Genomic DNA, 72089 nt, shown 5'->3' on the forward strand with positions numbered 1-72089 from the left:
TGAGGAATGAGATATTAACAACAAAAATGTACATAAAAAATAGATTGTTTGAAATTATTAGTTAATGATGAATTTTTTGGTACCAAGACAAAAAGATAAACACAAAAAACAATTTATAATGTAGCTGTGTATGCATAACATGTATAATAGATACAATGTTTCAGTATTGTACACTGTTGTCACAAATAGTGCACGAATATAAGAACATCTTTTTATGAACTTGACTATAACGGTTAAACTATCTTAAACCTGACTAAATGGACTGTCTTGATTGCTAAATATTATCTATAAGATCTAGATTTATACTTATGGCCCAAAATTTGTAAAAACGTTGGCTTCCTTTTGTTTATGGCCAACAATAGTGTATTTCATTTCCTTTCCGATAAAAAATCACATTATACCATCTGTTAATGAACTATTTACTTATTAGCTGACAGAAAATTCACGACCAAAGCGAATGAACCTAGAAAAATAAGCAAATTGATACAGGAGTTCTTTATACAACTTAAGTAAATTAAAAATAAAGTTTGTAGCGAAGTGCGTGATTTTGAAGTTAGTGGACCAGGAAAATAAGAATGGTAAAAAATTATTAAGGGGGGTAGATATTAATGGGTTGGCTAAAAATATTGTGCATATATAAGATCCCTCCTCAGATTAAGTTTGTTTAAACATCACATAAGTTTTATTCGTGTTCTTTGCATTCGTTTCTTTATTATTTTTGCAAAAAATTGTATTCGACGATTCGATGACAAGGAAACTCTGAGATACAAAAAGTAGTACCAGTAAAATAAAAGTAAGATTGTAACCACCTGTGTACGTCAAATCCTTATTGAAAGTTTTTACGATATATTTATTACTTTTGTCTATTTTTTGAAAATTAAAAATTTTATTAATAAAATACCACATTATGATCAAACTATAATTCTTATAGTGCTTACCACTTCTCTATACAATAAATATTTATGCATTTAATTAAAATCATTATAATTTGTAAAATTCAATTATGATTAAGAATAAAAAGAAAAAAAAAACAATTTTTTTTTGTGTGTAATTTGATAATCAAATACCAAAGATGAACTGAAGAAAACTGTTGTAAAAATATTAATATTTAAAACATGTAACAATTTGAATAATTAAAAATAAACCAACCATGTTGTATATGGCTTTAAAGCTCTTTTATTACTACATTTATTGTTATGGAGGTTACATAATGTTTGTTGGGAAAATTTAAAGTTGAGAATGTTATTCAAAGTGTTTTGTACAAAAAAGTAAAAATTGTACGAAAAGGAGATCCATGAAAAAATTAATTATTTGTTTTTTATTACAATCAAGGTTGTATGAGCATGACAACAATGTTTTTTTTAAAGGCTCAACATTTTTGTATATGTAGACTTTTACTCAAACAATATGTGGTTAAAATTTCAGTGCCTTCATCCATGTAAAGGATGTACGAGCAAGGTAGATTTAGAGTTGAAAATATTTTAACTATGATAGTGAATTTTCATAGAATCATGAATTTAGTCGAAAAGAAGGAATACTATTTTTTGATATCTGCCTTTCGAAATATTGAAAGCTGAATAATTAAAGAACCTACAAAACCTTGTTTACTTGAAATTACTTGATAAAACATGGTCATACATCCTTAAAAAACATGTACACTTTTAATTCAAGTCTAAAAGAGCTTAAAACGGGTGATCTTTACTCTTAATCATTGTCAACTGCCACTAGATCCTACTGTTTAAAAATGTTTTCTGAGATATTTCCTTAAGTATACGACTTTGGTTAATATTTCATAAATGATTTATCCAATTCGCAAAGAGATTCGATTTTTGGATTTTTTTCGGTCAAAAGTACACTAGAAGATGATTTTTATCCAAATTCGGAGACAAGATTAAATTTTCGCGTTTTTCTTGCAATTTTTTTAAGGGAAACTACTTAAAAAAATGATTTTCAAAATTTGGTAATTGGACAGAAGGTTTGTATACAGCCTAAAATCTTTTTTTTTGGAGCAATACTGGAGATATTAAAAAAAATTATCATATCTAATCATCAAATGAGCTTGATTTTTCGGTTTTCTGGATCCCTTTAATCCAATGACACGAAAATTTGGGTTATTTGTACCCAATTCATTATGCGGAAACTACTCGCTGAGTTTTTGTCCAGTTCGGATACAAAAATTTTCTTTGCGATTTTTTGTTTCAGTTTTTCATCAGGAATTCTATTAATCATTCTAATATAGGTTAGCGTTGATAGAATAACTTAAAAATCGCTCATTAAGAATTTGAGTTAGTAGTTTTTGAGATATCACCTAAAATCCTCTACAAAATGCATTTATTTCGGAGCGATTTTGCGAATTTATGAAAAACTTTTGAGGTGTTGAATGAAGAAATTGGTCCAGTAGGTATATTTTTCCACAATTTCTGTGGATTCATCAGACTAGTTTTCAAATTTTTGAAATGAGTACGATGTTTTTTTTGGGGGAAATTTGCTAAAGAAAATGACTAATTTTCAATGAAATATAAAAATCGAGAAAATCCCAGATTTAAAAAAAAAAATCACACTTTAATGAAACTTAGGGTTAATTTTGAGCGAAAAAATTTAAAAATCTGATGATTTTCTAGAGAACACATGGTAACTAATTTGACTGTACCAAAGAACAAATAAAATAATATAAAACAAAATAAGATGAAGCAGAAGCAGAGAGTGTATAATAATAAAATAGAGCGAATAATGGAAATTATTCTTCTCATATACAATACGGATCCGGATGGTTATATGTTGTTTTAAAACGAATCAAATATACGTATTAAATTTAATTAGAGTATACATACAGCTACTGATATAGAGAGCAATGAAGAACAGTCAAGCAAGCACACAATTTTGTTCAGCTTTTCTATGCTCAATGTGTCTATGGTACGAATGAAGTACGAAATCGCACAGATTACGAAAATTCGCATATTGAAGGTAATAGGTAACAATATTTTTATTATTGCATCATACTTTGTAATAAAAATCTTTTTCCTGTGATTTTATTATTCAATAAAAATAATTCACACTTGTGTAAGTAAACAATTCACGTTGTATCAGAAATAATTATGTAGCAAGTTCTCAGTATTTTGCCATTAGATATTTTAATTTGTTAAAAACAAGCCTCCGTGGCGCAATTGGCTAGCGCGTTCGGCTGTTAACCGAAAGGTTGGTGGTTCGAGCCCACCCGGGGGCGATATCTTTTTAATAAAATTTTATTTTATTTGCAATACTACATACATAAAGCTGTTATACTAAATTCAAAAATTTTTTATACAATATACATAAATACCTAAATTCATTCAACAGTACATACAATACAGGTACAGTTTCATTCAAATCCATTCGTTTATCTTCACATTTATAAAATATAGAAATTTGACTAATTTCGTCGTTGGCTTGTAATATTGTAATATATATAGTAAATGTAATAACAACACTATTTAATATTCAATTCAATTTTCATTGTAGCCGCTTCAATTTACATTATACATGATAATTTGTAATTTGTGAAATTCATGCTATATATACAATACATATTTTATCATACATAATATATAATTATGTTGTTGGTCCGATGGATGATCACCTTTTATAACTTGAAAAAAACCCTTTATCAACCTCCAGACACCGAACTCAAATAAAATTTAAGCGATCAAGATCGTCGTCAATAAAATTCGTTTACCTTTGTTTGAACTTTGTAAGGGACTTTTGTATGCATTTTCAAATAAATACGCAGATAAATAATAATAAAGAAAATCTTTTTTCAATTTTTGGGACACAAAATATACTTTTTAATGTTCAAAATGCTATTTGATGTTGGTTTGTTCCATTGAAAATGTATGTACATGTACGAAAAAAATCTAAGTACAAGCTTAGGTCGTTATAGCGACTATATCAATATAGCCGATGTTGTTTTAGTCGACAAATTTATATATTTGTTTATATAGAAATCCAGTATTAGGGACATTTGCATTTCAGAAATAATTGGTTCCTGCTTATAGCCTATTTTGACTCCATTGTCAAAGAAAATAATACTCGTTGAATTTATAAAAAAAAAGTGCTCAATACATGTTACATATCATTATAACTTTTTACACTCCGTTCGTACATACATGCATTGATTGAAAAACTCTGGACTGTTTCTTTTTTTGTCAAAAAGATGAAATGGTTTCATGCAAAAATTAATCTATCCACCTAAATATCTCCCCAAGAAAGCTCGCAATAAAAAAAAGTATTAACAAAAGTTCGCGAGCTGGGAGGGAGACATCTAACGATAAGCATTAATTTGACCTTCAACTAGATCCTGAAGGTCATTTCAATTCTTGCCTTTTGTAATGATATTTGAAAATTATAAATAAAAATTATAAAAAAATTAAACATGCTCTTGAAATAACTTAAAGGTCATCTTCAAGGTCAAATTAACGTTTATCATTAGATAACCATAATTCAGATGTGTTTAACCACGCAAAGTCGATTGATTAAGTTATACTAACGAAGGATATTTGACCAAAATCAAAGGATAGCTTTCGGATTTACATTGTTTCTCTGACTGTGTATATTGATATTCGTATATGGAACACTGGAAAATACACAGATAGAACACTTGGTGGTATTAAATTTGTCAATTCAGAAGTTTAAAGTTTAAAGTTTACTGTTGATTTTTCAACAAGTTTTCTATCTAGTACATAAATATATGTATAAGCTAACAATTCTGATGTTTAACTGTGTGTGTTTTATAGTATCGAATGAATTAAATGAAAATCACAAGAGTTTTCCAACTAAGTTTGTGTGAACTCTCTTTATATTCTATCATTGTTGAATAAGTTTTTCAATATTTGGTGTAAAGTGAAATAAATGGTTTTATACGAAACGGATTTAAGAAAAAATAAAGATACAGGAGATATGGTTTTCGATAAGATACATTATAATAACAATATTTATAGCTTAAAAATGCTTTGAGTAAAAGCTGCTCTATTCCTGAAAGGTAAAAAGTAAATTACAAGGTAAAAAGCTTGAGGTGCTATAAGGATCTCTTTAAATAATGTAATATGAGATGATAAATCAAATTTCTATATAATTCAAATATTTTGAATCTGTAAATATGATGTACTCAGCTTGTCTATTGATACAATTGCTCAACTATGTATGTTAGTGTGTACACATCCTTAAATATAGATAATGGTAGCTCTTTACTATTCTATTATGAAAGAAGAGTGTTTTATACATATAAAATGAGTCTAAGTGGAAGAGAAATGGTAGATAATCAGTGAAATTACATAAGTTGATATCTTATCCTGTATATCAATGGAAATCAGTATTAAACCGGTTGCCCGTCTAGTATAAGCAATAAAATTTAAAATAATTATCTAGTCCGGTTTTACAAAGGGATAATTAGGAATAGTAGTTTTTAAGAAAATATACTTTGGAAAAAATCGGAGTGTAGGAAGATGTTAAAAAGAAATCGGAAAGGTAACAGTAACGGAAATCGTGCGCGATCGGTAACGTATCATTCTACGCCAATTTAAAAAAAAGAATTGTCTTCGTTAAAAGTGGCCCTAAAGCCTGTGCATAGTTATTAATCTAATGGATGCAAGATGAAACCGTGATAACGCAAAGAAAATGGATTTTTATGGTTTCATAATTCATCAATAAGATTAATAATTATGCAGAGGTTTTAAGGGAAACTCTTAAGGAAGGAACAATTTTTGCCGTAGGATGTTTCCTTACCAATCACGGCCTTCCACGCACGGCCTTTCCAAAGCGTCTATTTTTGCAATTTAGCAAATTGTAAAACGATATTATTTTGAAACGAAATTTCTTTTACAAAAAGATGCCATTAAAAACTAAAGTTTGGGAAGAAAACGAATATTTTTTCGATAAAACCGTGTTTTCTCGTAAAGTTTCGAACGGATTTTAGTTATTTGTCTCATTTTTTTCTGCTTCAGAACGCTCTATTATTTGTTTTTTTATCAAAATCCTTCTCCCGTTTATTTTATATAAAAAACCTGCTTGCTTACGATAAATCTTAGTAGCTCAGTTGGTGAAAGGGTAACCAATTCCGTTAGCGGTATGCCTAGGGTTGCGGGTTCCTATTCTATTTGTGATGGGCTGGTGTAGTACATGGTATATGCATAAAGAAAGGTGTACTCAGCCATTCAAAATAATTGAGGAGCTGATACATGAAATTATCAGCGGAAAAGGTGCTAAAACACATATAAGGTATCGCAATAGGCTCTATAGCTTGATTATGTCCTTCGTGGACAGCCAATATAACCTAACTTAGCCTACTTGCTTACGTAATTTACTGCACTAGACATCAAAATATACTTCTGTTATTGATAAATGTAACTCTCGAAATGTTTCTGTAATGTATTGTTTGGTGATCGTAGCAGTCAACTATTTCTTCTATGAAAAATCTGGATATTGGAGCGCCTGGGGGAAATTTACATTCATACACAATATTTAAAGTTATCAAGGAAAATATCAAGGAACATCTGACTTGGTATTCCGAAAATTACAGGAATCTACACGGTAATTATTATTGCAATATTTTATTTTATTTAGACCGTTTTTATATGCTTGTCACAAATTCGAAGCCTATTACAGAATTGGAAATTCCTTACGTTTACTTGCAAGAATGCTCAACTTACGATAGTTTTTGAAGAGGTCGTTGGTGGAGGATAATTTAAAGGTGAATTTATCAATGACAGAATATACTGACGAGCACCCGGTCTATATTTTACTCAAGCTAGTCACTTTCAATTTACTAAAAAGCACTTTATTCTTGATTGTTGGCATTTGGCAGGAATTGGTGATGTACGATGTGGAAGAAGAGAGGAAAGAATAGAGAAGGAGGAATGTAATGTTTAATGTTGTCAATGAATTGCAATGTGGTATGTATGATCGTATCTAGTTCATACAATCAAATCTACTATATAGATGATTTTGTGGTGTTTATTCTAAATATTTGATGTTGGAATAATATGAAAAAGGCCTTTTAAAAGATTTCATTATACATTTTTCGAAGAACCTTGTCCGGATGGGCCTGGTGTCTAGACCTGCTTATTGGGTTTTTTTCCAGTTTCCCTGCAAACAGGTACCAATTCAAACGTCTATTGGTATAATTCCTTCCAAACTATAAATATAAACGAGCGCTGAAATCAAGAATGTAATGGATGTAATTTAAAGTTAGCAAAATATTATGGTGGAAGCAATGGGCAGATTGAATTTGGTTTCAAATAGATATCAATAATGTAATTAGCTGCACTTCCACCATAGAATTAAATAATAAAAAATCGAAAATCAGCTTTGAACGGTTGAAAAAAGTTAAAGACAGATAACACAAGCGATTGTTTTTTTACGTCATGTAAGTAAAGAAAGTCACTCTTAGATAGCCACAGTCGTGTATATATAAAACGCCTGGGGTGTCACACACACATAATTGATATTCCCATATAACACATCCTTTAAAATGTTATAACCCAATTTGCGCCTTCATGGGTAAGCAGCGATGTTTTCGACAAAATGTTTCAAACAAAAGTTGTTTGTTTCTTTATAAGAAACATTTTGTTCTATCATCATACTTTTGTTCGATCTCTAACGGTTTACAAGATGTGTCCTATATTAATCTCAGCTTGATATTTTTTGTTTGTTTTTGAGTCATCGAGGTGACAGATGTTCAGACGGATATTCGGAAATGGATTTTATAAACACGTATACCAAAATTTTGTTCGTATCGCCTATATTCTTAAGCGCTTCATACTTGTAACTAAACTTAGTATACCTTGATATATTTCATGTATACATGGTATAAAAATACGCTTGTATATTAAAAAAAAGCCTGCTACTATGCCAGAAAAATGAATCATACTTGGTTATTTTACTGGTGTCTAGAAATCATCTCAGATTGTTAGATCGAACTTATAGAGACCACAAAAAGTGATTATTATTATTTTATGTATTTAAAAAAAAAGAAGCAATCAATTTAAAAGAAAATTTAGGAAACAAATTATATAGCGCTCATAAACTAACAATTTGTTTTCTCTTTACTTAATTTAAACAATGTATCGTATTAAGTAAAACAAATTTATATTGAAAATATTAACTTGACATTTACTGTACCTTTAATCTAATAGTACTTACATGTTTTTATGTATGAGCAGCAAAATGCTTGGAAATGAGAAAATTATACATATTTTGTACTGTGCAGTGCAATACAAGACTGTAATAAAAAGTTTTATCATTTCGTTTACTGTTTTGATTTGTTTTTGCAATTACACATTAAATATTTTTATAACGAAATGTTTACAGTTAATTGATTTTACAAAAATTCATTATTTATAAATTAGGACAATGGGAAATGCAAACAAGCAATCATTTCTAAGAAGTTTAAAATACAAACAATATTTTATTGCTCTTGATTATCATAAAATGATTTTGCTCTCTACGGTTTTTTTCAACGAGAGATAACTTATAAAACGATTTCTAGCGGTCTTCTTATACCAATGGTAAAGTATAGTAAAAATATTTTTCTTTGCCCAGGGCCGAAAGTACCAACAGAGGCAGCAAGTACGTTCTTTCGGCCGAAAATAAAGGAAAATAAAAGAAACTTTTTTTTCATTAGTGCTCCGTTAATCTTCGTGCAAATGACTAGAAAATTTTCAAAAAACGTCAAATTTTTCAGTTCAGTCTCCAATAACTCGAAAAGTGTTGATTTTTCGAAAGATATTTAAATGACCATCTTGGTTAGAATTCATTACTTTATTTAAATATTCCAGTTGTTATTTTCAATATATATTTTTCCACCTCCTAAAAGGGGAAGTTACTATCCTCTGGTAAAATGCACTGCTCGGCACCATGTAACTTTTGTTACTTGGGGTCTAATATACATGCCGTTAAATTTTCAGGTCAATCGGAGCTATAGGAGAGAATTTAGAGGGTTGATCCTCATTTACTGTAGTATAATAAACCACCATTAATCCACCAATGGATTCTCTTATGTTCCTTTGCTAGAAGATAAATTATAATTTTTATTGGGGTAAAATATTACTTATGAAAATTTAGACGTAGCTACTTTTTATACCACATTCTAATGAAATTACGGGTATAGTCTCCCCAACAGAATTTTGGCTCAAAATATGTGATATTTTGGTCTGCCTCATTATATTATCACTATAATACCTTCCTGCGAGAGTCTGCATAATGTAACTTAATATTAAGCTTGCTATTATTAAATGGGATATCTAAACAAACTGCATCTTTTATTTAAGTTGGAACTAGCAAAATTATTTTTCAATATTCGGAAAGAGAGTGTTTTTGTGAAAATAAGACTCAAAAATTGATTAATTGAGTCGCATACGCGAGCATAGCTAAGGCATACGATAAAAAATCACAGACTGTAACACATTGTTAAATTAATTTTAAGTTATATTTGATCTTTACATGCTTTTCTAAAATATGAAATCTGTAAAATTTCAGACAAAGGGAATTTAAAGATAACTGGATAGGAAAATGAAGTTTCAAGGATTCAAAAGAGAAAAATAAAACTCAAAATATTTTAATTAAATTATTTTTATTTTGATATTAGGAACTTTATCCATAATTTAATTTTATTTTCAATTATTTACGTTTTTTGCGTGTTGTATTTCCTGGTGATTTATACGAATATTTTGTTTTTTATTATTATTGTTAATTTTACTGTTAATTAGGTAAATCCTTTACAAGCAAAAAATATTTTTGAGGTAGAGGTATACTACACTTTTATACTTATTTTTATATAATTTCTTTATTAATAACTGCGTAGGTATAATTATTTTTTTGGTGTTATAGAATAACTGTTGTAACATTTGAATTTCCACTAGAAATAAGCTTAGTGGGTGTTTTAAAACTATCGCATTAGAAAACCAGATGATATCGAGAGTTTGGTAGTTAAGAGGAAATTTTCTGTACAGTCTTTGGATTTTCAGTCCAATCAGTTAATAGGATAAAGTTTCATTAATTATCGTTTCAACTTTGATAATTTTAGTAATTGTAGAAAATAAAATTTACTATACATTTTATTATTTTGGCAAATTTTTAGTTTGTCTTACATTCATGAAGAAATTGCTCCAAGTTAGTTCTATTAATGACTATAACATTGTAATCAAAATTACAAATGGTACTAATTAACGGAGTCTTATTTTGGTATGGTATTTTGAACTGAAAAATTGCAAGGAATGTTCATTGTAGAAAACCATGAAAATCACTTTGCTATTCTAAGGCTTACTCTATAGCCCAAAAACTATAATGAAATCTTAAAGTACTAAATTAAACTCATAAATGATTTTACTTTTTTTAGCTGTAGCAGTTTGTCGCCGCTCAAAAGGAAAATTTTTGAAAGACTTATATAACATTCTCGAAGTTATTTATCCATTTCGCCACCAATGAATTGCCTTTGAAAATAATTTTTTAGGTTTGGTTCGTTAACTAATTCGATTTGCCATTTTTCCGGTGTGCTGAATAATAGTTAGCCATTATTCGATATTTAAAACAAAAGATATTTGAAATGTTTAGAAATTGAACATAGTTAACTACCAACTAGAAAATATTTTTCAAATCTAGACAAAAATTTAACCTATAGATTATATGAATTTTTTTTTAATCAGCTAGAACCTGTTAGAACATCGAGCAACGAACATAGGCCAGTAGCCAACTAATGTGCAAACAGAAAGCAATCAATTCATTTTGTACTGTTTTGTAGTTCCTTACTTCAGACTTATATAAGGTTCGAGGTTCGAGGTTCGATGTTAGTTGTATGAAGATTGTCTTTTGCATTTATTATTATTAATAAAGAAATCATATAATTGTTTATCTATACATATTAATTACAATCAGTAAAAGTTTTTTGTTTAGAAGATATAAGTATAATTATTTTTTTATACGTAAGAAGAAGATAGATTACATATTTCTGAATTTTTCTTTAGATTCTTTTTAAAATAAAAAAATCAATACTTTTAAAATATATACTATGAGATCATTTTTCGTTTTTTTATTAAAAACTATGATATTATAATAATAAATACCTAATTAACTTATTTATAATGAAATTAATTTTTAAATGAGCTTTAAATAAATTTGTAATGATTCAAAAATTTTATACAAAAATTAGAAACTGTTTTTAGAAAAAACTGGCATCAAATTTCGATATTTAGCTAATATTTCATAAAAAATATTTAAAAAGTGCAGTGCTGAAAATTTTATTTGTAAAATAAAACCAATAACGAAGGAAATCGATTAAGCGATGTTAAAGCATATTGCTTGATGTTTTATAGCGAATATTGAAGAATCAATATATTTCATAGTAATTTTTAATTATCTGAATAAAATAAAGTTAGTTAAAATTAAATCTTCGAGAGAATAAAATGAGAATTTTCTTTGATGGTATTGCGTTAGTTAGCATTTTCGATAACTTAGTAGGCAGTAACACGGTTCGAGAACCATATTTAAAAATTCCGTAAAATGTTTTTAAATCTTAATAGATTTAATGCTTTAACCGTTATTTGTTGCTATGCGATTTTTAATCTTGACGGTATTTAAATATTACTGAATCTTAAAAGTTCTTCGAAAGAGACTAATTTGTAAGTTCAATTTACTTCAAAAATGAAATATACAAACTGGAATGGTGAACATTTACTATTTTATATATTTTTGAGGTAGTAACTCGTAGATTTTTGCCAATTTGCATCTCGAAGCGATAATGATTTTTCATTGGTTGACTATCTTCATGCCTTTTGTATTTTGTATTTTATTTGTTTTTAACTATTTTATATACTTCTTAATCCAATGTAAACTTAAACTACTCATCTCCGTTAGGAAAAACGAGACCTTTCAGTAATAATTTAATAATAGTGAATGGAAAGACTAAAGCTTACAAAGAATTTAGAAGTATTCACAATATTAATTTTGAAGTATAATTTTTGATAAACAGCCTTTCATCAAAGAAATTTTTGTTACATAATTTTGAAAATTAAACACTATATATACAAAACTTAAAATACCAGTGTAATTAAACGATTTATGAAACTAAAATCAGTGAACATTTTATATTTACAAAAATTTACAGAATATTAGTCTATGAGTCCATGACAAAATTTTGTCAGTAATATACATTCGAAAATATTAATAATGCTGGCATCTATTTTGAAACTTCCATTAAAGGTGTGTCTCAGGCAACAAGCCTTTGAGCGAATCTGAATAATCTTAACTAATGATAGGCAGTTCATTCATAGAAAACTCTAGAAGTAGTCTGAATGCGATTGGCCGGTTAATGAATTTCGCTGCTACAGCTAGATTGCGGTATCAGTACAGTGAAAGGTTAGTTAAATCGACTAATTGTAGAGTAAATAGCTAGTCGAAGCAATAATAAGTTTTACACACTGAGAAAATACTTTTTTTGAAAAATACTATTTTATTTCCCGCTCTAGGAATTGACTGAGCTATAATGGAATTTAAAAATGTCTGCATGTAAATGGTCCGAAACCAATCCATAAAATTATTTTTTTATTAAATTATGGTTTCCGTATATTATATATATTCGTATCTGTAGGTCAAAATACTTTAACAAAGGTTACATTTTTCTATAGAATTTGATTTCGATAAATATTTTAAGGTTGATTTGTAAGGTTTAATTATTTACGAGGTTGCTGTTTTAAATTTAGAGACTCTTTTCTTTAGCGGAATTTAACTGTCATGGACACTTAGGCTGTTATTTGAATACAAAATACTTAAACTATATTTTACACAACATAAGGTCGATATAAAGGTTCATTATTATTATTACTAGCATCTTGTTGCTGAATTCGTCTTGTTGCACTATTTCCATTTTGTGTACCAATCACTAATTGTATTGGATTTAAACTATTTAAATTAGCTGTAGGTGTTAAATGATTATCGATTGTCGTATTGCTATGATGATGATGATGTGGATGATCCATTTTTATATTATTATGTGCTGAAGGTGGTAAAGCACCACCTGGTGTACCCCCGCCACCACCTCCGCCAGACGTGGTATTTGTTAAATTATGTTGTTGTATTACGGGATTTTGACGTTTATCGGAATTATTTATATTGTTACTATCGTGATGATGATTGTTTGAATCGGATGATGATTTTGATTTGGCTTCTTGTTGTGCTTTTTTACTACGTTTCCATTTCATTCGACGATTTTGAAACCATATTTTTACCTGGAACAATAGAAATAATCATATTAATAAATAATAACTACAATCAATGAATCAGTAACGTTTATAGACTCTTTGTGATTCAAACATTCCGTACCGATAGAATCAATACACACGAGACGTTCTGAAGCCATGTTAAAGGTTTTAGAAGAAAATGAGATCTGCTTGATAATTTCAACCCAAATACAAAAGTAAGGGTGCAGGGTCACTAATTTAAGCGCTCAGGTAACTAAGGCCGATCAATTTTGTAATATATACGTCGAAAAAGTTTCACGTACTCTGAAGAAAGTTTTTGCCGAAATTAAAAAGTCTCCTGAGAATATTGGTGTGGGTGTGAACGTCACTAACACCAAGTATATGTTAATGAGCAGGCAAACAAAAATATGCCAAAGCCTGATTTGTGGGAAAAAAATTTCTAGTCTTAAAAAGATTTTAAGTAATTATTCATAACAGAAAACAATTCTCTGCTCTGTCGATGACCCTCTAATTTTTGTCCAAGCGTGAGAAGCTTCTTCTGGATAAGTTCACAATTAAATTCAATGTTAAATTTAGCTTAGAAATGTCATCTGGATTAAGAAGATTTTCTTTAAAAGCTGAATGGAAAAGAAGCTATTGTAGCTCGTATCAAAAGAGAGAAAAGGAGTTGAACTGGAAATATGGAGATTTGAAAGATTGAAAGATAATGTGGCATTAAAAAAGATTTTCAACGAGCTTCAGATATGAAAGGATGAAGTGGGAGAAAACTTAAGAAGAAAAGGGGGCAGATGCTGGAGGTGGAAAACTGCTAATAGATAGAAGTGTAAGAATATTTATAAAACACCATGGCGTAATGGTAAAGCTAATTGAATTCTGAATATCACATCCCGTAAAACGTTAGGTCATTTTCGCGTCCTGTCTCGAAATCCAGTCGTCCAATTTTATTTATTATTGAATGAATGTATTTAACTTCTAGACAGGAGACAGAAGAGTACTTGAAATACCTCTTAAGAAATGAAAAAAAGAGGTGTGAGATGATCTTAGAAGAATAGGGGACTTGGGCTAGAAGGGAGAAGGAGCTATTTGGTAGGAGTAAAAGAATACTGTACCGGACAATTTCAGTCTACATAATATAACGTTAATAAAATAATAATGGCAATCGCATCGAATTCTGAATATCTCGCATCCCGAATGAAAAGCGAATCTTCTATGCGTCCATTTTCATTTAGTTAAGCATAAATAAAAAATATGAATTTATTTATGATTTAATGCAATAAATTTCTAGATAATATGATGATGTGTTTTGTAAAATATGTATAAAACAAAACAAAAGCTTTATATATGTTATTATAGTTTTGATTCCACCCTTAATATCATAGCTACAAAATGTATACACATAATCTTGAAATATCGTTTATGTCATTTCTTACTTTGTTTACATTCGAATTTAAGTTGTCGTTATGATGTTTCTCTTCGTTTTGCTTGTCGTTTCCATGAATATTCGCTGTATAACATCCACAGTATCTACATATATTTTATATATACATACATAAATGTTCTATACAGTTGATGTTTGATAATGGTGATTCAAGCGAATCATCTCATGTCTGTATATGGGTTTATAACAATTCTATATGAAAGTACACGTTAATCCCTTGTGTCTGAACCAAACAATTTTCGAATTGGACGTTTTCGCATTCTATCAGAGAGTCAGGCTGCGCTCAAAGCGTAAAATATATATGAAATAAACTTCAAAACTGTTTTGAATTGCATTGAATCATAAAAAAATATGGGTAAAAATAACAAAGTCATTATTAACTGGATATGCCGACACTTAGGAATCGGAGGCATATACTCCGTAAACTCATTATTGGCTGGATATCCCGACACTAGGAATTGGGTACATATACTCCGTAAAGTTATTAGGAATCGGGTGCATATAATCCGTATAAAATATGTGCATATACTCCGTCATACGTTATGTTTTGTTTATTCAACTCTTGTATACAATTTTTATTAATGGCCAAAGTCTCTCGGTTATTGACGGTACTTACTGGCCATTATAATCGAATTTAGTCACAGGGAATGATCTCTGCAAATTTTGTCATGAACTGATCTCCATTCAAGTCACTCAGGATATATCATAAAGTTTATTAAAGCTACAGGGCTTCTGGAGCATCCTAGAAGCAAAGATACGATAATTTAATCTGGTCGAAGTGAAAAAGAGCTTCTAAAAGTTACTCCTAAATCAAATCTAATCTGATATAATCTACGAGTGATCTATAAGCACAAGCAATCTGTCTTAACGCTACGAGAAGTAGCTTATAGTTAAGAAATATGGCGGTGGCAATTTCTCTCGATTATGATGAATGGGACGAAAAAAAAGATCGAAAGAATCATATTTGCATTTATAAGAACAAATTACTTGCAAAATTTGATGTCATAGTTGTTTTTGGTCGAAGAAAGCCTAAGTTTGTAAACGTGTAAAATTGGAGGGTATTCACAAGAAGGGAGGCTTAACATTTTATTATTTTATTAATTTATTATTTTCATAATGCAGATTATATTCATTTATTAAGAGGAAATTTAGTTAAGTTCTTTGGAAAATTGTTTTACCTTGTTTAATATTTTTTATCACTAGCGTACATATATGTATATGTACATTTATTGTTCGTTTATTCGCTGACATTTTCATATTTTATTCATAAAATTCATCATGTATATTCAAATATATACATATATGAATACGTAATTCATCCTAAATAAATATAATACCCATGTATACATGTTTCTAGATATAAAAATAATTTATCTAATTCTGTGTATTAGACTGAAATTGAAATAAATTTTTATTGTACTTCCAATATTCATAATTCAGATATAATTGAATTTACTGAAACATAGCAGACTTTTTGAAAAAATTCTTGAAAAATTGTCGTTTTCTTTTAAGATTAAAACTAAACAATACACCATTTCTAACTTTCATATTTCGAAAAGTTTTAAATCACATTTTGAATATATCCTCCAGGTTTCGGTAGGAAAATAAATATGTAACTTATAGAAGTTTTTAATTGTTTTTATTGATTTCAGTATGGATTATCAGTTATGAAGAAACATAAACTGAAAATGAGCATTCCAATCATTAGGAAAATTGTGAGGAAAGTAAATTTACTACTATGCATCAGATCAACATTTGTATACCATGTATATGGAATATACCAAGGTATACTAAGTTTAGTCCTAAGTTTCTAACGCTTAAAAATATTGATATTATAAACAAAATTTTGGTATAGGCGTTCATAAAATCACCTAATTAATCCATTTCCGGTTGACTGTCATCTGTCTGTCCGTCTGTCATCACGATTACTCAAAAACGAAAAGAGATATCAAGCTAAAATTTTTATAACCTGGTTAGGACGTAAAAAGTGAGGTCTAGTTTGTAAATGAGCAACATAGGTAAATTTGGTCTTGGGTCCGTAAGACCCATCTCTTAACCCGTTAAACATAGAACAAAAGTTTAAATACAATAAATGTTCCTTATAAAACAAATAAACTTTTGTTTGAAACATGCATGATATGGGAATATGTATAATATGAGAATCAGTTATATATGTGTGACATGTATGTGTGTGTAATGTGACAGAGTAATCAACACTGTCTATACATGGTATTTCAAAAATTAACTCAGTCAATGGTTTTTTTTCCACTTGTTTTTTGTATGATTAATATTTTGTGAGATATTTACGATTTTGATGTTCTAATTCCAATTACAAGCTTAGGGCTTAGGGTTACATAAAGTCTCGAGCAGTGATTAAAACAGTTTATGTCCGGCGACTATCTCATTTCTTTTCATCGATTTTCTTTTAAGGATTTTTAATTATGTCGGAAGTACCTAGTAAATTATACTTATTGTATGATTTAATTTTTTATATTTACGTAATTCTTTAAATATATTTAAAACTATATTTCAAATGAAATTATGACTTTTATTCTTTTCAAAATAAAACATTATGCCGGATAACAAGGATAAAGCGAATATATAAATTTCAAAAAGACCTTTAGGAAGCGGTGGAAAAAAATTAAGGTCGTATGATAAAGTTTCTATATAAATTTTTCATAATGAAAACCTATTGTCAAAAATTTTGTGTCAATCAAACCGCGTATCATCTAATTTTTGTATTTTCGTGTTTTGGGTTTTATTTATCTGCTGCGTATGTAATTAATAACACAATTCGATGACTCTTTTAGAACTTATAAATTATAGTGCATTTTCAAAGACAATAAAATCAATAAATTAACAAGCCGTGGGTAGAACACACGAAGAATTTCCAAGGTTTACAATTGAGAAAGTCAAGCAGGCAATATGGTTGATCTCAATCCTAAAAAAAAAACACAGCGGTGGTCTATGGAATGACAAGTCAGTTCTTTCAAACATTTGAACAGTTTAGTCCTAAGCTACTTTTGTTACTTGAATCACCACCAATTCTAACGCTTAATGAAACTCAGTTGAAGCTAGTTATCTTAAGACAACGGTTGACGTATGGTATGATGATTTTCCGAAAAGTTATTAAGTCATAGTTTTTGTTTTTCAAATTTAAATGTAGAAAATATGAATATTTATTTATACCTGTGTTTCGGTTAACATAAGGCTAGTTGCAACTTCAAATCGTTTTGGTCGTGATAAGTATTTATTTTGCCTAAATTGTTTTTCTAATTCCAATAATTGTTGTGATGTAAATGCTGTACGTGGTCGTCGCGTTTTACCAAGTATTCCTGGTCCACAACCTAAAACAATAGAAAGAGAAGATGTTTTAAATAAAAGGTTACATATATAGTCATGTATTGAAGTCTCCAATAAAATAGCCATAAATTACCAATAAAATCTTTAAAATTGGAAGTAAAAAATGTTGTAACAACTAAAATTGAATTAAATGTATAAAATTAATCAAATTGAATTTAAATTAATAAATAATTTTTAATTTTGTGTAAAATAAATTTTAGTAATTGGGACCATGAATATAAAACTAGAGCATATTTTTTCAATTTTCTTAAATCAATTTGTTTGTGCGTAGTCTTTCAGTAGTCCAACAAATTTAAGCGAGATAATTTTGTGAGGGTTACGCTTTTTCAATACGAGACCTGGTAAATTTTAAGTTGGACTGCCAGTTTAATTTTCATGTAGCGGACAGTGGTGGAATTACGAACACAAAAGGAAAAATAGAACTTATGCTTATGCTATTTTAAAAAATCATATATTATTAGTAACTTTATCACATTGGTAACCAGGCTACTATATCAAAACAAGATAACTATGACAATAACACGCTATAGCTTGTCTTAAACTTTCATAATCAAAATTTTCAGGTCTGGGGTAACTAAGCATTTGGTGGAGACATGACGAACAGATTTTTATCAGCTAGTTAAAACTGAGAAATTCCAGCGACAATAGTTTTATTATAATTAGCTATGTAAAATACATAGTAAATATTAAAGTAATAATAAAATTTCTTTGAAATAGTTAATATCTATAATTTTGGTAATATCTGTAATATGTTCGCGATTACTAACCCCTCCCTCTATTAATTCAAACAAAAAAGCATGAGTACTTTAAGAGCGCCCTTAAAATATTTTTTGGAAACTGTAAGCATTGGAATCACTTCTCCGACAAATATTTTTGCTTGGTTAAAAATGTACGCTAGCTTTATACCTGCGTTATAAGGAACAATTATAGAGATTGTGTGGCATTCATATTACAAGAACTATGAAGTAATTTTTTGGTTGGTTTAAATAATAAATAAAAATTATAAAATCAAATCGATCTTTTGCGCTATTCTTAAAATCGAAATTCGAATTACATGTCAATCAATTCGAATAATCCTTACATACATAATAAAATCGATTATATTCAAATATGGTGTGTAAATTAAAATTATATAAAAATAATAATAAAATGCTCTTTTCGCCAAAAATAAAAAATGATACCATATGTGACTAATATTAGTCGACACAGTTAAAAAAAAGTGATAATAAATTTACAAACAGTTAGAGTCGAATAATTTTTTTCTGGTTATATGGTCTGTGCAACATTTTATTGAGAGTATTAAAAGCACCCCTCTATTTTTATAACCAGAATAAAATTCATACCCTTGTTATCCTGATGATATAGTGTGGTATAAATAGAATAAATTATTGTCCTTACACCTTACACAGTACCAAAAAATAAATTCATACGTCAACACTTATACAATAAACTAATTGTGCTTATTAATATTATTAGGCTGACGGTAAAGTATTGTACCTTGGTAATATACCTTAGAACATTGGTCAGTTTTTAGTTATAATATAGTGACAAAATTTACTTATTAAAGGTGATTGTAAACCTACAGTATTATAAAAAGGGTTTATTGCACGGTACATGCATATAAACCAAAACACAATTTGTACACAAGTAATGAGCTATTTTTGGCTTTACAATACCACGCAACTACAAAAATATATAATAATTGTGTGCAAGTGATGCTTTGATAATATAGATATCGTTCTTCAATCATCAATACTCAAACTATCGTCGTCTGTGTTCATCAAATGACAATCTTCGATGAACAAATAATTAAATTAAAATTTTGTTTTTATCATCGACAACCATATATTTTTATGGTATTATTATAAACTAAAGATTGTCTAAATATTTTAGATAGTTTTTTATCACGCTCTCTAGATTGTTTGAAAGATAAATATCCAAATGAAAAGGATAACCTATATGATTCATCATGTTTTAGCCAACTTTGAACTCTGAAATAATAATAAAAAGCCCTAGGAATTTTTGTGGTTTTTGGAAACTTCGTTAATCAAAAAATGTATTTATCAAGTTTTATTGAAATACCTAGTATTACCCAATCCTTGCGTATCTCCTTAAAGGGAACGCAACCGAAAAAATGAATAAAAATAAAGCTAGTTAATGCGAAAAGAAAATAAAAACATACTCGTGTTGTTTAAGCTTAGAAGTTCAGAATGGTTCAATCGAATCAGCTCTTTAATGTACCCTTCTGCTTTGGTATATTTCTTATCACGTGCATTACCGTTAAAAACTGCTGTTATGATTAATGTTCCATAGTTAAGCGTAGCGCAAGTATAAGACTCACTCTAAATCAACGAAAAAAGTATTTCTACAGCTGTTGCTGGACGCTCCAAGAATAGGATGACTTAATGAAAAAATAGCTTGAAACCAATCAATAAATTATCATCCTTGATACGAAACTTTCCCCTATAATAAGCTAATTGTACTTATTATTGTTAGGCATATATATTTTATTAGATTGGCGTTATTTAATAAATCGGTAGGGGGTAGTTTTTCAGTATAATTGTTGATTTTTATTAGTGACATATTTAAAAACCACCCCCAAGTGATCATATCACAACAACATCTGCGATATATATAAAAGAATCTTTATTTTTATTTAACAGCAAGTGTTTGGCTATATATTTTATTATTTTTTATTTTTAGATATGTATTTATTTATTTTTTATTATAACTGTTTTATTGGTAATAAAGGGTAATTTTATTAATGTAAGGGGTTGTATATTTTTATTAAATGTGGTATTTATAGTATAATTAGTTGTATAAATATCGTAATAGTGTTATATTGAACTTCGTTTCAAAAATTAAAACCTTTAATTTCATAAATAACAAATTGAGTTAATTGTGTAAATTGCTTTCATTACTGAGATTGAGTGATACTTGGATTTCATGTTTAGAGTCATTTAGAATGAGCAGTGAAAATTGATTCGCGACAGTCGATCAGTGTTTACTTAAAGCATTTTAGTTGGCAATTAGTACCTATTAGTTGTGTGCGTTGTCATGGTAGGGACAATAAAGTCGATGCTAGCGCTTCCAGTGAACATTCTTTACATGTTAATGTTATAAAAAATAACAAATTAAAATTATTGAAAAATACTAAATTATTAAATTTAATGCATTAAAAATTGTAAAAATAAGAAATCAAATTGCACAAATATTATTTTTCAAATGTAAATTATCATATTTATTTATTTAAATTTGTGAGACAATAATATTAAATTTTCAATGTAAGTCATAAATGCAATCCATACAATTATATATGTATCCATACAATTCTACAATTAAAGTATTGAATCGTTACTATGGAAACGTCTTCAATAAAACTCACGCACGGGGCGAATTTCTAAAATTAAAATCATGGATCAAATATTGTGGCCGTATTGATCAAATATTGTGCCCATTGTCGTGTAAGTGGATGTTTTAGCTTGTAGATTCTATTCTCCTTGGAACAATGGTTCTGGGACCAATTTTGTAAAGAAATACTGTCTAGTCCATTCTTGATTTTCCCGATTTAAAAGATACCTTGCTCTGAAAAATGCATGTATAAGTTTTACATGATTTGATTGATTTATTATTTATTTCGATATTGCCAGAATTTATCAATGGGTGTTGAAAAAAAAATTGGATTTTTTTTTCAAAAAAGAAGGTATTGTAGTTTTTGCTTTCATTTTCAGGATGGAAATACATTTTAATTACTAGGGAATCAAAATTGTATATGACGTATGTTTAATCAAAGTTGTGAAAGTAGTCTTTTTAATGAAAGTATTCTTTTTAGCAGACACATATAGCTTTTTCTCTAGTAACCTAGTAACATGTGGGCTCAGTTGGCGTCTGACTGACTACTTTTGTTTTGCTAATATAAAAGCTTAAACAAGTTTTAATTCAATACATAATTTTTTTTAAACAACAACGTAACAGCTTTAAAAATGTATAAGTATAAAGGTTTTATTTATCATAATAATTGGATAAGTGTTTGTATAATTAATGTCATTTGTTAACATAAATTTTAGATTAGACAACAAAATAAGTATACAACAATATAAATACGCAACGCATTATAGAGAGGGAGACTTTGTTTATTATATAGTTTTGTTATGGTCATACATCATGAAAATTATAAAAAGATAAACAATTAACACCCAACTGTGTCCAAGGTTTTTCTAGCTCGCTTCGTTGGGTGATTCTAAACTTGTAGGTCAACGAAGTCAAAAATGTTCAAACTACACCAAAATTTCGTTATTATTCCTAACATCTTCGGAGAGCATGGCGTTTTAAAAATTTCATAAACAACAAATTATGTAAACAACAGTTTTATTTACTTAAAGACCATGTTTTTTTTAGACTTTAATTTACAGTTTCATTAATCGAAATCATTGATTTATAAGAATGAGAAAAATTGTAGAGCAACTGTATATTATCAGCTCGTACTTTTCATCACCGTCAAAATAAATTGGTTTAACATTTAATTTTCGATAACAGGTTCACAACAAATTATTATGCGTATACATACTTAGATAGAAAATATAGAAACCGGGTATCTAAAAACTAGCAAAAAATGATTTTTTACCGTTTTAAGAAGACTTGGGTATTTTATGCTCATATCATGATACCAAATTAGTTTACTACGGTGGCTAAAATTATTATATAATAATTGCAATCTAGTTTAGAAATGTTATTTCGATACTTTCTTAGTAAATTTTTATAAATGGGATGTAAATTTTCCTCTAAATATAACAATATAGGAAATATTATCTTGAAAACACAAGAAGATGTAAAGTAAAAAGAAACATGAAAGGACAACAAAAATGAAAAATGAAAAGGTAACGAATTTCCGAAAGTCACACTTTTCGATCTGTAATTTCGTAAACGGTAATCATTATATATCGCTCGATCGTTGCTAGAATGAATGATAATGCAAGAAGCCCAGAGGACTTAAATGAATTAATTTCTGATTTTTTGAAATAAATTTCTTTTCGTTTTTGAGCTATCGGGTTGACAGACAGAAACGAACAGATAGAAAAACGGAAATGAACTAATCAAGTGATTTTAAGAGGAACTTTACCAAATTGTGTTCTGAATCTGTATTTGTAAGCGTTACAAACTTAGTATACCTTGATATATATTTCATATATAGATACAGGAAATAAAAAATCGAATTAAAAAAAGTATATTACAACGTTATCATGTATGGTCGAGTTGATAGGATGCTTGGGACTGCAATCCAAGAGACTCCGATGTCATTCCTGGTATAAGGGTATTTTTTTCAATTCTCTTTAAATAACAAAGTTTCTATTTTATAAACCAAATTTTACAGCACTCGGTTACAAAACATATAATATAATAAATACTATAAATAAATAAAATAGTATTTATTTTAGTATAAATAGATATAATTTAGTTGAAAGTTTCAATCATCTGGTTCCACCCTAAATAATCCATTTAGTGTTATTTATTTATACAAACGTAGAGAACTTTGTGTAGGTACCAACTATAGAACATTTAATATATACTGCTTGTATTTTATATAAATAAATACAATGTTATATAACAGTGATGAAAATTATATGACATATGAGTAAACATAACACTAATAAAAACAACTCTTGCAAAAAATTATTATTATATCACTTATTTCCAATCTATAAATCCTATTACTCATTATTGTTAATTATTATTATTATTTCTTGTATGTATACAAATATAATTAATTTTCATAAATGATATTAGAAAAAAACACCCGTAAGGTCAGACAATTGAGACATTTTAGTGCGGCTGAAAATTGAAGAAGGATTTGTCAAAGTGGTGCCTGGCAGAGACCATGCCTGAACGTCTACGAAAATTGTCGAAGCCAAGAAGTTGCATTTTAAAATGTTAACAGCACACTAAGCTTTAAATTGATGAATGAAATTTATGAGAAATTAATTTTTGACAAAAACGATCTCAAACCAAAATTGGGGCTAGTATAAATTCCAACATAGCTCCTCACTGTATTTTTTGATGTTTAAAATATTATAAAAAAATGAATAGCTTCATAGGCAAGAATTATATCGGAGAACGCTGGCAATATTTAAGGACTATAGTATAAGGATGACTTGAACGCAGAAGTAACCAAGATATAATAATTAAATATATTTCTGTTGTTAAAGTTCTGTCAGTGCAAATACCACTGTTTAATTCCATATCCAATGAGTCATGGGCATATTAGCCTTTAAAGAACACCACCGCTTTGGGAAACCAAAGCTTAAGAATACCATAGATTATAAAATGGTGGAAACGCAGAGAAAGAACATAAATTTATTTATTATTTCGATATACAGGATCATAATTCATGTTACAATATTCCGAAATCTACAAAATTTTGGAGAAATAGATAATTAAAAAAGAAGAAGATTTCGAATTGAGTATAAAAAAGAATTGGTAGTCACAAATAGTTTTAAAATTGAAACAATTAATTATATATTAATTAGCAATACATAAAATGTAAAATGTATTTAGCCTAAACCTTAATAAACTTGCAAAAGTAATTAGTTTAAAAACATTTGGTTACGGAAAAAAAATATAATTAAATTTTAAGGGTATTTTAAATACCTAGAATATCTAAATGACATTACATAAAAACATAGAAAGATATTCATGCATATAATATAAAGCTTAAGGTTTAGGTTTATTGTATTTCTATTCGAAAATGTTTAAATTAATGTTAAAATTATATATAATTCGACAGATAACTATTTTGTAATAGTTGTAGAGGAAATTAGTTAGAATAGAGATAAAATTATAAGGTAAAGTGTTGCGCCTTAGTAACTATGCACCATAGATCATTATTCAGTTTCTAAAAAGATATTGTTATATTAGAGGCAACACAAAATGTCTGAAGATAAAAATTAGTAATGAAAGGGAAAGCAAACGAGAAAACAATTGTCTAGGTGATTTTGTTTTCAAGTAAAATAAAAATAAGACAAGGTAGAGAAAAATTTAAAATTTTACTTCACTTGTTTAATATTTATTGTGAACTGTGAAGTTGTGAACTGTGTTTTGTGTTTTAATCATATTCTACCAAAATTTTTGCATTTAGTGGATAATTTGTTACTTTATAAGGCATAGCGTAGAATGTTGAAGAGGTAAAGTTGATGGATACATATTAAAGGAAGTTGAATGAATACCCAGAAAAGCCGTGAAGTTGTACCTGGATGCTGATAGAAGCTTATAAAAATGCTTATAAAAAAAACTAGTCAGATTTTCAGTTTTCCAAACCGGCGAGAATGATCCAACATATACGAAGCTGTGGTCCATGGGACAATATGTTTTTGTCCATGGTTCATGTTTTAATTAAATATAAATATAGGTGTTTTTTATCGGTAGCTGTTCAATTTTAAATCCACAATCAAACATAAAGTATGAACGGATAACTTCTCAGGACAAAAATTTTTTTAAAAAGGCTCTAAAAACATAAATTGTAATCTAAGATACATCACTCGTCCATACAGATACAAAATATAATATGTATCGTGTCCGGTCAAGTTAATGTATTACATATTTACTGAACACTTATTGAATCAATTAGTTGGATTGGTATAACCAATACTAAGGTATTGGATTAATTTTATAACACAAAATTCTATAAAACCAAAATATATAGATTAACGATATTTTATCGCTATTAAATCCTCTATTATTATCAATGAGTTGTTGTTATTTAATAGCACTGTTATTGTATAGTTGTAAAATATAAATAGATCATAACGATATGTGCCTGATGAGTAATAAAACACTTGGTAAGAAATTCATTTTTAACCGGCTTGAAACAAAAAAGGAGGAGGTTATCAATTCGACTGTATTTTTTGTGTTACCTCAGAACTATCGACTGGGAAAACCGATTTTGATGATTCTTTATCTGTTTGAAACCTTGTGTTTTCCGTGTGGCCCCTTTTCATTTTGGTCCAGTTCTGACATCCATGAGATAGCCATAAAAGTCTTAAATTTGCATTAAGAATGCACGACAAGAGGACGAATAACTCAATATCACGCCAACCGATTTCGATAATTCTTTTTTTACGGACAAATTAGTTAGTGTACTTCAAATTCACTAAAAATCACAAAATAAAAAAAACTTTTAACAACAAAAAAAAAACCGATTTCAAAAGAAAAATTTTCCCAAAATAAATTTATATGCACTATATGCCATGTAAGCTTGACTCATATGCCATGTAAGTTACATTTCATGTGAATGAACTACTCCACAGGGGCCGCCAATCTCGCCGGTCGCCAATTTTTTACAATGAACGAAATGATTATGGAATTTTTTGTATATTATTGAACTATCTTGAATAATGTAAAAATAAAATATTAAGATTTTATTGTTTTTATTTTTTTCTTGACTATATCTAGAAACGTTGCGTTTATTTTTGTTATTTTTTCATCTCGATTGCCAGTCTTCTTTGTAGTGTCAATTCATTATTTTTAATAACATTATAATCAAACGGCTAAATTTTCGTGAGAAAATTTTAATTTAATTGCGTCATCAAGTTCGATTATTGTCAATATCTATTGTTTTATTCTAAAGTATGGAACAAGCTTGAAGCTTTGACAAAATATAAATGGTTAAAAATGAATAATAGCCATTCTATGCAATTATTGATAATAACATAAATACTCATTGATAATTTAATACACCAAACCATTTATTTATAGAAATGACCAGAATGAATGAATGGTTTATTACATAATGTACTAATTAAGAGGGTGTTTTTACGGCCATTTACCATTTAAAGCGGGTGTGTTTCCCTTATATTGTGGACAAAATATATATATAACATTTGATATAAAACTCCGTTAACACATTACTACACATCTATCTATATACCTTTAGGTACAACGACTGAACCGGGAATATCGTTTAGTTTAATGACTTTGTGTTGTGTTGTATCATTTAGTAAATACTTGCCTAGATAGGAAATTCGACGCTTTTTCCGAAATACCTAATATAATCTAAACATAAAAATATTTTGTGGTTCACCTTCTCTATAATTGTTAAGCAGATAAATACGAACTTTCCATTCAACAAGGGATTCTGAACCAAAACATCAGAAAAAGGTATCCACTCTTTTAAGTCCTCCTAAAAATCATAAAGTAGAACTACATAAAATATCTTTTAGTTTAAATCATGTGGAATTTTGAAAAAAGCGTCGAATATCAAACGTATGTGCTTTTAGATTTTTTGTCTTTGTAAAAATATTAGTAACTATGATTATAGATGTTTATGGGCCAAGTCGAAAAATCAGTGCTATAAAAATATCGCCACCAAAACCATAGACTGTAAAAAAGGAATAATTGTAAGAAAATGTGTTATAAGAACTTCAGCAGTTTTGTAAACGTGTTTACTTCAATCCCGGTATTTTTGTTTATAGGTTGGTTCTGTAAGAGCGCTGTTGAGCATATCTTGCAGCGTTTTAATATACCTACAAACAGTATACTAGTGTGTATATTTTTCGACGGCATAAGATTCTATATATCTATGTATCTTTGTTGCTCAGAGGATACTGTTGAGTTTCACTAATTGTCCGTTATCATTCGTAATGCTTGCCTGATGATCATACAGCAAGCTCTCCGTTAGGTGATATTATTGTATGGAGTTCTCTAACAAACTGGTGGTAGATAGCGTATCATCACCATCACTGCGATGACATCATGAATGAAAATCATTTGTGTGAAAAAGAAAAACATACATTTTAGAGTCATAACGATACATATAAACATATATATAGTGTGTACTTTCTTTAATTAAAATATGTCTTTGTCATAAAATCAATTTTAACAACATTAAATTTTTACATTTTTGTTTTGTTATTTTTATAACAGAAAAAATGTGAATAATAATTAGTTTCATTTCAATTTTTGATTTATTTATTAAACACTAAAGTAATAAATGCCAAAAAAGTAAAAAAATAACGATTATACAATGTAGTTAAAATTATTGTTATTTTTTGAGTCGGTGTCAGCCAAGGAAACAACTCTGACAGAAAGAAACAGTTTGCGACATTAGCTTGGCTAACACCGACTCCACATATTTATTGATATAATTTTAACTACATTATACTATCGTTATTTTTTTACTTTTTAGGGCATATTAATTTGTTTTAGAAAAGTTTTTCTTTTGAAATCGGTTTTGTTTTTGTTAAAAGTGTTTTTTTTATTTTATATTTTTTAGTGAATCTGAAGTACACTAACTAATTTGTTACTAAAAAAGAATAATCGAAATCGGTTGGCGTGATATTGAGTTATTTGTCCTCTAGTCGTGCATACTTAATTCAAATTTAAGACTTTTATGGTTTTCTCATGGATGCCGTTGTCAGAACTAGACCAAAATGAAATGAAACTACACGGGAAGCATCAGCTTTCAAATAGATAAAATCGGTTCACCCAGTCAAAAGTTCTGAGGTAACACACATACAAAAAATACAGTCGAATTGATAACCTCCTCCTTTTTTGCTTGAAGTCGGTTAAAAAGTATAATATTTTATCGATTTGATTACCTTTTTTAGGTATTTTTCTTTATTATGTGTCTCATTATTCTAGTTAAATACTTTATACAATAAAATGAAAACAGGTCTTATTTCTCTATAAATTTATGTATTTTATTCTTTTGTAATATAAATAATCGATCGAGTTTCAACGTATGTCCATTGAATTTACTTATTTATTATTTTCATTTAAATGATATTTTATTTACAAATAATTTTATCGATTGATTACACATATACACATATTATTATTATGATACCATCTGTGTATAAAATTTTACGTGTTTTATCCCAAAATAAATAAACCTACTTATTTCTTGGGTGGAATTCAAATTACTGTTCATTTAATGTTTTTATAAAATGTTTTATCGTTTGTATTTATTATTTAATGGATCAAATCTGTTTTGAAGGTCTCTAGGTACAAACATGAATATCTAGATTAAACCATTTTTCATTATCGAAAATCTTTCTGCGAATGCATAGGGCATATTGATTTATATTGAAGGTTTGAAAAATTATAACAAAATTATTATGTAATAGGTTTTAAGCTAGCATATATTTTTGGAACAAGCTTATTTGAGAACAAGGTATTGAGTTTGCGTTTTAAGTTCTGTATCCGGTAAACTTTTAATGGCTTCGTTTGCTTGAAACAGACGAATATCTGATTTTTTTTCTTATTCTAGTAAAAAGATAATTGACTTTCCGATATTCCAACACTTTTCAAAAATATTCATTATTAAATCTGCATAAAATTTCGAAATACCGGCCATAGAGTCAAACCAAAAATAACAGTGCCTAAGTGTCGATTTTCTTCTAATAATTGATCAGGGTATAAAGAAAGCTGGATATGAATAAAGTTTATTTACCTGGCGGGGAAATTAAAAAAAAAAAAAACGGAAGTTAAAATTCATTTGTTATAATTATTACATTCTAGGATACACGTTAAAAAATCTATGAACCCTTACTTTCTCCCGCATGGTAAAAAAGCTCCTGAATCGATGTGGAGCAATTTCTCTCATATGACATATGTATAGCAAATCGGCCATTTTTGAGGTAGGGGGAAAGGTGGGAAATAAAATTAGTAAAAATTGAGAAAAATTTGGTCCCCTTATGAAATAAGGTCCCTAATGATTGCACAAACGTTACATACTGAAATTGCAGCTCTGCCATATAAATATTTCCTTTTTTTACGCGCATTATGTTAGAGTATTAAGCTAAATCATGCATAAGGTAAATATAAAAAAGCTGTTGTCATTATTTTTGCAGAAATTACTTATAGTCACAATGAAATTAGTTAAACTTCAAAGACTCTTTTATGTGACAAAATCAAAATAAAGTCATTTTCATTTAAACAATTTTTACTCAATTTTTGAGGATGTAAACTTTTGGAGTTTGGAGGAGAAATATATGAAGATGATTTTAGAACTAGACGTATACATCAAAGTAACGAAAACAAAAGATCCCCGTCTTCAAAAATTCAAAGTTAATACATAACTTTTGAAAGTAATAGTGTGTGGCGGACTTAGTGAGGGTGCTACAGGAACTACGTCCAAAGTTCAGGTATCGATTGAATTAAATCTGTCTAAATTTATGATTTAATTTATTTTAAATTACAATAATAAATACCTACAACTCTAAATAAGAACACATTGAATAAGAATTGTAAATAAATGTGTTATAATTTATTCAAACATTATTTATTATCATAAAATGATAAATACCACATCACATATGTCAATATTAAGTGATGATAAACCCTCATTCAACCTTAAAAACTACCCTCTTGATATATTCCTAGGTAAATATACTAACAACCTTATAGGTAGGTATTATACTCACTCAGATATTGTCCTGGTGTACTGTGTGTAACAAAAATGTAAAATATTTTTTTGATTGGGGTGATTTTGCAACATTCAAGAAAGTAGCAACCTATATTTTACAGTCGGCATGGGCGAGCTATTTTAAGTCGAGTCACCATTGTTATAACTTTATTGTGTGTCATAAACTTTATTTTGTGTCTCTTTATCCAAATTCGCATTGCTCAAAGAGAAGGAAGCGACGACTCTTCTCGCTATCCCAATTTCTTTAATATGAATGAGAAAGGTAGAAAAAATGATGTCTCTGTCTTACTCGTATTTTAAGTTGTTACTCGTACTTTAGGTAAGAAGTCCGAGAGATTTCTGTAAGCTCCGATTGCCCATGCATGTTTAACTGCTACACTTGAATGCTCCTGGTTTTAAAATATATAATAAAAAATGTTCTTATGGCTTATTACACAAATAATACAAAACTTAAAAAGAGTAATGATAAGGACAAAATTATTAGTTTTAATAAACTTAAAGATTCAGGCTCGTAATTCTGTTAAAATTTTAAATACAAAAAAATGGAGTAGAAAAATTATAAAGAACTCAAATGTTCATTGAGGCCTGATTCTATATCTTGCAGACCAAAATATATTTATAATTATATTTTATTTATTTAGTTGATAATTGATTTGCAAAAGTTGTGCTTATCAAATACCTACAATAAACAACACCATAAAAATATTAATTCCAAAAATTCATAATAACAAAAAGGCACTATTAAAAAAAACCCGATAAAATATACAATTTCAAGCAAGCATGTCAAAGTTGAAAGTAATAAAATAATAACTTCTTACTTTCGCTATGTATTTGAAATATATTACAACCGTCGGTATGACGATTTCGCTGTGCGTGTTTAGCATTGCTATTACATATTTTTCCCAGTTTGTTGAGCTACTATCGTTCTCTGCACTCAGTATCCTCAAAATCCGCTAGCAGCAACAACACACGCACCTTTTCTCCTTCCACTTATATAATATTATTTATATTGGTTACTTCTCAATCTCGTTCTGTATATCAAGCGATATCGATATACTTTTTGATGTATGCAAAACGAAGTCCAATTGTGTAATTTCAAAAGAGAATATGTGAGACTTAAAAAATTTATTTATTTGCAATATTTCCAAGATTATACGAGAACGAGACACAGGTCGATTTTTGTAAGTCTCAAATTTCCTAAAAGGTAGTACAAATAATTCTGTTAATTATGCTCAAAGAAAATAAAGCGGTAAAATTGCCTAAAGGGAAATATGGTTTCAAAGATGTTGCAGTACCCTCTGCAACGTCTCTTGCAGGAATCAATTGAATAAAATGTGTTCCTTCTGAAATAATGACATTTAATTTCCAAAATACCTACTATTTAATACAAAGTTGAAGAGAGTGTTTCGATTGTACCTCTCTGTACCTTAACCCCCAATATCATCCCTATAGTGATAAATTTTATTTAGTATTTTGCATATAAAACCCACCCCATTTATACACCATACCATGTAACAACCAGCCGTAGTATCTATTTATAGTTTAAATCGTTTTGTTATTTACAGTAATATTTATCACCCAAACAACAACAACAAAAACATTTGACAAATTTAATGTTTATTGTTAATCATTGGTGATTATTATCGATTCTCATTATCATCATCATGTGTGTGTGTTGATAAATAAAAATAAAAAACCGTACCTTTTTTATGTTTTTTCAATTTGTACCCATTATTATGTTTGTTGATGTGAGAGCTTGCTGACTGGTGTTAAAGCTCTATTTGATTGTTATGCTAATTATGTTCAGTAAAATAATTGGTATTAATGTTTTTTTATTTGTTTATTAATGAGATTGAATTAACAATTAAATACCTAGTTAGTACGTTTTTTTGTATTTACGGTACTATTAAGTGGATGTTTTTTTAATTATTTTTGAAACAACGTTTTTATTTGCGCAAATCATTCGATTAATTTTTTATACGGTTTCAATATTAGGTAATATCTATATATTGTAGAATAATGACAGGTTAAGGTGCACCATTTTTTGATTTCTCTTTAAGGCTTTTCAATGCCAAAACGAAAGTGTCACCAAAAAGTTGAAAGAGTATTTAATACGTCTTCTGTATAATTTTCAATTCGATTCATTAAGTATTAAAAACAGCCGTTTTACATGGTGGTAAATGAAGAAGTCGTAATAAATGTTGGTTTTTTAGTCAATAAGTGCTTTTAAAAATGACACCATTTACATAAGAATCTTTTACCAATATTACTCAAGCTTTAAGCTTTAAAATCATACCAAAACTATGAACTCTTTGTCTAAAATGAAAAACTTTTTTTGATAAAGAAAAAAAAACTGACTTTTATAGTTAATTTCTTCTAAACCGTACAGAGAATCGATATAAATTTTTCGCAAAAGACCTATTTATACATGGGTGATTAATTGATAAATAAAAGTTTTAATTTTTGTTATTATTTTCAGATATCAAAATACCTTAAGAGGAAGCCAATAGAATATAAGTTTGAACTAAAACAAGACAAAAGATCTGGGACTTCCACGTGGTTAACAGATCGAAAAACTTTTATTCCATTATTCGAAACAGCTACGATTGTCGACTCATGTTTATTCAATGAATGAACCTGCCATAGAAAATAGTATAAACATAAAAGTAGCAAGTGGTTTGAGACCTCCTAAACGGATGAATCGATTTTGATTTTTTTTTATTTGACTAATAATTTTTTTAAAAGTGTTCTTAGCTATGTAAATTTACCCAGCCGTTTGAAGATCATCGTCTCTTTTCATGTTGTTTCGAGTATGGAGCTCTAAACTTGCACTTAAAACATAACTAAGAAAAAATCAAAATCGGTTCATCCGCTTAGAAGCTACAATACCGTAGACAGACACGCAGATACACAGATACGCAGGCACATTAACTTATAACATTTCTCTTTTTAGCCTGAGATTATAGAAATGAATGTCTAATAACTAATAAGTTATTGGAACAAGACTTTTGACGAATGACAAGAATTTGTTCTTTATCCTCACGAATATAATTTCACGAAAACTATTCATTAAATGATTAAATGAACGTTTTGATCCTTTTCTTAAGGGAAAAAATTGAGATAAAAGAAAAGCTCGACAAAAAGCAGGGAAAATCTTAATTCGAACATTATACCGCACCATATAGAATTTCGGAATAACAGAAAAAATTTAAATAAGTATAAAATTATCAATCAAATATTTAAATACCTTTACGAAATAAATCGCAAATATTTTAATTAAACAAGAGTAGGTATCAGTGCACAAAATAATCTTAAATATTGACTTTAGGATTTTAAAATTATTGAAAAGATAAATTTAATAACATTATTGGTATGTATTAGTACCTATATAAATGACGTCTGCCTCCTATAACATTGATTGATGTGAATTAAAATGTTTTATTTATACTTTTTTTTATCAATTTCTATAATTTTTTTAGTAAATACTATTGAAATTTGAATATAAAATTAATTTCAAATATCGAATGATTTTAATATTAAAACACTTTACAGAGAGTTCCTAAAAATGTTAAAGTAAAATTTTTACATATTTGCGAATCAAACTAGACGATTATTGAGAACCGTCGCCTTCGTTGGACTATTCAAAATTATAAACAAATTCAACCACACAATATTTTCTCTGGCCGTCTTGACCCAAAAGGTTCACCAAGAAGTACAGATTTTCAAATTTGCATGGATAAGAAAGTGTCCGGTAACATTTTTCGCCTTTAATTCTAGCTGCCCTAGACAACTAGTTATTTTTTATAAAACAACAAACAATTTTTCGAAGAAATTTATTCGAAGATTGATCGATTTCTATTTCAAGATTAAACGAATACTCTATACTATATCATCTGCCTACGTGTGATATGGTATTTAGCCAGAACTGGTGTTCTTTCTAATCCAATTTTATCGTATATTTATAATGATAATTGTTTTTGAAAATATTTTAATTAATTAATTTTAAATATTTTAATTAAAATATATATTTATTATTGAGTTATTTTTGAATTATTTTCAAAAATATTAATTTTTATCTTGAAAATCGTAAATGATTTCAAACTCATTTAATTCAGTTTATTTTATTGATTAAAAAAAAAAAAAAAAATTTTAGCATAGAAAAATCTTCTAGCTTTGAAAATTTATAATCTCAAAAAACCGGTTTCAAAAGAATTTCTTAAGTTTTTCCGTCCTGACATTCAGCATTAAAATCAGATTTCAACGGAAAGCCTATATCGAAAAAGATTATCCGAAATTATTAACATTCTGGATTGTTATCTTCTTCCTGATTGCGGTTTCTAGATTGAGTATACCGTGCAACTGGTAGAAAGAATCTCATATATTTGATTGGTATCCAAATCTCTTTATAGCCATCCCGATGTAGCACCGAGTTTTCCTCTCAAACTAATATCTAATAAATAAAATTTCCTCTCAATAATAAATTAAACGTAATAAAATTAAATGTAGGGAAAACAATAAAAAAATATAAAATAAACCAAAAATAAACAATTATTTATTTATTTAAGATGCGTAATTTATTCATTAGTCAGCCATTTTGTAATATGACGTTTATTATTATTCTCTTTTGTTTTGTTTTCCTTGACATGTTGTAGTATATGTGTACGTAATATACATCACATCCATCTAGATTCAAACTCCATATTATATATTTTCTCCCTTGATGCTCAGCCCATATTTCCACTACCCTCGTATATATAAATTACTCATACCATTAAGGATTTTATTAAATGAAAATGAAGGAAAATTGAATTAAATGGTTGTGTATTGCTAATGTAATGTACTTAATAATTGTATTTATTGTTTGAATACTACAGAGGAGGGTAGTTTGTCGCTACAATTTTTTTCTTTTCTGTGTTCCTAATATTATTTTCCTTAATATACATGTTTTCCCTAATTCGATATTCAGAATCATGTATAAAATGAATTTAGAAAATTAACTTATAAGTTTTTTGTCCAGCAAGAAAATAAAATTTTTTAATTTAAAACTATTTTGCTTCAAACATCAAATTTAGCTATGGTCTTGCAAAGAAACTGTTTTAATTTGAAAAATTCATTCAAATCTATATCAATTAAAGAAACACAATCCTGTTTCGATTATGGTAAAATACTTATACATTAATGTTTCAAATCTAGAAAGAAAATGAAATTAATGTTACAATCTCACGAGAAAAGATGAAAGTCGACGTAAAAATTTAAGTCAATTTGTATGCTCCTAGTTGATTCAGTCCATTCATTTGTTTTACCAATGGATAAATATAATCACAGTAGAAATAAAAATTTATTATCAGGAGTTTCGTGTAATAAAAAATTTGAATAATTTTACGGTACACTGTATAACATTATGTTATTTCACTTCTTAAAGGAGTAAATTTCAACTCATTACTCAATTCTTGAAGGAGCTTCAACTTTCAATAAAGTAAAATGTGAATGCAAATGTGCCGTAGAATATCTTTGAAAAGTTACTCAAGCTTATTCGACTAAAACATTTTAAAGATAACAAGACGATTGGAAATATTGCTTATGCTTCATTCAAACGCATACAAGGACTTAATTTTTTTCTAGTTTTATTAGTCAAGTTGCTCAAACTAAAAAAGAGGTTTGACCGCTATGTGTGTGTGAAAGGAAATTTAATGGAGAGAGTTCTTACCAATGTTTCAAGTGCGAGTTTAGGGTTCCGTACTCGAAAAAAACAAATAAATTGGTGACGATCTTCAAAATGCTTTAAGAAAAAAGGTAATTTAATGGATAGTGTTCTTATATATGTTTCAAGTACGATGTTAGGGTTGCGTACCAGAAAAACTTGTCGGTGTTTTTTAAAATTTGTAAATTTCACTTGTGTATAGTTTTATTTATCATCAAACCATATTATTCTTTTTCGAATAAGGATTTGTTTATACTAGTTTTTCCATTCGTTCGCTTCTTAAAAACGCCAAAGCTATTTATAGTCAAATAATCAACTGACGCTCATAGAGCAAAAATGAATCCCAAGTGATCTCTGCATCAGAGTTTTGATCCCTTTCTGAGTTAAATACCGGTCTATTCATGCTGGTTTTTAAATTTAGAGCCAATGAAAAGTCACTGTAATTGAAGTTAAGTATAATAAAAAAAAAATACAGTGTACTTAACGATACCAGAAAGCAAAGCTTAACAAGCGTTTAAAAACAAATAAACACATAAAAAAAACTGTTTATATCATCTAAAAAAACAATAAAAATAAATAAAAAACAAAAAATACAAGCTCTAATGAAGAACAATTCACAATATAAAAATGATTATATAGGTATTGAATATGGCTTTAAGGCATGAACATCACAAATGGTCGTATGTAGGATTGGGAGTGGGTGGATGGATGGTATATTCAGCACCCATCCAGCACAGTGAGCAAGCTTATTATAGGGAAATTTGTAGTACCTCGAGTCATTTGTTCTTTGGAACATTCCATTTTTTATTCCATTCGTTTTATTTATCATCATAGTATAGGTATTATTCTTTTTCGAATTAGAATTCTTTTTCATAGTTTATCTATTCCATTTCATCAATGCTAACTTTTGTTTACTGTGCTTAATTTGCGAACGTTGAATTAAAAAAATTTTTAGAAATAATTTAAAAAGAATAGTTTGCTGTTTAAAAACGGAAATATCTTTGATTTTAAAGACAAATAATGAACTAACACTCAAAGAGTAAAAGCGAATCTCGAGTTGGGACTTTGATCTTGTTGCCTGTCATTAATGACGTCAGCATCAGACTTTCGAAACATTTTTTGAATTAAATACCGGTCAATCAAAGATTACGGTAGTAGCCTGATATTGAATTTGCCATTTTACGCATAAAAATTTAAAACTGGACTTGATACCATGACAAAATTTGAAAGTGAAATTAAAATTGATTAATAAAACAAAGGTTATAAGCATTCAAAGATTGTTGCCCATCTTTTTTTAAGCAAAACAAAGTTTTATATGTATCTCTATGAGGGTATCGGACAATGACGTCACTAACCTATAACTCTCGCTTTGTTTAATTTGGAATTTTAAACGTTCATAGTTTGCGTACTTCTAAAAATTTTCAAAAACCAACTTCACTTTTCTAAAAGCACATTTTTGAATGCAAGGGTTTAAAACTTTAGTTTTTCCTGTTCATTTTCAAGATGACTATTGTTTTGTATGATTAAATCACATTCTTCCTAATCAGAAAGTGATCACGTACCTTAGATCATACAAACTTGAATGTATCGCTGATAGGTAATATGTAATCACTTATTTTTTACTTTGACATGGTTTTATAAGTAAAAAATGAAGTTTTATTAGACACTCAGGCTAGAGACTGTCCATAAGAGAAACTTACATTCTAGGAGCATGCTTCATGGTATCTCACTGTCAAAAAAAATGCCACAGTTAAAACATTCTAAGCGTACTCATCATATGTTATGTTATAATAGTAACACTTAGAATGTTTTAAAACGAGCATTTTTTTTGACATTGAGATACATTATGATCTTAAACCATGATCTTGAACCATGCTCTAAAAAAAATTAATAGTATATGTGGCTTTAAAAAGTCATTGTTTTCATTATTATATTGTAAATCATGACAAAGCAGATAAATAAAAATTTTTATCCCAGACACTACACCTTACCTAACATAGCTCTCATCAACACTGAGTAAGCTTATTATCTGTATATATACATGTGTATATATACATAACAAGAGAGCCCAGAAGAGAAGAGCTACCTACTTTACTCTCGTTAAATAAACTAGAAAATTTCAAATTGATAATGTAAACACAATCTTAACATTATCAGGAGTAGATTAGGCTCTCCTATAAATCTACACCATCAAATATAACTTAAATACCTAACATTATTTACTTTAGTTAGATAGATATATATATATGCACACAATCTATCTTCCTCTGCTTTCTATTACAATATTTGCAAACAAAATAAAGACAGAAATATACTGGGTGGGCTATTTAATCTGGACAAATAGCTCCAAAAATAATAATAATATTTCTAATAAAATTTACAGTATTTTGAAAATGAAAAGTTTTTCCATTGTCAGAAATAAAGTGAAACGAATATTTCACAAAATCATTGAACGTGAGTTCTAATAGGGCGTAAGCTGATTACTTGCCTTTTACTAGTTTTTTGTAGTCGTTGTCAGCCAAGGAAGCAACTGTGAAAGAATAGTTTGCTACATTAGCATAGCTGACACCGACTCCAAAAATAACAATAATTTTAACTACATTATATTATCGTTATTTTTAGTTTTTAGTGCATAATAGTTTTTCTTTTAAAGTCAGTTTTATTTTGTGATTTTTAGTGAATTTGAAGTACACTAACTAATTTGTCACTCAAAAAAGGATCATCGAAATCGGTTGTCGTGATATTGAGTTATTAAATGGAAATGGGACCATGCGGGAAGCAACAGCTTTCTAACAGAAAAAGATTCATCAAATAGGGTTCTCCAAGTTGAAAGTTCTGAGGTAACAAACATAAAAAAATACAGTCAATTGAGAATCTCCTTTTTTTTGTTTGAAGTCGGATAAAAATAAAAACTGCACCACTGTTGGGTCAAGATAAAAACAGTTTCAAACAAATTGAAGCAAAAACGGTTTTATCTAACAACGTTTTCCACATGTACCGGACTCTAGAATAATGAGAAAATTCAATATCATTATTTTTAATCTTCTCTGACGAGACTTTCCTGGCAAAAAATTTTGGATGGAAATGAGACATTCTGTATATAGAAAAAGTAAATGTATATTATGTATACCTGTACGAAAATTCTTGAAATAAAGATAGATGTATATAAAAATATATATTTTGTGATTGTTTCTCTCACTTTTTTTTCCATACAAAATTGTGTGTAGATACATATATTTTATCTTTGTTGTTTATATATGTATGTGTATAAGTGTATGTATGTGTATTTAATATCAGAAAATATCAGTGATGTCTCGGGGACTACCTCTGCAATTAGCTAACTCAATTTATGAGATCCTTTATCTATAGAACTGTAGTTGATGGACGAGTTAGTTGATTCTCTGTACTGTATATTATTAGTAAACGACAGGTTCGGACTATTGTTCGAATTTGTTATTTAAACTGTATTGCTATATTCGTCTCAAAAACTCATGTGTCCTAAGATAGGGGTTTGTTTAAGTAATACGTTAATAAATTAACGAAACCTATAGAGTTGGTTAAAAAAGGATACTAAAAGGCGATTACAAAAATATTGAAAAGTCCTTTGCCCCGACTGTTAAAGTGGACTTACTACTGGAACTACTGGACTTGCTTCTTTCCTTTCAGACTTTATTTAACGCAGACGGTTTTTGGTTTTTTTTTAAATTCTGTAGTTTTAATTTTATATGGAGATAAGTTTGAAGCTTACCCATCTGAAATTATAATCAATAACTTCGGCTTTCAATGAGAGAACAATTTTTTTGGGGGTAGAGATGAATTACCTTAGAAGTATATCACCCATACTATCACCCATACTAGACTAATATCTTTCTTTAGAGTAATTCAGAATATGCAAGCTTTGAGTAAAAATAATCAAATGATCCTTCAGTAGGTTTAATTTAGGACTAAGATGATGTAATTAGATGCTAGTGTTAAGTGTATGAAATTTTGATTTTTGAAAAGCTTATTAGGAGTGTATTACAGGGAATAATAGACTAGAGTTTCATGAAATATAAAAAATGTCAATAAAATTAGACAGCTTCAGTAAATTTTATATTACTTTGAGTTTAATCTGTCTCAAATTGACTTAGCAAATACGGCTGGATCTCAAAAATAAAAGCATAATTCGTTGTAAAAACGAATGTACTTTATTTTGGGATTTATTGCTTTTATAGTCATAAGGTAATCAATCACATACAATGGGTAAAAATAAACCTGCAAAATTGACATAAATACGGTGAGATTTTCTGCTTGAACAAATCAAGAAACACTCAGTTTGCATCAAAATTTGGTTCTGATTAGGACTACGAGAACAATCCTTGGTGTAAAACGACAGATAGAATGATCTCCCGGGATATTATTTTTGCTAAACATATACGAATGTCTATTAACAAACTGGTTAAAAATTAAATTTGTTTTCAATCCCATTCTGTAATAATAGTATAGATATATATAATATTAACGGTTCTAGGCAAACGGTGGATAAAATGATTACGGTAGGATGATATAAAAGAGTATGAGACACTGGAGCTATGAACCATGGGCGGTAAACTAACTGAATGAGTGTATAACGTCGATAATTGACTCTAACAACTGATGGATATATAAAAGAGAACTTAGTTGTTTTTTGTTCTATTAATATTCTAAAATTGTATTAAAATAGTAGTTTTTTTTACTATTCCCATTTTCATTAGTAACTCTTAATTAATGTTTTAATTGCCTCGAATATAGTCGATATCGAAATATAACCGTTTTGAAACAATTTTTATAATTGGGATATGAATTTTTTTTTTGTCTCTGGGTTAATTTTAATGTTTACCTTACTTTTTTATATAGACCGTGAGTCTATAAAATATGAGTGAAAAGCTATGCTTATATTTTCCTGCCTTTTGGAGAATTGATGAAGAAAAGATGGATTTTTATTTTAAGTTTTCATTTCGTGCACTGTGATTTTCGTTCATAAATGCGTGACTGAGCAAAACATTACAAAATACATACTAACTTTTTGCAGAATGATTTTATACAAAGCATTAAATTTTTATTGCATTGGCATTTGAGGGCTTCAGACAGGGCTTAATTTTTCTTCATCAGGAGAAAAACCTTTGTCAATTCCGAGAGGAAGAAAAAATACTCTTTACTTTCTACGCATTGTTTAGAGGGATAAATATTATTAAAAAATGACTCTTAAATGGTATTTGAGTAGACCAAAAGTTTTATAAAGCGAAAAATTTCTTTTGAAAATTAAGGAATAATCGATTGCTTATAAGTTACTTTTTACCGAATTTCCATAGTATAAAATCTAAACTCGAGATAGAGCCAATATGATTGTCGCGGTTTGTAGCACATATAGCACAATATATTTGCGTTATTTGACACATTTTAATCATGTTTTGACATTGTAAGAACAAATTCTACGAGAAAATCGAATTACAAGTGATAATTTAGCTCCCCTATTTACAACTTTCCCACCGATCGTATGGTTCGAATCGATCCTACTAAATTATTCGGTCAACGAAAAACTATGAGATATTTCGAATGAAAACCTTAAGATCATAAAACATCGAAACTTGAAATAATCGAAAACACATTAACATTTAATTGCAATGAATAACAAAGTTTGCTCTTAGATTTAGCATCACTTTACCCTACAATTAATTAAGGAAAGCATTTTTTTTTGTGGTAATAAAATTTATTTACCAGATTTAGTTTTTTTTTATTACAAACACAGCAATAGCAAGATACTATTTTCCAAGCCAAATATCATAATTATTTTATGAATATTATAAAGCTCAAATATTATGTAAGTGGTTTTATGTAGATTTGTATATATGAAATACGTTTCGTTTGTGATTCCCTGTTCTTTTTGATGCTCCCCCACACAAAATAATATAATAAAATTAAAATATTTTTCCTACATTAAAAGTTGCTGGATTTTATATTGTTATATTCTATTATTATAACGACCAAACACATCACAGGAGCCAAATAACATCATATCATCCATTCATACATTCTGTGCTCTGTAAAAACATCACTACTTTTGGTGGATGTGGATTTTTATGCTGCTATTTCTAGTCTCTGTTTCTCTCTTATTTTCTCTAGATGTAAGTTGTGAATTACAAATGTAATATTCTTAAGTGGTTTACTGTGGTTACACACATATAGCAGCACTTCACTATTACACAATAGAAAATTTTTGTACATTACACTTTTGTATTGTGATCTACATTGTGGTATGTTCGAGCAATATTTTGTACACCTTTATGGATGTAATGCGTGCTTTTATTCACGTTTTCGATAACATGTCAGCTTACATTCAAAAAGTCACATTATTTGAAACGAGGTAAAAATTTCCATAGGCGTATTTTACCACGGATACATTCAATAAGTGTCCTATAGGGTAAGCAGCAAATTTAAAAAAATTATACTGTTAATACTCTTGAAGATTTGTGGCAGGTATTTTATGTTTTAAACTTTAATAATCTGCAGGGATTGAGAAGTTTCAACGCTTTATATATCAGTTACAGCATTTAATAATAACTAAATAAATACAACAAATTTTATTATGTCAGACATTTTAAATCTACTTGATGACCTAGAGATAGCCCTAAAAAACTTTCAACATGTTACGAGTTTACGGATTATGGCCTTAGGCAAGAAGTATAATATACACGAGTACGAGTGAGTAATATGAAGCAAATTCGATCCATTTTTATGCCCATATTGAAAGCGTTGCACTTTAGGCTCTATTGCTATTAACTTTTTTATTCTCGCGCCCATAACGGAGTTAGCCAACTGACATACACTGACCAAGAGTTGGTATCAGATAGTGGCCCTAGCCTGGATGTTTGGAATTCAAATAAGCCTGAGAGAAAATAAAATGAAAATTTTTTTAGTTTAGTATTGACGATTTTAATAAATCTGAGGGTATTATGTATAGCAGGACGTAATATCTAATATGCTAATTAGTTTTTAGATACATATAAAGTACCCAATGTATTTTATTAACAAGTTTGCTAAATCTAGAGCTTCAACGAGTACATATATGCTTGCCTGAACTAGAACGATTTTACTCTCATAACCATTCCAGCAAAAGCATTGAAATGAGTGATAAACAAACTGGAGTTATTGGCATTCTACAATGCTTGAGCATGGGTTGAAACCAAGACTTCTATTATTATGATTGGTTAAGGTTCAGGCAAAGAGTTAGCTAATAAACAATCAAGATCTGCCAAACCAACGCTTGGTTTCTTAGATTTGTATGAAGCTTGGTTTCAAAGTCTAGGTTTGCAAGGCTTCAAAAACTGAGAATAAATACAAAAATTTTACTCGAACATCTCTAATTATGTTACAGAGATCTATTAGAAAATGAGTTCACTATAATATAAAATTTGGTTATTATTGAAAAAAATTATAATATTAAATAAAATATATTAGTTGGTTGGCAACGAATCCTTCTGTTTTTTTGTTTTTATTTTATTTGAGTTAAGTGTATGAAAATTGCTTTGTGGTTTATCGGTTATAATAAAATTTTAAGATAATTTTAATATTTATATAATAAAAATAAATTACTAGATTTTTGGCATTATTTTAAGTTTTTTTTTACAATATCTAATATCATAAATTATTATGAATTTTATGAGTAATAATTTATAACAATTTCATAAAATATTACATCATGACACTTTCAGACTCTTGCGAAATTTTATTATTTAAGTTAATTGATTGTAAATTTTGTTATTACTTAAGCATTGTCTTTAAAGACAAGCTTTTTTTAAATACAAGTAACTAAACTGCTGTAACTTAAGCGAACAAGTATCAGAGTTGAACATTCAAGTCAATTCTATCTTTATTCATTCTTTTATAACAACGCATTCATTGTACAGAACATGGCATAATAATAGGGTAGGAAAAATAAAGAGAAAGAAAATATATGTAACTATGGCTTTCATTGGTGCAAAGCTAATTAAAAACTATAAATTGAACCATCGGCACCTGATACACAGATCAGATGCCTCCTCACCATTACCCATGAAGTTTTACCCGATTGAAGAGACATGAAATTTAAAGTAAAAAGAATCATGAGGGGCATTCTTTGGGGATTTCCGATAGAAATAAAAACTAAGTAACTTGTGTAAATACACATACATACATATACAAAATTATTCACACTTCCAGATAAAAATGGTGGGAGCAAAAATAAATGCATTTGAATAATAAGATGCAATGTAAAATAATATTTATATGCGTTTCCACCACTTATTTCATGGGTTTTAATTTTTTGATGCGGAACCCTCAAAAACATTTTGTAGTAGACCTAATTGTGAATCCAAACCATCCTCGCATCCACTTGAACAGACAAAAAAAATTTCATCGAAATGCTGTTAGATGATTTAGAAATCGGTCAATTTGTTTCAGATGCCATTTAATCACCAGTTTTCAACTATTTGTTTATTTTGATCTGGATTATTCATGAACTTAAACCTTCTCCTCACTAAAACGATTGCTTCAATGACAAATTAGTCAAAATTTGTTCAGTAGTTTCTGAGAAAATTACTTTCTATATAGGTGCAAAACATATCCAGTTTTTTCATGAATAATGACAATTCAGTTGTCATTAATCATGAACTCCTGCTTAGGCAACACTCAATTGATCGTCAATGAAAGCAGAAACAATGTTTATTCACAAATACATCGATTCATTGATGCAATAATCATCCATGAATAATAATGAATACCAAAAAAAAAAGTATCTATATCCTACGAAAAACAGAAAAGAAAAACTTTTTTTTATATCTTTTTCTCTTTATCTATTGAATATTGGCGTACATACGTCCAAAAAATAATTATAATAATGGAAAAGTTTTTTGATTTAGTATGTGTGTATATATGTGTGTTTCAATATCAGATACATATATCGTTAGTGAAAAGTTTAGTGAAAAATCATCAACCCATTCGTGAATTGGATAAAAATCAATTTAATATGGGAGCTTAATACTAGCTATTTGTAAGCATTAGATAGAGTTATTGTCGTCATAAATCAGCCACGAAATCGTGCAGGGCTTTACCATTGAGGGTATTAAACATGTCTCTACAATACATACTATATATATTCCGTATACTATATTATATACAATGTGGTGTATGATAAAAATACTTCATGAGTCCTTAGGGTTTTTTCTTTAAGAGCCCTTGAATTTTTTTGCCTTTAAGGGTCACACACAGTTTACACTGAGAAAAATGTCTCAGTCGAAATTAAACTTCCAATCCTATTTAGATAACGTTCTACCATTGAACCTCTAATAAGTTTTTAAATATCAAAAATATCGTCTAATTTTAGAAAATTTTACAGCTATAACAAATTAAAGCAACGAGTTTGTCTTTGAAACGTGAATGAAATCTTTTATCCAACCAGTATGTTCAAGAATCCAATTCCGGTTGTCTGTCTGCCCTCCTGTGTACATGATAACTTAAAAATGAAAAAAGATATCTAGCTGAAATTTGTTTAGTGTATTCAGGACATAAAAAGTGAAGTCGAGTTCGTAAATGAGCAACATAGGTCAAGTGGGCCTTGGATCCGTAGGACCCATCTTATAAATCGTTAGAGATAGAACAAAAGTTTAAATGTAAAAATGTTCCTTATAAAAAATAAACAACTTTTGTTTTAAACATTTTTTTGCAAACATCACTGTTAAACACAAGGACGCCAATTAGGTCCAAATTTTATAGTAAGTATTATATGGGAATATCAGTTATGAATGTGTGGCTATTTTTGAGTGGATATCTTTCTTTACTTATGGGACGTCAAAAAACAAACGATTGATGAGGTTATTGAACTCAAAAACTAAAATTGATATGAAACTGAACATTGGTTAATTAGGTCTTGGATCTGTAGGGCCAATCTTGTAAACCGTTAGAGAAAATTAAGATAAAATTTAGGGAACATTTAAATAAGATATTCTTTAAATAGTAATCTTACCGTACTTTATACGATACATTACTTTTAGCAAAATCGAAGTTTATTCTTTGAATGGGTGTACCTTTTTTATTGACCAAACTGTAGTATATACAGTTGTATTTTTACTATCATCAAAAAATATAACGTTGATATATAAAAGTTCTTAATGTGTGATTCAAAATGAAATTTTCAATAAATTGATTGAAAATATTTGTTACACTAAATGTTTTGTGAGACTTTGAAAATGTTTTATCCTTCACTAAACTGTTTTTATTACATTTTCATTTTTATTATTAATTCTCTTACTTGTTTTTGTTCTATATGGTTTTTTTTTTTATCTTCGATGTTTTTATACTTTAATGTCTATATTTTTGTAGGTTTATTAAAACTTTAATTTTTGCAATTATTTGCACAATTTATTTTAAAGAAATTAAATGTTAAAATTTGGTTGTAGAAATTTGTAGAAGATTTTTGATTAATTATTGGGAAAATTAGTGCTTACTTCAAGTAGTCAATATACACGTCATCAAAAGGCTAAAATCTTAAAAAAATTAGTTTTCCATAAATTAGTAAAAAAAGAAGACTGCTAAAATTCAATATCCGGCTGTTATCGTAATTTTGTTTTACGATTGTCGCGCATTGCAAAACAATTTAACCAATAATAAATAGCTAAGTGCGCTCATATCATAATCCATGTTATCCTGATTCGAATGCTTTATGATTAAAATTTGAAAAAATCCTATGATTTTTTTTCTTATTCAAATGATTATATAATCTATAAAAATTCTGAAAGAGTCTATTTTAAAAGATTTGCCAAGTAATTTTTTATGGATATCCGCTGTTCACGGTATCAATAGTACGGTCCCTTTAGCAATACTGAAAGCATTTCGTCCAAATAATTATTGAAAATTACATTATGTAATTTTATTTTATGCGGCAGTATTTTCCAAGAAAAACGATAAAATGAAATTTAACGTTTTTTAATGAATATATGAATCTTCAAATTGAATTTTTTACATAAATTTAAATATTCTTCGTTGAAATACATACGATTATTTTGATATAAACATACTGAATTACATAACTTATTATATAACAATTTAAATAATAGTTTAAAAATCAACAGGGCGTGTTATGAGAAGGGCTTTGCTAGTCAATTACACAAAAAAATATATCAGATGTCCTGCTACTCTTATATGCAAAGAAAGCATTAAAAAAAGAAAGAATATACTTTGCAGTTTCTCGATTATTACCTACCCTTAACCAGATAATTAAGCTTAATTAAAAATCGTCACTAATATTCAAAAGGTTTTAATAATATCAAAAAATTAATTTCGAATATTTCTTTCTATATTTCATATATGAACGGATTACCTATCAATAAATCCAATTATATTTAGAAGGAAAACAAGTGAAACTGAACACACCCATTACAAATTCACCTTAAACACCATTCATACTTAACGTTTGATTATGTTTGAATGATATAATATACATTACTACAGTAAAAGCCTTTTCAATAGGCTATGCTATTGTTTGTTTGACCATCGTCGACATTAACTAAGGACTCTCGCACAAGAATTAACTCTCAAAACAACATAATTTAGCATGCTTTTCTTCGAAATTTATTTAGTTTAAAATCATAATGAATTTATACATCATAAAAGATAGTTTTTATCCAAAGAAATTCTTTGTGTTTTTTGTTAAAAGCATTTCAGACAATTTCTTGAGCAATTTATTTTAAATGGTCAAATGATCGTACTTTTGGGCCCTATAATTTTTAATATTGAACTGTTTTCCAATTATTTTTCTTTGAAAAAAATTTGAATTTGGTTGGTCAATATTATTTTATATACCTTTTATATAATATCAAGTAATGCATGAACATGTTTGTTTATCGCAGAGAGGTAAAGTAATTGATCGTAGAGTTTTTAACTTCAAATACGGCAATTTCTGTTTTCAAGCAAATTCATGTTAAAAACAATCGATAATATTCATTCTTGGTTGAATAGTTTCTTAATTTAGTAAATTTTTGGCTTTCATACTTTATTTAGAATACTGGTTATTATTCATGTTTTCACCCACAAAAATTATCAACTTTGTGATATAGAAGTGTTAATGGACTATATGTTTGCAAAAGAAAAAAGCCTTGTTTTACCTATAATTGAGCGTTCATTTACATGAAATCACTTTTAAATAAACAAGCCGAGGCTTAAGTTTGATGCGACCATTGAGGTTGTAACGACCTAGCTATTTTTATTTCTTATTAATCGTATGCAAGATAAATAAGATCCATGGCTACCATCTTGTATATATTACTTTGGTTACACAAACAACAAATTGCCCTTAGAAAGTGGATTTAAAGACATCAATCATTCGTTATTTAATTAAATCAAATGAAATCAAATGTTTAAAATTTCGATTTCAAAAATCGGTCCCATTACAATAACTTCCTATACTGGGAAATTAAAAATTTCAAACTATTTTCCTTTTATTTCCAATTAAAAATGTATAAACTCATTTTGAACCCCTTGTATGATTGACAAACGCTGTATGGATTAAAACTCGTAACCTTTCAAAGATTCCATCATTGTCCACTTGTGTACTTGGCTGGTCTTAACAGTATTTACTGTAGACACTCTAGATAGATGGGTAGGTATGTATAATGGCGTATATAACAAAATATATCATTCGCTTGAATGAAATATGAATAAATTTTGATGTAAATTGGCTTGATGCATTGAAATATAATTGGTGAGGTGTGAAATATACGTAATTGTTTATGTAGATTTTCTATATCCTCTCCATACTCTATATTCATTCTCCAATGTGCAAATTTACATTTGTTATACAATTATTACAGAGGAAATTTGTCTAGGTATGCCGCCACTACTGTCTAGCTTCGATTCACTGAAATTTTTAGATATTTCTTTTATCTGTCGTATAATTTGTTTGTTTATTTATTTTTCCTAGTGACAAGAACTGGCCTAGAAGCTTACGAAATAGTTTTTTTCTTTATATTTTCAATTCGTGTATAAGTTACCGTAAAATATTGTAATTTTCGTCATTTTGTAAAAGGTTTATAAAAACCACTGCAATTAGCGTTAGTTTGATACCTTTTAACGAAAATCAACTTATTTCGTTATGTTAAGTTGGTTTGAGAGTACGCCCGGGTTGGGAAGCTTTTTGGCTCTTTTTGGAAGTAAAATTTACAAATTTACTTGTTAGTTAAACAATCGGTCGGAAATTACAATATAAAGTTGATATAAATAAGTGAAAAAAAAAACATGAAATCACCGTGATAAGTACTGTGAATGTATAGGAAAAATAATTTTGCCATAGTTGCTTAAATTAGAACTACGAAAACCAGCTTATATTTGGCTTCAGCAGACATTGAATAAATTGATGGATATTCAGAAACCCTAGTAATTGACAACAAAACTGTTCAAATGCTTGAATGAACTCACAATTAAAACATAATGCATTTTCTTAAATGATCGAGTTATTCCATAGACATTAAAGATTTTCCCAATAGTGAGCAAAATATAGATTGTAATTACATACTATAAAGTATTTGAGTGTAAATTTCAATAAATTTACGTTTTAATGTTAAATTAATTATAAGTTTCATTCATCAACATAGGTTACATAAGGTTCAATTTTTGACAATATAGGGACCATGGTAATACTTTTGGTTTTTTTAATACGTCTTAATACGCTTTCGAGTTTGGTATTTATTTATGTGACAGAATCTTTGAACGTAATTTCGACCCACTTCAAAACGTCAGATTGAATTGAAACTTCGTACGCTTATCAAGAACCAATGGCAATACAATAATTTAACAAGTTTGATCGAAAAATCTTTCCATAATATAAATAAAGAATAGCTTAAAAAATTACAAAACACACTTTTGAAGTAATAGTTATAAAAGCGTTTTTTTAAAACTATTATTTTATATTGTGCTAATTTAGCAATATACTGCTTTGTCTCAAATCTTGTCTCGCAACAATGTAACTGGATTTCTCAAATTTTTCTTCAAACGGAATTATTGACCAAAAGTCAAAGATATGTTTGAAACTTAACAACTTTCCTATAAACGTAGCGATGAATATTATTTATGTACCTATCCACTACATCTGTCCCTACAGTATGTCTCAGATATGATTATAGTTTATATTATTTCACTATTTTCGGTTTATTTAGGTAACGATTTCGTATTTCTATTTGTATTTGTACACCCCTTGATTATTATACTTTTTATTATACAATTCAATTATAGACCTCGAAAATTATTACACTTCAAATGATTCGTCTTTAATATTAGTTTAACGAATGAATTTTAAGTAGAAAGTTTTTCTTTCATATACAGTTTTTGAAATATATACATAATTGATTCTAGCCATGCATTTCAAAATGAAATTTCTTTTTTTGACTGCGTAGAATGTCGGGTTATGTGCGATTTTACGACAAATTTTATGATTTAAAAAAAGTATATATTATCAAAATTAAATTCGATCTTTACACAAATTTTCTAAACCATAGCACCAACTTTTGTTATTTTATAAATACGAACATATACATTAAAAAATTGATCAAGGAAATTGGGACAATAGACGAAATTTATTTCTTGAAATGAAAATTAAACAGCTTCAAAAATGTAATCGTTATATTTGAAAGAAAATATATAGTGAAAACTAACAAATAAGGTCAATGCTTTTTGAAGAAATTCCAGCTTTTGATGAAAGTCTGGATCACAATTTTGGCCCATTTTTTATGTTGGGGACTGATATATATAATCAGCCATTTAAAAATAAACAAGTTTTAATTTGTATCATTATTGTATCAGATAATTAATTCCTTTATGAATTGTATAACAAATTAATATAATTTTTTTTTTTGTTTTTTTAATTAAAAATAATATTGTGATGAATTATTTGATTATTTTTTATTAGTTATTAAAAATTATTATATTCATAATATTTTATAATTATTGCATCATACAACACACATTTATTTCCAATTCATTAAGTAATTAGTATTTATTGTATATTATTGTTGAATATCAATATAATCAATTTATTCATTTCAAAGTCGATTTATTATAATATTTCTAGCGTAATAAAAATGAGATTTAACTTTTTACAGTTTTAGATTATTTAAAATTTAACTTTAACTTATCGATATCTCAGTCTTTTACGATTTCAAGAATAGTTCTTCAAGAAAATAGTTCTTCAGAAATATCATATAGAATCATAAACAAGGGTAAGATTTTTGGGATCATAAACAAGGGTAAGATTTTTGGGGGTATCTTAAAAACTATCGTTCAAATTGTTAAACAAGTCCGATTTTTAAACTTTTTGGGTCAAAATAACCCTTAATGCATAATAATTTTTATGCATAATAAAGTTTACATGACATAGCCGTGTTGACGTTAAGTAAAAAAGATTAAGAAAATAAAATTTCCGTGACTACTCCATTGTCCGTAATTACCCCAAAATTTAAAATTTAATTATATTTTCACCAGTAATAAAGTGCTAACGCGGCTTTACATATGTAACTATAACAAATTTGTATACTAATCAAATAAATCATATATTCAATACAATACAAAGCGTCATTTATATGTAATAAATACAATATATTGAATGATTATTACCATTTTTACAAATATTTTATACAATTTGTATATATTTTTAGTTTATTACTTATTATACTGTATAATAAACTATTGTAAAACATTTAAACCTCGCTACTACATCATCTGAAAACATCATTGAAACATATTTCCATTTTCCGAACAAGGTACACCAAATATCACCGATCGATTTTTCTGATTGAATTGAATTGTTTATTGTGCTGAAATATCGTTATTTATAAGCCAGATAAATATAATAAACTCTTGTAAGAGTCATGGGTAACATTTTTTTCTACATGAAAAATAAAAATAAAATTATTGTCCTGTTTTAAAATTTAATTATAAACAATAAAATAATAAATATAAAAAAGGAATGGGGATAATTTTATTTAATGTTTTTTTACAATTTTTATTTTTAATTGCTATTAATTTTGTTTTCTGTTATATTTGTTATATGTTATTTGTTTTTTGACCATTCCTTTTATTTTTCAAAACGAATGATTTTTTGTATAGCATAATTTTTTATAAATTTTATTCCACTATTCCAGTAAAAGTTCTACGAAAACATAATAATCATACCACAAAGTAAAGTAAAACTCACATGACACGCAAAAAAAGTAAGTTTCGCTGCACAGAAATAAAATGATATTCATTATTTTTCGAGATATTCATTGAAATTTCAAATTAAAATAGTGAAAAAAAATATTATGATTTTTTTTTGATATTCATAAAAATTTAAAAAAAATAATGTCATTTTATAAGAAACAAGTGAGGTATGTACTTTTTTTCATATACAGGATGGGCCATTTTAATCTATACACTCAAATATCTCGTTTTGAAGTTACCAATAAAAAATAACTTAAGTAACAGTTACAGAGTTAGATGGGAGATATCACGTTCTGACATCTAGTTCTTCGGATTTATTTAAAAGCGAATTTAGAGCCTAAACGGCGAGAGATAGAATAGCACTTTAAGTTAGTTGATCCTCATACAAAAACTAATAATTTTGGCTCAAAACATTTTTTCGAAAAACGTTAGCTGTCGGAGGAAATGCAACCTAAATATATGTTATTTATTATTGCATTTAATCGAAAGAAAACACGATAACTACAGAAAAATGCTTCAGCCAAAAGTTGTCAAGTTTAATATGACTTTGATCAACAGTTATCGATATACTTTTAGTGTATTTTCTATCGATTAAATGCAATAACGAAATATTTTTAACGTTCCGAAAGCCAAAGTTTTCGAAACAATATTTAAACAAGAATTGTTAGTATTTTTATGAGGATTTATTTTCTAATTTAAAGTGTTATGCTATCTCATACCGTTTAGGATCTAAATTGGCTATTTAAGAAACCCTAAGAACTAGGTCCAATCTGATGTCAGAACATGATGTACTCCATCAAACCCTGCAACTTTTGTTTAATTGATTTTTTTATTGGCTAACTACAAAACGAGATATTTAGGTGTATTGATTAAATGGCCTTCCCTGTACATACGAATATGTAATTCAAAATAATTCCTTGATATATTATCTGAAATCTTAACTATACAGAACAAGGAAACATTAATCTAAAACTGTTTTTAATCATGAAAAACGTCTCTAACAAATTATATCAGAATCAATAAATAAATAAATAAATAAAAATTTGAGATTAAAAAATAGTATAGTAACCCTTTGTAAAAAAAATCATATTACAGTAAAAGATTGTCTCCAATAAAGATTTACGCAAATAAAGATTATACACTACTGCGTCAATTCTGTTTAGAAAACATACAAGCTAATTGATTCATTCGAAATTATAAAATAGATAGCCATTCTTTGTGACAAAAACATAAATAAAATGTAATCAAAAGTCATAATCAAATCATTTACACGATTTTTTATCTATAAAATAATAATTAATTGTATTATACATCATATATGAAATTTTGTTCAATGTTCCATGTGTCATTATAGAAGAAATATCACTAAAAACACATTGCTTCCTCATTCATTTTTTTATTTAATTTAACATACTTCTTCTTGAAATGGAATTTATGTGTTTTTCAGTTTTCGAAAACCTACCTAAAAGAGTGGTAAGGAGGAATGAAAAGTTGATAACTCTAAAAGGCATATTCTTGACCCCTATATGCATACCGATTTGCTAGTTTCAACCTTTAAGCACCCATTGGACGTGCTATACAGATCTTGAAGGAAATTAAAACCGCGAAAAAAATTATAATATTCAAATATAAAAACTAAAGTTCAAAACCATAAAAACGACGAAAAAACATGATTTTTGTCATAAAACAGAGGGTAGGACAATTTATACTCCAAAAAGGCACATTTCTGACACTAAACTAGCCTACGTACCGATTTCCAATTCTGCATTTCAATTTGGGTATACTGTACTCAAGTTCAAAGCCATAAAATATCAAACAGGACGGTTTCTCCCTATCTTCAAAATTTTTTAAATGACTCTATAACTAAAAGAAACCGTTTGCAGTGTGTGTCCTTCAATCATGTTTCCTGAACTGCTAATTTTTCTATACCTTTTCGCTGTAATATTAATTTTTCGTACGAAAAATATAAATTTTTAAGATTTTTGGGAGAGTATATAAAAAAGTCATGAATCTTTCTCTAAGAAATAAATATTTCCGCTACAAAATAATTTATTATTCAGCCAGTCTTTCTAATCTCGTTTAAATATATATATTTTTACAATATTATCTCATAAAAATAGATACTAATTATGTATTTGAGGGGAAAAAATTGTAATCAAAACATTAAATTTATTTTAATTAATTGAAATAAGTATTAATTAGCTAATTGTTGTATCTGATAACTTTTAATTAATTGAAACACGTTGGACAAAAGTTTATTTTGTTTAAAACAATTTATTAAAAAATTTTTCTAAATGTTTATTGCATAAAATATTTAAATAATAACTTTAAGTTTAAAGTTATGGAATAAAACAAAATGTAAACTTTGCACTAAAAAGCATAGAAAATTATTATGGAGTTAGAGTCAGATTAATTTAGACGCTCTATGTTTTTTATGTTTAATGCACGCTCATCTTTAGAAGCGCTCCTCACAGCTTGCTCTTACTTAAAAAGCGATAATTAACCGACTTCAAACAAAAACGGAGGAGGTTATCAATTCGACTGGATGTTTTTTTTATGTGTGTTACCTCAGAACTTTTGACTGGATAAACCGATTTTGATGACTCGTTATCTGCTTGAAAGCTAGTGCTTCCCGTAAAATCAAAAAATCATACTCAAAACAAATAATCAAAAGCCCTATAATTACCATTTTTATTAGATGTATTTCACACAAGCGAACATTTATAAAAATCGATTGGGAAATCGCAGAATGTCTATCACCCGACAACCTAAAAATTCATTTTTCAGTGTGCCAGACCAGTGACCATGGACACTCGATGATCTTTTGAGTGTCGGGCAAAATGGTTTTTTCATTTGGTTTCTTGCTTGAACATTATTCTCACCGAGCTCTAAGCTTGTGAGATAACTAAAAATTTGCAGGGATCACTAGATTCTTGCTGATCCCCGGCAAGTATGATCAAGACAAACCTATCATGAATAAAATGACTTTCTGATCCTAGACGAATAAATTTCCTCAATAAAAATAAAGATTTAAAAAAGAGATGTTAAATATCACTTTATGAACAAAGTATAAAGTTTAATACATTTAGTATTATACCTTATTTGTCTTATCACAAAACAAATGTACAATAAAACCACTTAAGTCATTATCAAATCTGATCAAAATTGACATATTATTAAACTTAAGATTTAACTAAATGTTTTTATTTGTTAATGAAATTGAAAATTCATTATAATGTTTAAAAATAAATACTTTTATTTTATTGATATTATTAATTAATTTAAAATGAATTAAGTGATTAAAGAACATTTATTTTACATGTATAATTAACAGGAAATTTCAATTTAATCAAAATATAATTTTTTTTTTGTCATCATTAGTAATTAATAAAAATTATTAATTATAACATGAACACTTATAAACAAAATTTTATATATTTTTCAGTGTCCGTCGAATATAAACAAATCTATTTACCCTTGTTTCTACACCTACTTAAGTGGATCACTGTCAGCTGCTGGTATACTTTTCAAATACATTTTTAGGGAAGTCTAATTTCTTAACCCCTTCTAAATTCTTAATAATGAGCATGTTCGGCATATAACGATAAGTTATAGCTCATAAGTTGAGTTAGCTAAACTGGTCTTAGTACATAATTGCTCCGTTTGAGAGTTCAACGTGTAATGGTTGGTCTTAATTAAGTCTAGATAAATTTATCACCAGCCTATTGGCGTAGAACAAGGAGTTTTTAGGTTTTAAATTCTTCATATTTCTATGTCCATGGATGCATAAGATTGAAACTGTTGAATTTCGAAATTAAATAAAATTTTTCTCGGGAACCCGGCAACTCGGAGCTCGGGAACTTATAATCAAATATTATGGCAATTTACTCACCTCTATTAATTTATATCAAAATATATTGTTCTTGGTGATCTTTTTGCAAATAAATTTCATCTCTTGTTAAAAAGCATGTTGGAGTTAGTGTTCGTACTAGACCACAAGCCCATGCCGAAATTTTTCGGGTGAAATGCCCTCAAGAGAAGACATGTTGAAAAATATCTCTTATATATAAAAGTAAGTTTGAGCAACATGTCTTCAGTTTTGCGCGGTATAGGTACAGGTAAAATATGGATGTGACACCCCTTGGTATCTCACTCGTGCACCAGCAAATATTATCGGCGTTGCTGCCGTACAGAAATGCCGTAGAGAATAGAGCTTTCAATCAACCGTCAATTTCCGAACTCCTACGTGTTTATTTCTATACGGCATAAATATTCGCTTCGAATAATTATGTAAAGTTAGTATCCAGCAACACCGTACATTTTTCCGGGAGCAGGAGGTGACATGGTGCTTAAATTATTTTTATATATAGGAGCATATTTTTCAACATGCCGTCTCTTGGTGGGTCTTTTCACCCGAAAAATTTCAGCGTCGGTTTGTGGTCTATAGTCCAAGTGGTAAAGGTAGGATAAAATTAATATTTTAATTTATATTTCTTAGAAAAGCACAAAAACAAGATTTCTGGAAGGTAAATATTAGTGAAAGAGTGCTGTGAAAATGTTTCCGTTAGAAAAAAAGGATGGCTGCTATCACAAGGTTCATCAGGAAAAACAGAGATTCAACCTCGATTATAGTCCTTCAGGTTCTAGTCGTTCAAAAACGACTGTTACAAACTACGATTAGTCCCAGCAATTGCATTAACGCATTTATTCCGTACTTATATATATTTAAGAATTGTCACGGATCAAGGATTAAGTTTTTCATAAAATTAATTTTATATTATGAGAGTCAATGTCAATATGATTGGCATTGAAAAATAAATACCTTGAAACGGCAACTACTACAACTGACACAAAATCAACTCACCCGTAAGATCTGGTATTCTTGGATAAAACATTCCTGTACGAGCCAACCATTCCAATTGCATATGATGTAATTGATTTGGATTAATTGCGGCCATTCCATTTGGTTTTTGATGAGGCCCCCCACCAGCACCCGGAACATCCAACGGGTGATGAAAAGCTGAATTTTGTGCAGCTAATAAATGTGCAGTTGCTGCCGACGTTGGATATCCATATATAGCACCATTTGGTGGAAACCCTGGATGATGATGCATTAAACCGGGTCTAGGTATAAATCGATTTGGTATTTCACTACCAGGACTAATTGGTGGACTTGATGCATTACTTGATAAAGGAGTTCCACTTCTTGGACTAGGACTCCGTGAAATCATTTGTGGACTACGTGAATTTACCGAAGGTGGACTTTGTGATGAGGTTCCTCCTGAAGGTTTATTTCGCCCTAATAGTGCATCAATACAAAATGATCCTTTTTGTGTAGGATTTTCACTAATAGAATTTTGAGTATGATGCGGAGATGTATCGATCGTTAAAGGATTTTGTAGATAAATTTGATTGGAACCATTTGTACGAATTTGTGGTGGACTAGGTAAGGAGGGTGGGGGTGAATCAGTTTTTGTCACCATATAATTTATTGGACTAGACATTTTTTTTGAAAAATCACAGTTTTCATTAAGAAACAAACACTCAAGTAAAAATCCAAGAAGCACAAAGTTCAAAACAAAACTTTTATTGCGCGCACTTTAAAAACCAAAAAAATAACACATTAAAAAAACGGTAATTTTCGGTATAATTATTTAGTATATAGTTTTTGATTACAATTCGCTCAACAAACTCCGAATGTTGTTGATTTGATACTAACAAGTTGATAAACGGTGTAAAATTTGCTATCTATTACACCCGTAGTATAGTTTGATATCACTCTCTCCATACTCTTCTAAAATGATATTTTAATATATCATTTATCCTTTTTTATTTTATATAAGTTTATCTTTATTTGACTAATATAGTAAGATACCACCTTACAACTTATTGTAATGTTGATTGGTTGGAAAAAGTTTTCCAACCACGCCTTCTACCCTAATTTCTTGCTGATAAGGGTGGTTTTTGTTAACATGTATATGGATATATATAGTATTTTATTTATTTGATACAAAATACAACCTTAATGTTTAACGATCATACAGTTTATATTTGATTTTTGTTTTATTAGTTGATGTGAGATGTCGTCGAGTGGGTACTTATTCAATCATTAATAATAAAAAGCCAATTTTAGTTAATTTAAGAGATACCTTTTTTTGTTTTCTCTTCTTTTTGTTCGACTTTTTTTTATATTCATCCTTAATTAATTTTTTTTTTCTGTTTCGAACATAATATCACTAATTGTTCGTAATTTATCTATTTAGAAATCTTGTCGTTTCATACTTTAATAGATAGTTTTTTTTGGGTTACTGGGCACATAGTGTTCTACGCATTTTAGGCATGTATGAATCGATGAAAATGCAGACAATAATGAATTACCCAGGATATAAAAAGCTTCATCAAATGGCCCAAAATAACTTAAAATAAAATTATCAGATTTGGATAAATTCTAAACATTAATAACTAACTTTAAACGAAAATTATAAAAAACAAGAAAATAAACAATTGATTGAGTTAATTAAAGGAAAAAGGAAATTTAATGAAGAGTGTTCTTAGATATGTTTCAAATGCTAGTTTAGGCTTCCGAACCCGAAAAATGTAGGAGGTTTTTAAATTTTGTAAATTTCACTTGTTACTCCCTGAGAATTCAAATTTCAGGATGATATATCTTTTAAATTTTGAGTTATTGTTCGACATCATAAACAGTGAACTATATTACTTGCTTTTATTTGATTTTCGTTTTATTGTTTTATATGAAATGTCATCGAGCTGGCCCTCAAAAATTGCTTGCAGATAGTAGGAATCCCAAAATAGGTCAAAACTTGATATTTATCAAGTCAAGTACTCCCTTCGGGAGTAAATAAGTTAAAAGTCATTTTATAGTTAAACTTTATGGGATATTAATATTTTTACACATTATATTTAACAAATATAAATTTATTTGTAGGATATAATAAGACGCAATTAACTAGACAGATTACAATAACCAGGTACTATTAATCTTACCACAAGCAATTTTAAATCTATCTAAGATAAAAAATATTTTTCATCATATTAACGCATGATAAATATGTACCTAAAAATTAAAACTAATAAAGATTTTTGATTTCGTGCAATTGGTCAGCATTTCAATTTACAAAAATTAAATACAATAATCCTATTTATCTTAAAACACACAAAAAAATTAGTCAATCAACAATTTAAGTATATTTATTTTGATAATTAATTTTAATAAACTTAAAATTGGACAATATAATTAATTACATTTTAATAAGATATCATTCAGTCACTTATCCAATTTAAATAATCTGATTATTTGTATATTAAATAACTAATTAATCTAAGATATCCGTTGAATAATTGTCCGTACACTCATTATAGTTAAAAACGAAATAGTGTCACACAGGGGCAGAGCAGTCTAGGCAAATTTTCTTGGTATATAAACAAAGAACTAAATCATCAAACCTTTCATACAAAAATTCAAATATTCAAAATAAAATGAATGGCAAAATATTAAATAATAAAATAATAAAATCATGGCAAAATAATAAATGATGAAAATTACAAATTTTAATAACAAATAAAATCTATTAAGGTATAATATAATTTTGTTGAATTCGGATAGAAACAAATATTCGGTAAATAAATTAAGCAAAAGATAAATACGAAAATTTAAAGGAGCTAAGAAAAACGAAATTTCATATCATAAAACCTTTTTAGTGCCCTTTCCTATAGAAGTTTTAAATATGTATTTGTAAATGTGTATAACTCTATGGAATATACGTAGGCTCATTTTTATTCATTTTAAATTTGCATATCTTATAAAACCAAGCCAATATAATTGCTAAGGACATTTCAAGGTTGCTTTTTATGAAATAAAAGATAAGCAAACAAAGTATAGCCCATTGGAACACCAATATCCCAGTATAAACTAAAGAAAATAAGATATACGCAGAAAAAGAGTATTTTTTGATTCAATTTCTTCTTGTTACAAGAAAATTTTGGCAATTTAATAGGAATAAAACAATATTGTAGAGGTGAGAAGTTTAATTGATCTCAGAAAAATTTATTGGTATAAGAAATAGTTTTCTTGCCTGAAGAAGAAATTTATCTTACTGTTCAAAAGCAAAAAAAATATTCTGGTGTTAAGAAATCACATTGCCGAAGCACATTGGAAGCGTATTTTTGAACAATATTCAAAAGGAAAACATTTAGAAAGTTTGGGCTTTGCCTGTACCACGGCTATCAAAGAAGCTTCCACAATCGAGAATGAAAAACCGTTGCTTGAATGTCTTTGTCATTACTCCTCAAAAATATCGACGTAAAGTAGTCGTAACGACATTCAAATCAGTTATTAATAATCCTGCAACATATCTCCTAATCTATGTAACGACCCTTTATGAGAAAAATGACACTAAAATTAATTTTTCAGATTTTTGCAGAGAAAAGTTTGATTTGTTATATTTAGCAACTTTAGGAATCACTTTTGTCAATTTCATCAATTAAAATAGTATTAACAGATTTTCTTGATTAATAAATGTGCATAGAAAGAACCCATCATGTACAAAGAAGAACATTATATATTTGTAAGACATTGATCATCGAAGAAGAAGCTCTGAACAATCAATGTAACATCCATGGAGATATGTAGGTATAAGTTATATGCTCAAGATGATTTATTTATCTTTTACAAATATTAATATGTTTACATAAGCTAATAATAATAAATTTTCAATAAACTGACTGGAGATATTATTTGAAAACGTGCTCAAGTATCAATTTGTTAAATATACACCTGAGATAACCGATGTTCTTTGTTATTGAGTGTATTGTAAGGTAGGTACATTATATTACGATACATTAATAGTTGTAAGATATTAATAGTATACAGTGTTCAATGTTCTGTTCATTCAATGGGGTAGTAGAGTGAGTTATTATAATAAAGACCACTTAATATTATGTTATTGCCACAGTCATATTACCCAGGGACGGCTTCAAAATAGGTTGGATTAGGTTGACTATCTAGTTTACAGGTACTGATACCGGCTCAATGATCGTGCGAGTTAAAGTTCAGTTGTCCTTAAAACGTTCGGCTACTGACTGGCAGGTTGCAGGTACGAATTCAGGTAGTGGCAGTGTCAGGAATTATAATTAATTTTGTCGTAAAATTGATCACACTCTGTCGTCGCTTGGATAAAGTTCGAAGTTACCGACTCCACGCACATCATAAAAATTTAATTGTGAATTGGATGTAGTTTAAAATAAAATAAATAAAGATTAAAAATAATGATGCGGGTGACCTCTATTATTAAATTCTATTGCTATGCACTGTTAACCCTCCAATGCTTCCCAGCAAAGCCAAGCTGCCTAACATAGTAAAAAGTAGACATGGCAGAAAGCATGTTCAGGTTGAACGGATGTTTTACGAATATAAACAACGGATCCTTTCTTGGAAATTTGGCAGTATTCGGCAAATAATTTAAGTTATTATCTTAAATAAAAATAATCAATACGAACAATTGACATAACCGTATTATTATAACCGTATTGAAACCTGGTGTTTATGCTCGTAAAACATCGAACTAAAGATCATTTTTGCCTTCTCCTACGTTTGAGTGAGTATTTTCTCTCGACTAGCAGAGCATGTGTAGTTAAAACTCAAACGTTATATTAAAGAAAGTGTAACTACTTAAACCATAGAGTTCATTATGTTATCAAAAAATGGAATAGCATGGGTTTCTTAGCGACGGTCATAGGCTACCTAAGTGGAAGCTATACACCAACTCTACCCCATCTATAAAACAATTTTTTTCTGTTTAGTAACAAAAAAAGTACTCCAACGTTAACAGAACTCAAACCAGAAAATTATCATGGTCAAGATCTAGACAGCAATAAAGATGAACCATTTTCTTTTGGTCCTCCATCTTCTGCAGAAACCTGCATGATGGTTGGAATCATAGTACCAAGGGCTCTGTATTACTTAATTATTTTGATGAAAAAAACCCACTGAATAATGCTTGTACCAGACAGATCAACCGCAGATCAAGTTTACTTTGAAATTTATCGACAACTCATTAAGTTAAATAATTTTAAAAATAATTAAGAGGGGGGGGGGGTATTTTTATCTAAAATATCAGCAAATAAACATTTAAAACAAATATGAAACATCTTACAATGTATTGTAACATTGAATGAATATATCTTATTTCATTTTGGCCATTGGCTTTCATTGTTATTGATGGATTAACAGTTTTTTAAGACATCATCAGACCAGTTTTTGCTGATAATTGACGATATTTATAATCTCCTACTTGGAGAAAACTGAAGAACATCTCTATAGTTCCCGACTATTTAATCCTGCGGTTCCTAGAATCTCATTGCATTGCTCACTTGAATGAACTAATATCGTCAAATAATGAAGCTAATACGGCTCTGTAAATCATGAGTCGTACGTATAAGTGTACAATGTTGGAACGATACTCAAGTCAATTGCTAACAAAAATTATTTTACCAATGTTGTCGCGGGTCTGCTGAGGTTTATTTGAATATAATTAAACAATATTGTATTTTAAATTGAAGAACGTGTCTATATTTGTTCTAGTGAACGATTCTAAGGATTCATCCCTGCATTTGTCTGTGGCCACTTAGCCTCAACTTGTTTACATAATATTCGCAATAGAAGAATTTTATTTTTTGTAATCAACAATGCATTTATTGCACGCACGAACTTTCTTATAATTAATGCAAAAGTTGAAAAATATAGTTAATATTAAGGCTTTTCAAAAAAGTAATCATACGACCTTGAAAGAAAACAATTTCCTCGCTGCTTATTTACAAGACTTCGTCTTTGAAATCTGAGAAATAACTATATCAAAGCTTTAACACGCTTATATTAGGGTAGTTCCCCAAAAAGTGAATATATTATCATATTTGAGACTTCTGTTTCAAATTTATAAATTCTGTTAGAATATAGTTTTTGAAATAATGATGCCTGATGATAAATAAAGATAAAGAAATAACACACAAATGTCTTAACTTTCATCCATAAACGTAGTTTATGGAAAAACGAACGTCGCTTGCTGTAATTTGCTTTATAGGAAAATATTTTTTATGCTTTTAACTAATGAAGGTTATTTTTCAAAATTTTACTTAAGAAAATTAGCCTTCTAACAGCTCAACGCAAGCGTTAGCCGTCCAAATCTATATATTTAACACCGTAAGTGGTATTAAACAGTTAACCTGCTTATAAAGGCCATTACTGAGAATGCATATAAATACACGATTTGAAGAATTTCAAGAAAATGAGATTTTTTATCCTTCCCGAAGAACGTTCTTAACTTCCTATTTAACCGACTTCGAAAAAGGAGAAGGTTCTCAATTCGTCTGTATTTTTTATGTTTGTTACCTCAGAACTTTCGACTGAAACAATCGATTTTTATGATTTTTTTCTTATTTGAAAGCTGGTGCTTTGAGTTTGGTTCCATTTCAATTTGATACAGTTCTGACTGGGCCAAAAGTTCTGGCTGTCATCCATGAGAAAACCATATGTGTCCTAAATTTTGTGCCCCACAAATGGACGAATAACTCAATATCACTCCAAACGATTATTCTTTTTTAGGGACAAATTAGTTAGTGTACTTCAGATTTACTCAAAATAAAAAAAATTTTCACGTTTCAGTAAAAAAATAACGATAATATAATATAGTTACAACTATTTTTTTTTTAGTCGGTGTTAGCCAAGGAAACAACTGTGACAGAACAGTTTGCTACATTAGCTTGCCTGACATAGGCTCCAAAAATAACAACAATTGTAACTATATTATATTATCGTAATTTTTTTACTTTTTAGTGCATATGAATTTTTTAATAATTTTATCCTAGCTACTAGCATCTTGGAAACGCAGTTGAAGTAAACCAAACATGCCAAAAGTACCGTGCTTTTCATATTATATTTTCAAACATTTCATCAAAAATTATTTGAGTAATTTAAAAAAAATTAATGACTAATTAATTATTTAAATATTAGTTTTGTTTAAATAAAAAAAAATCTAAAACAACAAACCATTTAACGTCAACAAAATAATAGATTTTATTTTCATAAAAATATTAAAAATCATAAAACGTTTAAAACAAATGCTGGTCACTACAGGTATATAATAATATTACAGGTATAGTTTTAATGGATTTTTAAGTAGCTACTTAAACAAATGTAATTAATACATTATACATTCATCATTGGTTGTTGATGCTATTGTTAAGAGAAAGTTGCCTAAGGAACATCTCCGCCAAGGTAGGCTCTCTGGCATCCATTTGCTTACATTAACAATTTGAGTTTTTGCAATTGTATTTGTTTTAACACATATATTAAAAATTGGCCCATGCGCTTGGTCTCTAGAGGGTCACAAAGGAACAAAGATGCATTTTTAAATACATAACCACTCCTTTGAATCGCGCAATTGAGTAAAAATGTAAAGAAACCCCCCAACGTAAAATTAAATCTGAACGATTCGTTTGTAGCATTATTTGATTTTTGTTTTTTTGTCTGCAAGGTTCTATCAAATCTATATCAGACCATCGTAAATTTGGTAGAAAGTTGTAAGGGATGCTGAAAACCATGACAATGTTGCAAAACCTGTCATGATTTACTTTGTGGCGATATTGGGATTGAACAATTATGTGGCGACATTCAATACGTAATCGTTAATATTAAGCGATGAGTCAACCTTGACAGAAAAATGCTACCTTTTTCTGAATATTAAATTTTTTCATTCTATACCGATTCAATTTTGCGATATAGAAGACTAGAGGAATTGCTTTTATATCTAGATGTACTGTACATACACATAAATAAAATAAATAATTAATAATAAAATTTATATTTTCATGATCTGATAAACGACAACATAGGAAAAAAATGTTAAATACCATTTCAATACCATTCCTTCATTGTGCTTGTTTTTTAATGATACATAATTTGTAACGAAAGGGACATAGTTTCTACCAGGTGCTCGTGACATCTTATGTTTTTATACCCTGTATATATGACATATATATCAAGGTATACTAAGTCTAATCCCAAGTTCTTAACACTTGAAAATATTAATGCTAGGAACATAATTTTGGTAAAGGTAAGGTGTTCATAAATTCACCTAATTAGTGTATTTCCGGTTGACTAAATTCTTTCAAATTCTTTCAAACAAATGGCAGCTGAAAGTGTTGGTTTTTTAAACTTTTCTAGTATATTAAAAATAGTGAAAGCACTGACATTCTACGATTTCTATACAGGGTATTTCAACAATTAACTCAGTCAATTGACTTATTTTTCTTAATTATATTTTTGGCGGAATTTATGGACATTAATCAAAAGTATAACCAACCTTGACAACGTTCCTATGCATGTATTGGTATTATTGATAATGAATGGAATATAATAATATATGGTTTGGTAAAGGTACCTAACTAGATGGCTGATAGATGAGATGGTGTGTGTATGGATGCATGGGTATTTATTATGGTTATTATTATTCATAAGTTAAAATGTACATAATAAATTATATGGTAAATATTACTAATGTATGAATAATTAATAATTATTGGTATTGTAATGTTATATCTACCTAAATATAGTTATTTATTATTATTATTCAAATATATTGTAGGTATAATGAATCGCGTTGATAAATCGATTCATATCAAATGCATCTTGACACAAACACTTTAAAAAATTCGATTTACTTTAATCTGACACTCATGACTTCATCAAAACCTTAATTTTCTTTACTATGAAACCTAGTATGGCTCTGTGATTCTAACCTATGCTAGGATTGATTCATCATACTTCTAATCAAGCTACTAAGTCAATTAGAATAAATAATCTAATAAAAACAAAACTATTAATCAATTGAAAATTAAAATATTTTCGGACAGGAATATTTCTTGTGCAATACGGTAGTCTCCTGATGTTGAATTCGATATATTACGCATAAAAATGTAGAACTAAATTTGATACCATGACCAAATTTGAAAGTGAAATTAAAATTGATTAAGAAAACCAAGAAGTTATAAGCATTCAAAGATTGTTTCCCATCTCCTTTTAGCAAAACAAAGTTTTATATGTATTTTATATGTATCTCTATGTTGATATCGGACAATGACGTCACTAACCTATATTTTCCTCTTGGTTTAAAAAGAAATTTTAAATGTTCATATTTTGCGTGCTTCTTAAGATTTTCAAAAACCAACTTCACTTTTCTGCCCGTGAAGTGAGAATTTGTCACCTGAAGTGACAAAATTTAGTCAACAAGTCTTTTGCAAGCAAAAACACTACCAATAACATATTCATATAAAATTCAGTATCTGTGCTATTTGGTACCTACGATTTTCACATTTGTGCTGAAACTAATATAGTCATCATGTAAAAAGTTCAGAAAAAATCTTCGATGGATATTTAGATACTAATAGCCAAGACGAAAATGATTTTCGATACATATTGAATGAGTTATCAGAAATCGAACAAGCAACAAAATTTGCAATAATTCCAATGTATATGGTGATCTATTATGTTTATATTTAATCCAGACCAGATTTTTGTTCGGTATTAATTTTTTGTTTGTTCCTTACATGTTGCAGCTGTGACACTAAGTGATCTACTTAGTTAGCATACTTTCATCTCCTCGTTCTTCTGCCCTACATGTTTACTTGATCAAATTGAAAGCGTCTAAGGATTTCATCTTAAAACTATATTATTTATATCACTGTGTTGCTTCACATCATGTCAAGATAAATAATCCAATAATGTCAAGATATGTTTATGTAATTTCTGTCCATAACGAAATCGTTGAAAACAATAATTTAAGTCTTGTACATATTGATCTTAAACTACTATTTTTCCACCAATAGTAGACTGATTTAGAATTTTTTTTAATTTTAACGGTTCCAGGCGGTCCCATAGGTGTTTCATCAAAATTAGTTTAGTAGTAGTGTTTAAGATATGGGCTAATACGTGTAACTCACTTTTGACATTGTTTATTACGTACGAAGAGAAATCTCAATTCACTTAAAGATACAAAATAAAAAAACTTTTTTGCAAAATATAGAATCGGCTAAAACACACAAATGGTAATAAATAATTAAAAATCACCAACTCCAATCAATAATTTCCCTATGAGCAATTACCTAAAAATCGATTCAATGGCCTCGAATTTAAAGTGTAATTGCAATCAACGAATTTATTGACTGGATTCGGTAATTTCTTTAACCCCCAAATTAAAAAAAAGGTGTGTTATAACTTTGATCGCTATGTGTTTGTGGCTGTGTGTGTGTGTCTGTCTGTGGCCTCGTAGATTTTAACGGAGGAATTTATTTAAAATTTTTGGTTTCGTTTGAAAGTTAATTTAACGTGGGGTGTCCTTAGCTATATTACTTATTATTACGTAAGAAGAGAAATCTCAATTCACTTAATGATACAAAATAAAAAAACTTTTTTTGTAAAATATAGAACCGACTAAAAATGTACAAATGGTAATAAATAATTTTAAATCACCAACTCCAATCAATAATTTTCCTGTGAGCAGTTACCTAAAAATCGATTCAATGGCGTCGAATTTAAAGCGTAATTACGATCAAGGAATTTATTGATTGGAGTCGGTCATTTTTTTTACCCCCCAACTAAAAAAAGGGGTGTTATAAGTTTGACCGCTATGTGTTTGTGGCTGTGTGTGTATGTCTGTCTGTGGCATCGCAGCGCCTAAACGGATGAATCTATTAAAATTTTTTTGGTTTTATTTGAAAGGTGATTTAACTGGGAGTGTTCTTAAATATGTTTTAAGTGCGAATTTAGGGTTTCGTACACGAAAACGTTTAAGAAAAGGGTAATTTAATGGAGAGTGTACTTATATATGTTTCAAATGTGAGTGGAGGGTTCCGTATCCGAAAAACTGTCGGGGGTTTTTTAAATTTTGTAAATTTCACTTGTTAAATAATCTATAGGTATTTTTTACAATTGTCACATATTTCGATGTTACAAACCCATGAGTGAAATAAACCAAATCGATCACATAACTTAAATAATATGTAATTTGGTTTCGAAGTATTTCATATCATATATTGGTATAGTATACAATAATAGATTGTTGATTCCATCATATTGCTGGTTGATTGGTTTTATTTATACATTTAATATGAATTATTTTGAATAATAAATGTCTATCTAGATACAGTAGCTGTTAACTATACCTATCACAAACCTGTATAGGTAATAATGCATTTATAGATGATATATTCAATGTAAATAATTATTTATTGTACTCATCAATGTAAGATCATTTACAAATTATATTCAATTTTAAATTTAAATAAATATATGCATAAATATAATTGTGTATACAAGGTGTCCATTTAACTTGAGAGTGGCCTGAAACTCAAAACCTTTGAATTTGGTGATTAAGTTGAAGGAATATTGAATTGAACGACAAGTTTCTGGGTATCGAATAAAAATTCCATCAAGGTAGAGCCATTTATAAAGGATTTAAGTTAATATAGTATGATTTCAATAAATCTTCCTTTCTTTTATTGGATAGGATATACTTCGAAGTTGATACCATATATAAACAAAAAATTCACTCCTAAGGGTGGGAAAATAAGGAATGATTGAGATTGTTCAAGCACATGTTTTATCTCTGAACTAATTCTAATTTATGTTCACGAATTCAATCAATTGTGCACCGATTTTGATTTTTATTTTTATGGTTTCCAATTGATCCCAAATAACCTAATCTAACATAACCTAATTGGTCCCAGAATTGTTTCATCTAAATTGGTTCAATAGTTTTTAAGCTATGAACAAATACGTGTAATTGACTTTGTTTATTATGTACGAAGGTAAATCTTATTTCACCAAAAAGTACAAAATAACAATTTTATTGCAAAAAATAGAGCCGACGAAAAATGCAAAAAATAGTAATTAATAATTAATCTCCAAAACTATTTACGTCAAGGAGTGGGAGTGTTTTTCCAATCTTGGTAAAAATTAGGTATATATATAGTCTATATTTGTTCCTCAATAGTTTGGATTTTAAAATATTTTGATACAAAAGATAGATACAAAAATCTAGTTAATTTTTGTGCCTCTCCGGGCGATAAGAAATGCATGCATGATGTTTACTAAAGTGCTGGTATGATATAGAGAAAAATACTGTAGTATCTATGTTAGCATAAGTAATATTACTGTATTAACTAGGGCTATCCACCAGAAGTTTTGTGGATATCGCAAGGACTATGGGCCTATTTCCCATACTGTATTGACTCCTTCATAACTCTTGCTAATGTTATCATTCCCTCATTACAGTACACAGTATGGCGTTCACACCGATACTATCATACTGATAATCACAAAAAATTTCTTACCGTCCGGTATATTATCAAATCTTTATGCTTTTAATCAGAAACTATTCGTCTAATCGTCAAAGTTATTAGATTTTCGTTACCTCCTTGAAAAAAAGGCAAGAATTTCAAGAAAATATTTAAAGATTTCCAAAGCTTCGAGCTTTAAGGTTTGTTTCTACTATGGCTAAGGACAAATAAAGACAGTCGACAAATAAGATGTTAATTAGTAAAAAATATGGCTCCTACTTTTTTTAGACCGTTATTGCCTAAATTATATGGTTAATTATTGTTAGCAGGTGGTATAACATTGAAATATTGTGATCGTAAAAAATGATATACGGATAAATTATAGTAATAATATAATTCATGCAATTATTTCAATAAATTTTTGAAATTAATATTTAATAATTGATAAGACCACACCATAAACAGACTGACAAAACTAATAATAATTAAAATACCTTGATTATGATATAAACCAATTAATAAAAATATAAAAATATTATTAAATCCATATGTTCATGATTTTTATAGTAGAAAATTAATTTATTTATAAAATATATTTCAAGGAAATTGGAAAATTTTCAGTTTTTGAATTGCGTCTATTAATTGTATGTTTAATTATTATTTAACCATTTTTGTTTGCTAAATTTCAGAAAATTACCGAAATAGTGACCATTAAAACATACAATATCCGGTAATGAAAATCCGATATTAATAATAAATTTTTATAATTATCGATTTTTAATATTTTTCCGAATAATTATCAAAAATTGTCCACAATTTAAGTTTGAATGCCATAATTTTCGAAACGAGATTCCTCAAAAGACAAAAAAAAAGGCTAAGGAAACTTATCACCTTGAGATTTTTCTGAAATTGATTTTTTGTTAAATAGGTTTCGTTAATCTTTATAATATTACCCTTAAATTTAAAAAAAATAAAATAAACGCAAATTCAAGAACAAAAATTTTCCAATTTCCTTGAAAATGCATTTTATTAAATTAACTACTGTTTAAATCATAAAACATTCAGATTAAATAATATTTTTATATATTTTTACTAATCGTTATATCATAATCAAGGTGTTTTAATTAATACGATTAATCGATTAATAATCATTACACACGAAACGATTTTACAGTATTTTTATACAAATATAATTCTGTTTTAAATTGCACGGTATTTTTTTAAGTCACCTGAATAGAACAATAAAATATTTTAAGTTTCTACTGAGATAAAATTTTCAATTTTAAAATTTAAAACAATTGATTTATTATTTTCTTGACGTCAATTGATATTATTTTTAGTCTATCATTTGGTATAATCAAAATTTTTGATTCTAATTTTAAACTAATTTCTAAGAATATTCATAAATATGCATGAATTATCGTCACAGGTAAACAAACTTATATATATTATTACATTTTGTAAGAAGTTCTGAAAATAAGCTTCGGCATAGCCTAAGCGCCGTAGTATTTATTTGGTAAAATTATTACTTTTATTTTAAAACTTACTGTTGATTTTTTCACAATTATGAACGTGAAACATTTTTTATTTTAGAAAATTCTCCCTTATCGTTTATACATTTCGAATATACAGAAAATTTGCAGTCCAGCTATAAGTTTATAATTGGGCTTTGAACCAAATTTTTTTCGACAAAAATGGAAAGATCATATATAAGTTTTATAACAATTTTATTTTTTCAGTTAATTTTAAAGTTACAGTTAGTTTTAAAAGAACTTAACATTATGACGTTACACGTGATCTTTTACGAATATTTTTTTTGTCGGGCGTTTCTTTTCTCTTTTGAAAAGTTCTTTTAAAACTGCCTGTAACTTTAAAATTATCATGAAAAAAGAAAAAATAAAAACAGTTTTGCTATAAAACTTATATATAGTCTTTCCATTTTTGTCAAAAACAAACAAAATTTTTTCAAAATCCCAATAAAAGAAGGATAATTTTTTCATTTTGTTATATAATCAACTGGTCAAAAAATCAGACATGTATTTGGGTTTATTTTAGGGGCTACAATTTTTATATGTGACAGTTTTCTATTATAAACTATTACCTACGTATAGAAAAGGATTGTGAAAATTAAATCTACCTGTAATAAAAATATACTGAAATCAAATAAACATACATTTAATTATTATTCTTCAAAAACTTAATAATATTTTTTTTATCAATTCAAGTAATACCTAATTAATACTTAAGATTAGGGAAATTAATTATTGTTTAATTACTATGCATTCAATAAAGATAACATCTTTTTATTATAATTGTAAGTAAATTGGACACTTAGTTACATGTGATAAAATTGAATAG

The 72089-nt window shown here is 28.3% G+C and overlaps 1 protein-coding gene and 1 non-coding gene across 2 annotated transcripts; one reads left to right on the forward strand and one right to left on the reverse strand.

Moving 5' to 3' along the window:
- Window positions 1–3149: 3149 nt before the first annotated feature.
- Trnan-guu lies at window positions 3150–3223 on the forward strand. The gene has a single exon. It is a non-coding gene; the product is annotated as a tRNA-Asn (tRNA).
- Window positions 3224–12803: 9580 nt separating this feature from the next.
- On the reverse strand, window positions 12804–57907 carry LOC123301168 (motor neuron and pancreas homeobox protein 1-like). Its single transcript, XM_044883901.1, has 3 exons — window positions 57247–57907; window positions 17851–18008; window positions 12804–13250 (listed from the first exon to the last, which is right to left on the reverse strand). Exons 1-3 carry the CDS (start codon window positions 57884–57886, stop codon window positions 12804–12806), a joined length of 1245 nt encoding a protein of 414 aa, XP_044739836.1. The 5' UTR covers window positions 57887–57907.
- Between the last annotated feature and the right edge of the window lie 14182 nt (window positions 57908–72089).

This window comes from Chrysoperla carnea, chromosome 5 (genome assembly GCF_905475395.1).
Source record: "Chrysoperla carnea chromosome 5, inChrCarn1.1, whole genome shotgun sequence".
In the NCBI taxonomy this organism is placed as follows: domain Eukaryota; kingdom Metazoa; phylum Arthropoda; class Insecta; order Neuroptera; family Chrysopidae; genus Chrysoperla; species Chrysoperla carnea.

Coding starts and splice junctions, on each gene's coding strand:
- LOC123301168 (XM_044883901.1), bottom strand. CDS start 57,886: ATGTCTAGTCCAATAAATTATATGGTGACAAAAACTGATTCACCCCCA. Junction 18,009..57,246: donor AAGAATACCAGATCTTACGG/GTGAGTTGATTT, acceptor CTATTGTTTTAG/GTTGTGGACCAGGAATACTT. Junction 13,251..17,850: donor TTATGTTAACCGAAACACAG/GTATAAATAAAT, acceptor CTATTGTTCCAG/GTAAAAATATGGTTTCAAAA.